Source organism: Glycine soja, chromosome 10, assembly GCF_004193775.1.
Source record: "Glycine soja cultivar W05 chromosome 10, ASM419377v2, whole genome shotgun sequence".
NCBI lineage: Eukaryota > Viridiplantae > Streptophyta > Magnoliopsida > Fabales > Fabaceae > Glycine > Glycine soja.
Window position 1 is genome coordinate 21,169,595 of NC_041011.1, and position 72,089 is coordinate 21,241,683.

At 36.3% G+C, this 72,089-nt stretch overlaps 2 protein-coding genes across 2 annotated transcripts; one reads left to right on the forward strand and one right to left on the reverse strand.

Annotated features, from left to right (window-relative positions):
* Positions 1-28,729: 28,729 nt before the first annotated feature.
* On the reverse strand, positions 28,730-34,465 carry LOC114369422 (ubiquitin-conjugating enzyme E2-17 kDa-like). The gene is made up of 5 exons (XM_028326656.1): positions 34,331-34,465; positions 32,872-32,953; positions 30,288-30,415; positions 29,597-29,701; positions 28,730-29,116 (listed from the first exon to the last, which is right to left on the reverse strand). The coding sequence occupies exons 2-5, from the start codon at positions 32,939-32,941 to the stop codon at positions 28,973-28,975; spliced, it is 447 nt and encodes a 148-aa protein (XP_028182457.1). The 5' UTR covers positions 32,942-32,953; positions 34,331-34,465; the 3' UTR covers positions 28,730-28,972.
* Positions 34,466-54,390: 19,925 nt separating this feature from the next.
* Positions 54,391-56,769, forward strand: LOC114371520. Its single transcript, XM_028328935.1, has 2 exons — positions 54,391-55,209; positions 56,557-56,769. The coding sequence occupies exons 1-2, from the start codon at positions 54,391-54,393 to the stop codon at positions 56,767-56,769; spliced, it is 1,032 nt and encodes a 343-aa protein (XP_028184736.1).
* The last annotated feature ends 15,320 nt before the right edge of the window (positions 56,770-72,089 follow it).

Consider the following 72,089-nt stretch of genomic DNA (forward strand, 5'->3'; position numbering starts at 1 on the left):
GTTTTCTGCCAATGTACACATACCTTGGTCCTTGTAGGACCCTTAACAAAGTAATATGGATTAAATCTCCGTAATAATCTTTCGGATCAAATTACCTAAGATTGTAATCATCCTAAAACCCATAGGTCCAAATGCCAATAAGATTTGTATATATAGGATTGAGATTCTCAATTTAAAGGTCTATTGTTCATTCATTTATTACTTATATTTATGGCTTTGAGCCGAAACTTTACTTAAGTATCAGTATACCTTTTGTAGGTACCTCATCCTTCGGAGGAGTGTTTCAATGAGTACTACTAGGGAATGATGCACTGAAGTTAAGGACATGTCTAAGAGCAAAGCATCAAGTCATCTTTAGGCATTAACATTCTGGCACCCATCGTGGGGCCTCAATAAAACCACTCCTAGACCCCAAGTGTTATGGCAATTACTCAAGGTGCACTATATTTCTTTTATTATGTTTGCTGTCATTTTAAAATTTAACTTTGCTTTATCACATGTTATCCAAATTTGGTGAGATCATAGCCAACACTCTCAATCTGAAAGGCATAGAAGTCGGTCTAGAGAAAGAGAGGAAAAGCCCCTTGACCATCCAAGATGTGTCATTAATACTATTGCAGGAAGATTTTCCAGAGGGGGGGGGGGCTGACGGTGTTGGCCCATTGCGTTAGGTCTAGACATTTAACATGGTCTCCCTGCATAAAGCCCCAAACATGTCACTTATTACCTCCACATTGGCTGATTTCAATGCAATAGACCCAGTTGTAATAAGTGTTGAAATCACTAACTACATGGTGTGAAAAACACTTATCGATCAAGGAAGTTTGACTGATATCCTATTTTGGAACACTTTAAAACAACTGAATATACTATAGTCAAATCTCTTCCCCATGACGACCTACTATCCGATTGTGTTGGAGAAATGGTAGGTATTAGAGGATGCATATGGTTGTACAATAAGTTTGGTCATGAAGGACCACAACAGAAGGATATGAAAATCCAATATGTAATAGTACATGCCTACACCTCCTACAACATACTTCTTGGTCGTCCATCTTTGAATGCTCTAAGTTCCATAGTGTTCACCCTTCACATGGCTATTAAATTCCCCACGGATATTGAGTCCATAATAACAATTCATGCAGATTAGAGAATAGCTAGAGAATGTTACATGACAAGTCTTAAGCTAGGCCTCTTAACGAAAGATAAGCCTCGCAAAGCTGTACACTATGTGGAGATTGTGACAAGGGATGAGGGGTTAGAGGAGTTAGAATTTGATCCTAGAACCAATGATGATAATAGGGGCCAAACCAGTTGAAGAGACATGTAATTTCCAGTTCATCATTAAGGAGGAACAAGTCACCCAGCTCGACAACCAAACTCACCATTGAGGATAAGAGAAATTTGCAACAAGTTATCCGAGCACATGCAAACCTATTTGCATAGTCCACAATCGATATGCCAGGGATCGATCCGGCTTTTCACTTCCACAAATTGTCCATATGCCAAGATGTCGAGATGCCAAGCCAATAACTCAAAGGAAGAGGAAAATGGGAGAAGAGAGGTGCCAAGCATCTCGACAAGAGGTCTCCAAACTAATGCCATCCCAATTCATCTAGGAGGTGGATTGCACCAATGGTTGTCAAAGTTATGGTCAAAAAGTCTAATGGTAAATGGAGAATGTGCACAAACTATATAGACCTAAACCATGTTGGCCCAAAGGATGTATATCCTCTACCCAACATCAACCGATTGTGGATGGGGTGGCAGGTCACAGGATTTTAAGCTTCCTTGATGTCTATTCAGGCTACAATCAGATCAAAATGGATCTGGAAGACAAATATGAAACAACCTTTATCACTTTAATCAAAAAACTATTTTTACAAAGTCATGCCACTCTGATTGAAAAACATTGGAGCCACATACTAGCAACTGATGGAAAAGATATTTTGCTTGCAGGTAGGGAGGAATTTAGAGGTATATGTAGATGGCATGGTCATCAAATTCAATGACTTGTCAATACACATCAAGGATCTAGAGGAAGTGTTTGCTCAACTCCGAAAATACAGCATGAGGTTAAACCCTGAAAAGTGTGTCTTTGGGATAGGGGGAAGTTTCTAGGATTGATGATAACCCATAAAGGAATAGATGCAAACCTTGATAAGTGTCAAGCCATTTTTGAAATGAGAAGTCACATGAACTTGGAAGAAGCGCAATGGTTGGCTAGCTGTATAACCTCCTTATTTAGATTCTTGCCAAGGATAGCCAAGAAGGTAAAACCAGTTATGAACCTCTTAAAAAAGAATTTTTTTTAATGGAATGGTTAATGTGAAGAAACCTTTTGGAAATTGAATATTACACTTGCAACCCCTTAATACTCACAGAACCAAATACTAATAAGAGACTCATCATGTACCTCTTAGTGTCCGCTGAAGCCCTTGGTGCAGTCCTTAAGAGCATGACAATGAGCTAAGACCTATATGAAATACAATAAATCACACTAGAAGGGGAGAGAGGTTGAATAGTGTGTTAGTCAAAATATAAAACCTTTTAGAATGGAAGATGTTTATTTAATAAACAGGTCTGTTAAAAGCCCTCATCTAATGACTTAGATAAGTTTTCTTAAGTACAAGTGGACGGTCGTCCAGTGATGTATAAAACTTATTTTTCAATAAAAACCTGGTGTTTAGGATGTATCAATAATAGACTTTGAAATACTTTGATAAGTTAAAGAATAACAGTAAAAATACTTCATTTTTATTGGTTTACTCAACATGAGCTACATCTAGTTCTCCTTTACCAACTAGTAAAGGGTTCCACTAATCAAACTTTACTACAACAAGTACTCTTTTATGCCACTTCTGGCTTACAATGTATTCTCAAGGTCATTACTGGCACGAACCTTAGACTTCATCTTAATCTAAGAAAACCCAACTATTTTTTATCACTAAGCTACTCCTGGCTTTCACAAATAGAAGTTTGATATAGAATCAAATATTTTTCACAACACTCAAACAGTGAATTTACAATGAAGTTATAATCTCTCACAAGTACTTTGTATATCATAAATGATGGACTCTCTTAAGCTCAGTATATTTCTCAACATATGCTTTTCTTTTCTCTTATTTCTTGATTCACGACTCTTTTTTCTATACGTGTTTGTCATCATTCTTTAAATCTTGATGTCGAATTTATAGAGAAAGACTCGTAATTGTGGAGAGTATCTTTAGGATTGAATAATATGATGGTTGTCCAGCTTGATCTTGTTTCCTAAAATATGCAGATATTGCATGTCTTTGTCTAATCAGATCATAACTTTTCATATCTGTCATTCATAACTCAATATTGTTGTTAGACTCATAAAAGGAAATATAAGATTTATTCACAAATTTATCCCTTTTAAACAAAATCATAAAAAATTGGCATAAATTGATAATTCAAATAAATGTGTATATTCCAATTGGTGTTTTGATAGACTGGAAGAGTACTTCTTGCTTTCATTAGATGAGGTATCCACTAGTGGATGAGTCTCACCTGGTATTGCTTCTAGTCATCAAACTTGTTGACATACATGCAACAGAATGGTTAACACAAATTTATATCTTTGTTTTCATCAATACCTTAAGAGATGTATGGGTCGTCTAGTGATAGATTGATGTGTCATTATTTTCTCCTATTTCTTAACCCTTTTTGTCACCATTTTAATTACTGATTAGCCTTAATTGTCAAATTAATTATGCAGTTTTATCATTTGGGCCTACTTGACTAATTTTGTGTTTTTAATTTAATTTCAGGAGAATTATAAGCAATTGGGCTTGGATCCGGAATTGGGCTGAACCGGCTTGGACTTAAAGAGAGGAGACAATTTTATTTTATTTTGTCCAATTTTATTTTATTTTGTCCAGTTTTATTTTATTTCGTTTTGGGCTTGGACTTAAAACAGATTTGTAAGCTTTGGGGCTGAGGACCTATATAACAGCACTAGGGTTTTAGTAGAGAGGAGACTCTTGACATAGAAAAATTTTAGGATTTTGCATTTTTCAGTTCCGTGTTACTGTTTACGCGCACTGTTCACGTAGCAATCAAATTTTGTTTTCTGCTTCAAATTGCAATTTCGTTTTCTGCTTCTGCCTTTGAATTCATTTTTTGTTTCTGCTGATTAATGGAAGGCTGAGTTTCCAGTGTTGTTTTCTCTTGAGGATCAAGCACAACTCTCTTTGAGGTTTTGTTATTACTATTGAATTCTAATCAGTTTTTCCCCTTCACCAATTGCTCTATATTTATTGCTATTAATCCATGCATGCTTAATGTTTGATTAATTGTCTCTGTGCTTAATTTATGTTCATGCTTAATGATCAGTTTCGATCATGCTTAATGGACATGTGAGAGGGATTAATTGGTGTATTTGTTGCTTAATCACATAATGGCAGCCTTATGTTAATTTTCACTTAGTAAATTAATTTCGGGTTGGATTAAGTGGTTGAACTGATTAGGGATAAATTCTCGTAACCTAGGATAAGAGACTTGCTTTTGAATCAAGGGGAAACAACACATTTTAGATTATCCAAGTTTGCTTGTTGTTAAAATTACAAAAACAAACAACCCCCCCCCCCCAATTAGTTATTGTTTTATTGTTATATGTTATGAACGTTTGGTTGATCATTGCTCACTGAGAGACGACCTAGGATCACTTCTTAGATACTGCATTTTAATGTTTATTTGATTCGCGTATGGCCTCGATCATAGATCATCCAATGTCTAACACTATATGCTTTGTCAGCTGAGTGTTGCAAGACCCATCAACTCGATACCCGATGATGGAAAAGGTGGCCTTGGTGTTAGTCAGTGCTACGTGGCATATTTGACAATGCTTCAAAAGCCATAAGATCACTGTTCAAACCGATTGTCCAATCGCTAAAGTATTGCACATGCTCGAGCTAACTAGAAGAATGATGGACGGTCCATACAGTTGTCAAAATATGAAATATGGTATGAACCAAAAGGTGTCATCCAAGCACAGAGCTTGGAAGACTTTGTGAACGAATTCCATCCACCTAGCCTTAACCACAAGACAATTGGTGGACCTTACTAGTGGATGGCTCATCTAATCAACATGGTAGTGGAGTTGGAATCATCTTGGAAGGCGCAAACATTGTAGCATTGTCTCGTTTCTACATTTTGGATTCAAAGCCACTTGCAATCAAGCTGCATGTGAAACACTACTATCCGACCTAAGGCAAGCCAAAGAAGTAGGAGCCTAGAAAGTTAAATGTCGAAGTAATTCCAAGGTTGTGCCTAAACAAATCAATAAGATTTTTCAGATAAAGGACCCCATAGTTACTGAACTATCATCACACATTTCAAAAACTTAAAGATGAATTTGATGAAGTCAAAGTATCACAAATTAATCGAGCATCAATGGTCGGACTGATGAGCTATCAAGGCTGGAAACCTCCCCTAAACCCGGACAATTGAAAACTTCCATACAACAAATTCTCCCTATTCTTAGTGTGTCAACCAAGGAATGCCAGCAGATGGAAGGAGAAGAACTCGAGAGCTTGAAAACTAATATTGTCGAGTACCTAGTCAAAGGGACACTTTTGAGAGATAGGGAAAAGGCTAGGAAAATGAGAACCCAAGCTGCATGGTAGCTGGTGAACTATATTGATGAGGTTTTTCCTCACCCTTGCCTAAATGCCTCAACAAAGAGCAGGCCGACTATATCATTAGAGAACTTCACGAATTGTTACACCTCATCACTACTCCATGACCTTTCTCCATTTGGGGAATGGATATCTTAGGACCTTTCCCTGTGGCCATGGGGAAACACAAGTTCTTGTTAGTAGTAGTCAACTACTTTACCAAGAGGATAGAGGCCGAACCATTGGCAACAATCACTACTAAGAATGTCCAAAAATTTCTTTGCATCATTACTCACTTTAGCATAACATGCGTCAATGTAACCAATAATGGTTTACATTTTGTGGACTAGAGGTTGAATAATTTTATGATAGGTCTTGGTATCAAGCATAGGGTAACATTTATGGAGTAGCCTCAAACAAATGGTCAGCCTAAAGCAGCTAACATGGTGATTTAGAAGAATTGAAGGAACAACTGGGAAAGGCTAAAGAAAGATGGGACAAAGAACTCCTTAAAGTCCTATAAGCATATTGATTTACTCCTTAATCTTTCACAGAAAAGACACTTTTCTGGTTGGTATACGGTACGTATTCCATGGTCCAAGTGGAAGTAGTGCAAATATCAATTAGCAGACATAACTTCATCGAGACCGAAAACAATGAAGCTTTGTAGGTGAACCTAGACTTCATTGAAAAGACTTTTGTCTCACACTAGAAGATAAGGCTACATGTAATGCTCTGATTTGAGAGGAATGAACCATAGTACAAACAACATCATGTGATCCTTATCTCTAGTGAAAATGATCTTTAAGAGAATATTTCATGAATACATTCTATATTGTCTTTTTCTTAAATTCAAACATTAGAAATTCAAAATAAAGAGAGGCAAATTGAATTTGTTTAAAATAGAACATGTGTACTTCCTTTTTTTCTATCATAGTCTTTTTGAGTTTCTTACTGGCTGGATGCGAGAATTAACCAAAAGATAGTATATAACACTGATTCTCGTAATGATGGATGCTCTCTAGTTTAAGCACATTGGAAGCTAGATAAAACAAAGCATTATCTTTTGGAGTATGGACGATACTGAATATTGTTAAGTCCTTTAACATATTGATCTTGTCCACTAGTGAGAAACTCATTAGAGCATCAATAATTTCTACTTGCTGTTATTCAAAAAAATCTAAGGTGGATAAGTCAATTGTTCGTCCAGACCTAACAATCTCCCCTTCTTTTGTGATGACAAACAATATAAATTTTAATTTATAAAAGTAACCATAGTTTTAAGAGAGTAAAATGAATGTAATGCATTTAAACTCCCCCTGAGTTCAATCATGCCAAGAAAAAGATAGATAAATTATATATGACATATGTGGCAGTGAAATAATAATAGTTAACAAATAACTAAAGAGAGAACACATGAATATACTTCAAAACCACTTTTATCATAATTCCTATGGACATCATAAGCAAAAAAAAAAGTTTGAAGATAGAAACAGTGATGGGCATCATAGTCAGTCCTGAGTAAGTGGTGGTGAAGATGAATGATGTGGTAGTGTTGTGGATAAGGTTGGTGGTGGAGGTTCAAGAGATGTAGGTGTAGGTCGAGGTTGAGGTAAGAGTGCTAGTGCAGCAACAACTCCAAGCATGGATGTTAGTCGTCTTATACAACTAACTTTTGTATAGAAAACATTTTCCAGAACTTGTATAGTTCCCCAATTTATGGTTATTTTGTAGTAATTTGTAAATAAATCTTGTTTTATTGTTAAAGTTGTCTCTAAAATACTTTCCATTGGAATTAATGATAAAATTTGTGCAAATTTCAGGTTAAAAGAGGCTAAGTAATGAAGTGGTAAAAGTGTCAGTTGGGTTAAGCTCACCATTTTTGGGCTAAGCGCGCATCCCACGCTAAGCGCAGCTTCAGAGCGCTTAGCGCGATAGAGAATCTGGCATAGCACCAATATCAAGGCTGCCTGCTAAGCGCGAGATCAGTGTGCTAAGCGCAGTGGTTGTCTTCAGCCAAGCTCAGCGCATGACCGACGCTAAGCTCAAATCCACTTACTCGCGCTAAGCGCGAGGGTGGCGCTAAGCGCGAGGGTGCGGGTTCAAAGCCTATTTAAAGTTGTTTTGTGCAGAATTAGGGTAACAATCCAGAGAAACACATCACACATAGAAGTCAGAGCACACCATAGTGCCTATTTCGAGAAAAGAGCCCTGGAGGCAGCAAGAGGAATAGCTTTTGTAGAGAGACCTAGGTTTTGTAATTAGAGAGAGATTTGTGAGTTGTAGAGAGGTTGTGAGATGTTGAGAACAGGAGGAGGGATCCCCCTTCTTGTGTAAGGAACAATTATTCTCTACTCTTAATCTCAATTGTGTTAGGGTTTTTCTGTATGGCTGGCTAAACACTCTTGTTGGGAATTTCTAAGGAACAGCTTATGTAATTACTTTAATATCTAATTGATTGTGTTTTCTATGTTCAATGCTTCTTTCAATGCTTAATTTCTGCATGCTCTTGGTTTGATCACCCATTTGTATGTTTAGTTAGGTGACTTTAGCATTGGGAAGTGTACTGTTGCCTTAGAACTTGATAGAAGCAGGATTGAAACTTCGTCTTAAATGAGGGATCTGCGGATTAAGTTTTAGTTTTCTTAATATGATGTTATGATAATGCTTTTTAATCTAAGCCTAGTCTTAAATGAGGGATCTACGGACGAAGCTTAGGTTAAATTAGTCTAAACTTATGTAAGTTGTTTAAGCTGAGCCTAGTCTTAAATGAGGGATCTACGGACGAAGCTTAGGTTAAATTAGTCTAAACTTATGTAAGTTGTTTAAGCTGAGCCTAGTCTTAAATGAGGGATCTGCGGACGAAGCTTAGTTTAAATTAGTCTAAACCTACAAGGGCTGTTTAAGTTAAGCCTAGTCCAACAAGAGGGATTTGAGGATGAAGCTTGAGTTAAGCAAGCCTAAAGAGGGTCGAGGTTTAGTACTTTCGGCTATAGCATAGAACACAAAAGCATGATTGATTAGAGAAATATCCTTATATGCATCAACTTGTTTGTTAGAAATACCCAACACTTTTGTAGAAGCAAGCTTCATGATGATGAACCAAGTAATTTTGATGATGCCAAAAGCCCAAATGATTGATTCAAGATTGATTCAAGACTTCAAGATCAAGCATCAAGAATCCAATCCAAGATTCAAGATTCAAGAGAAGAAATCAAGAAGCAACAAGTCAAGACTTCATATAGGATAAGTATTAAAAGAATTTTTCAAAAACCAAATAGCACAGTTTTGTTTTACAAAAGAATTTTTTCAAATTTTCTAAGTTACCAGAGTGATTACTCTCTGGTAATCGATTGCCTGTTATCAGTAATCGATTACCAGTGACCAATTTAGTTTTCAAATGGTTTGCAACGTTCCAAAATGATTTTCAAATAGTGTAATCGATTACACTATATTAGTAATCGATTACAAGTGAATCGGAACGTTGGAATTCAAATCCAATTGTGAAGAGTCACAGCTTTTCATAAAATACATTGTGTAATCGATTACACCATTATGATAATCAATTACAAGTTAATAGTTTTGAAGAAAAAAAGTTAAGAGTTATAACTCTTTACATGGTTTTCTCAAAAGTCATAACTCTTCCAATGGTTTCTTTGACCAGACATGAAGAGTCTATAAAAGCATGACTTTGGCACATGTTCAAAAGATATAATATATTCTTCCAAGCAATCCTTTTTCACAATCTTTCTGTAACCATTGCCCATTGCTTTTTCTTTGCCAAAAAGCTTTCTAAACTTTGTTTTCAAAACTTTGTTTTTCTGTGGAAATTCTGCAAAAAAACAAAAGTGTGCTATCTTTTCTTCCTTCTCCCTCTTGCCAAAAGATTCAAAGGACTAACCGCCTAAGAATTCTTTTGATTCTTCCTTCTCCCTCTAGCCAAAAGATTCAAAGGACTAACCGCTAGAGAATTCTTTTGATTCTTCCTCTTCCCTTTAAACAAAAGATTTCAAAGGACTAACCGCCTGAGATATCTTTTGTTCCCCCTTACAAAGATTCAAGGGACCAACCGCCTAAGAATTCTTTGTCTTAACACATTGGAGGGTACATCCTTTGTGGTACAAGTAGAGGGTACATCTACTTGGGTTGTAATACTAAGAACAAGAGAGGGTACATCTCTTATGGATCAGTTCAAGTGGAGGGTACATCCACTTGGTTGTTCAAAGAGAATAAGGGAGGGTACATCCCTTGTGGATCTTTGCTTGTAAAGGATTTTACAAGGTTATTGGAAATCTCAAGAAATGGTGGTTTCTTGGGGACTGGATGTAGGCATGGGTTGTTGCCGAACCAGTATAAATCTTGTGTTTGTCTTCTTCTTCCCTACACTCTTTACTTTTCCGCTGTGTACTTTTATTTCTTCTTTACTTTTGTCTAAGTTATTGTTTCTGTTCTTTACTTTCTCATAACTTAGTAGTAAAGCCTAATTGAATCTAGTAATATTAAGAAGGATAAATTTTTAATTAGTCAAGACACATTCATAATTAATTCAACCCCCCCCCCCCTCTTAATTACTCTGAGGCCACTTGATCCAACAACTTTCACCTACTGTTGTCAATCTTACTTACTTGCATTTTTATTGTTTTTAGCCTAGACTTAGTTTAATTTTCTTCTAAACCATCAATTATCAATGTTTCTTTCAATAATGCCTTATTTCTGAATTTAACCCTGTCTAATACTAGTTCCCTGAGTTCGATACTTGGATTCATCTGTTTTAATTTTAAATACTTGACGATCCGGTGCACTTTCTGGCGAATCGGATTTCCCTTCAACATATTTGTACAAAGGAAAAATTGGACCAAAAAGTAATTGCAGGGGAAATCCAACAATGGACATCTGAGCCTGTTAAATGTTTTGGAGGAGAATGACACCAAGATCGGAGAATTGAGTGGTGATGACATTCTGCATGGAGAACTTGAATTTCTCATTCTCTTAATGTTGTCGTTCGACAAAGGTTTCCATAGCTTGTCCTATCATATCTTGCACTTGGTCCCTGGTAACAATAGCAGGTTGTGCATAGTTCAAAGGAGTAGGGCCTAAACTGGTGGAGTAGATGATGACAACATCAGGTTCGCCCTTGCCTCTAGAAGTAGCCTCATTTGAAGTTGTTGACAACTTGGATGCTAGTTCTATAACGGTGTGTTCAACTTCATCAACTATGGCTGCATTAGATTCCTCAGGAGTTTCGTTCATGACCCCATTGTTGGTAAATGATGACCCCACGTACAATAGTGTCATCCATAACTTTAGTAGATGCTTTAGCTTGGACTGAGGTAGCATCTTCATTCATAGCAACAACAACAACTTCTTCTTCTTCAGCCTTCCTCTTTTGTTGAACTTCATGGAAGTCACATGACTAGCATCTAGTCTTCAATCATTTTTTACAGATTATAAAGAGCCTTCACATTGAATAGTAGGAAGTTTAAGCAGGTGTTAAATAAATAAGTAGTTATTGACATCCTTTGTGAAGCAGACACAAGCATCATAAAAGTGGTTCTTCCTAACAGGATGTAATTCTTGAATGACATCGTGGTGCTCAACATTGTCACCTCTATCATAACCATAAGTGGAGGATTTTTGAGGGTCCATCCACACAGTCTGATTCCAGAAGGTCTTGACATCATAAGCATCATCAGGAATACGAAACAGCTTCTTCCCATTGAACAATGAACTCTAGTTGTGAAGGAAGTTGACAATCTCCACCTTCATCTTTCTTGAGGGCATCTCTTCATTGTAGTATAGCTTGAACCCTTTCTTTTTGACAGCATCCCAAACTGATAAGCGTGGACTAACTTTTTCCGCAACCATCTTTATATCAATTTCCCTTGAGATCTGTAGACCAAGAGGGTAGGGTAGGCAGTGGCTTGATCTCTTAAGTGCATTTGTTCATGTAGTTTACCAAGAGATAAGTGGTCTTCCTGAGAAAGATTAAGATCAGCTGGATGCACTAGTAAGAGTTTTGTGATTGGAATCCACAGATGACCTTCTTTTGAAACTCATTCTTTGGGGGTTCCACTTCTTGTAAAGGGTCTTTTCTGTGTTTCTGAAGAAGATCCCTAGAGATGTTGTTTTTTGTGCTCTTTTTGTCTTGAACTTTTAAAGACTTCTCCATGCTTCTATTGGAGATACCTCTGTTGAAGGACAAACTCATTGTTGAGTGTCAGGTGCAAGCCAGTGAGGAGGCATCTTGATAACATTAGGTTGCATTGGACGAGTCCATTGTGTAAGAGGAAGTTGAACTATGGCATGTGTTGGTAGAGCCTTAAAGGCCTTAGATGGAGTATGCTCATAGTCATGCTTCGTCCCTATAGGTGCTTAGACATTGATTGTTTCCCTTTCAACATGTTCTACATATATAAACTCAGAGTATGGGGTTTTAGGTGTAGGATTACCATTAATGAATGCTAGAGGAAACCTCTAAGCATCTGTTAAAGGTTCCCTTGGGCATCCCTTCTTAATCTCTCTAGATGAATGGGTGATGGAGGTAGACGTGGTTGTGTAGAGGAAATATGTTTGCAGAGAGGAAAGATAGGAGTCTCATATGTGGACTCACTATCTGATGATGATGAGGCTTGATCCTCCTTATTCCCAGTGAAGGAAATTGTCCACTCCTTGTCACTTGTAACGACCCGCCTCGTCGCTATGATATCACCACTCTAAACCGCAAGAATTTCAATTTTTAAATGAAAACTGTTAATTTGCTTATGAAAAGTTAAAGTAAATATTTTTCACGATATACATTCCCAAACAACGTACCATTACTTAAATGAATACATATATATATAGGCATAGTAACTCAGTACACATCATTCACATAATGGAAAGTAAATTTGTTCATACATATACCTAAACCTGTGATTTACATCCTCAATTCAAAAAAAGAAGTATGTAACCAGCTACGGAGGAGTTGATTAACAAAACACAACTCTCTCCCAAAATAATCCCAATGTCATCACGTCGACTTGGCGGCTCCACAAAAAAATCTCACTTCTCATACTCTACTGCTATCATTCTGCTCCCACGAACAAAGGTTTGCGATCATCACAGGTACCAACCACACGGTACAAAAATTACGAGGGGTGAGTTCATTATAAAAGAAGTTAATACAAAAATCAAATAATCATAATTAGTAAGAAAACATTATCAGATACCATAAACATACACAAACATCCATTAGTCAAACATACACTCAACAAGTAGTCATCATCCGTCCATAGTTCCAATCAATCATGCTCAGTATGATGCATGCACTTGACCTCAACTCTCAAATGCAATGTGGTACCATCCCCAAGGAAATAGCCTAAACGTGTCCACACGACACTCTCACTTAGGAAAACTAGGCAGTAGGTGTCGAGGTCACCCTATTGTGCACAGGCAACTCCCCCCCCCCCCATAGTGATCAGCCTGAGTCTCAAGGGAGTTCCAAATTGAGTGCATGCCCCCAAGTACAAGTATTCCTCCTTATGAGAAACTACAAGTACTTAGTGACAAAGTTTATACTATTTCCATGTCATATGAAGTATGAAACATAGGCACCATCAATGCACTGACCGTGGATAATTAAAGATTCTAAGCAATCCCCTTCCAGAGATGCTTAAAACTCTTTAACCACTTTATTTCCCCCACTAGGGATATCCAACAAGGTCACTGCACCCCCCATGTACATACACAACATACAACGTATGAAACATGGGCACCATCAATGTATTAACCGTGGATAACTAAAGATTTTAAGCCATCCCCCTCCATAGATGCTTAAAACTCTTTAACCGCTCTATTTCCCCCACCAAGGATATCCAACAAGGTCACTACACCCCCCATGTACATACACAACATACATCATCACAATGACATTTTCAACATCAATAACATCTCACCTCAATATCATTATCTACATCAACATTGCCTCATCTCATTTCAATGACATTATCAACAACAACAACATCATATCATATTAACATAATCATCAATAACAGCATCAACTCATATCAACATAATCATCAATGACAACATCATCTCACATCAATTAATATCCTCAATAATAGTATCATTAGTAAGTCACATTCCGCATATACATACATGTATAGTTCATGCCTAAGATTCACACTCCCCAGGCCTTCAGACCATACAAGTCTAATAGAAACAATAATGTTATTCATTAATAATAGATATATCGCATCCCATTAGTCAAAAACATTATTTTCTTGAAAACCAGCATGCAACAGGGACAGGCATACATCCCCATAGTTAGGTTCCCTGACCCCCCCAACTATGGTATTAAAAAATGTAAATGATAATAAACTCCCTTCACCTATCATGAGTTCTCCGTCAGTTCCTCTTTGTGTCGCTCAGAGGTCTCTCTCGTTCACGCTCGTCAGTCCAAACACAAGGTTGTATATACCAAATTGAATGAAATTCAGTATAGATTTCAAAAACAAGGTTAATAATAATATTTGGAGTCAAATACCCCTGTCAAAACATAAAGGGTTGAGGGGTGTTTTGGATTCTACTAAAAGGAGACGTCATTTTGAAATTTCGCTCATGCCAATGTGACCAGGGTTCAGTGAAGATCACAAAAATAACATCAATGTTATAAAAAGATAACTTTTACAATGTCTCATTCTCAAGGGTTTTTCAAAGAAAGTGTAAAAACAACCTACTACAGTACCCAAAATACAAGAGGAACTAAGAGAAACTCAAACAAACTAGGAGAAAGGCCTAGAAGTCAAGATTACCTTAGAGAAGCTACAAAATGAAGGATTGGGGATTTTCTCCATCGAATCCTTGAGGAGGATTCTGAGGATTCCACTCGGACTACAACGTTCTTCTTGGTGTGGAGGTTCGTCTGCAAGCAACGGCGGCTCGTGGTGGCCATCGGTGGTTGTGGGTGGTGGAGAAGAAGGTGTTAGGATTTGGGTGGGCGTTTAGAGAGGAGGAGAGTGAAAAATCATTTTTTTCACGTTGTGGAACATATTTATAATCTGTAGATCTCGCTTAATGAGCTTGTCTCGCTAAGTGGGAGTCCACTTTTCGCGCTTAGTGCGACAATTCACGCTAAGCGCAACTCCCTCTACACTAATTCTCGCTTAGCATGCTAATTCTCGCTCAGTGCAATTCCCTCTCAGGTTGGAATTGCACTTAGCGTGCTCCTTGCACTTAGTGGGATATCAAAAGTTTTTATTTTCAAAATCCCAAAGGTCAGACTATGGAGAATTGTCTTAGGAACCTCCAGACAAAATTTGAAAATGATCCAATGGTTAACATATCCAGGATCATGATTTTATTGGAATAGGTTTAGGTAAAATTTGAAATCTCATAATTTCAACTTAGCTCAACAAAACTCCACATAACTCAACATCCACATCAAGAAATTCACGCATGACTAATTCAAGCCATACCTAAACTCATTCAAGTCAACCATATAGTCAAATAACACAATAAATACAATTAAACATCGATTGATAATTAGTAATATTTCAGGGTGTTACATCACTAATCTTGGGGTTGGCTTTTGTTGCCCTCGTCTTGATACATCTTGGTATCATAGAGGGGATGACAAATACCCCTAGTTTAGAGGCTGGTAGGACTTTCTTAGCCCTTTTTGGGGTAGGAGCAACTAGGGAAGTTGCTTTCCTCTTCTAAAGGGCTACTTGTACTAGGCCTTCATCCTTCATCAGTCTCACTTATGTCTTTCAACCTTTGTGGGACTGAGGTTGCAGCTGTTGGACGCATAGGGGTGGATGCAGTAGATAGATAATGTCTTTTCTTTGTCCTATGTTCCCTGGCAAGTAACTCTTCCTCCTCTTCTTCATTTTGGGATTGCTTCCTTGTCTTTTATCTCTTCTATTGCTCAACCAAAATCTTCTTATCTTTTTGGAGATACTGAAGCTATTCAGACCTTGATTTTCATCAGCAATGGTTTTGGCTAGCCTCTTCAGCTTCCTCTTGTTGATGGTGTCCAAATCCACCAAAAGATCCTCCTTATGGCTTTGTTCTAAAGCAACCTTCATTGGTTTTAACTTAGTCTTTCTAAATTTTTGTTGTTTAGCAACAACTAAACCCTTATTTATTAAGGTGTGCTTAGAGTCTTCGTCTATCTTGTTGAAAACGTGATACACACCTTGATCCCGTAACATCGTGTTGATGAGAGTAGTGTAATAGATGTTGTCTAGACCACCTAATCCCTTCAGGTTTCTCAATATATTGATGTAGATGGTGTGTGGTAGGTCAAAGGTGAGATTCTCCATCAAGTGAAAAAGAACAAACTTCTAGAGGTCTGATAGAGTTGTTTTAGACCCTGCTTTGTGGAGAACACTTTTATTCAGAATGTTGGCCCAAATGTTTGCCTTCTCGCACATAAGATTATATACAATAGTCTTCTGATCTCTTGCTTTTTCATCACTTTTTTGGTAGAGTGCCCTTGTAACATGGGAATCATAGTTCTTCTCCCATCCCTCCTAGTAGGTTCTGCCTTCACATGGGCACCTTGTTGCCTTGGCTATAATGTCACTGGATAGCACAACTTTGACTTCCAAAACCTGGATGTTATCGTCTTCTTGTTGACAAACTCAACATTCCTCCAAAAAGTTCTAATGAGTTCATGGTATATAGTTTGCAACTTTATAATGAAATGTTTGGCACCATAGAATAATAAAGTCTCATTGAGGTTTAGACCCACTTTTTTGAGTTCCTAAATTTTGAAAAAGTGTTCTACATGAATAGAGGCTTCATTGTCTATGTGAATGGTGGAGATCTCCAAGGTTAGGATAATCTCGATAGTAGGTGAGTTAGAGGTGGCCATTGCAAAGAGTTTGAGAGTTAGGGCTTGAATTTTAGAAAAGGAAGATGAAGTGATTTAGAGTAGTGAGTAATACCAAGAGTTTTGATGTTTTAAGGTTTTATAGTAGGCTTTATCAAAAGCAATCATTAAGCTTGCTTTCCAAAACTGACTCGGCAAAAAGCGTTACAACTTTTCAATATGAAAACGTTGCATTTTATATAATAATAATAATAATAATAATAATAACAATAATAATAATAATAATAATAATAATAATAATAATAATAATAATAATAATAATAATAATAATAATAATAATAATAATAATAATAATAATAATAAGTGCTTGATATGTCATCCATATATTGAGATTAAATCATTGGATGTAATAGTGGACAACATATAGAGATTAAATCATTCATTAACAGAGATCATTCCAAGTTGACTTCTTAACAAAATTAACCTGTCTTTAGTTAATGATTTTGTAAAGATGTCAGCAAGTTGATCATCAGTGGGTATGAACTGTAAGTCCACTGTCTTATTCTAAACATAATCTCTTATGAAATTGTTTTTAATTTCTATATGTTTAGCTTTAGAATGCAATGTTGGATTTTTTTATAGACTAACAGGAGCTTTATTGTTACAATAGATGGGAATTTTGCTCTCATAAATATTGTAGTCTTCAAGCTTATTCTTTATCTAGTGTAGTTAAGCACAACTTGTTACTGACATATATTCGGCTTCAGTAGTGAACAATGCAGTTGACCCTTGCTTCTTGCATAACCATGTTACTAAGTTGCCACCAATAAAGTGGCGGCTTTGACTTTTGCTTTTCCTTTTAACTTTATCACCAACATAGTCAGGATCATAGTAGCTTGTAAGTCTGAAACTTTCACTTCTTTTGAACATAAGACCAAGATTAGAAGTTTGAATTAGATAGCTAAAAATGTGTTTAATTGCAAATAGGTGAACTTCCCTTGGTTCTTTTTGAAACCCTACACATAGAGAAACACTAAACATAGTATCAGGCCTAAACCCAGTGACATAAGGCAATGAGTCAATCATTGCTCTATACTGAGTCCCTTCCACCTTTGTTGATTCCTTGTCCAATCCATGGTATGTCGTGGGGTGCATTGTGTAGTCTTCATTTCTTTTGCATCATTCATGTTGAATTTCTTGAGTAATTCTTTCAATACTTGGTTTGATGAATGTAGATGCCTTTGGGTGTTTCTTTTATTTGTAATCCAAGAAAGAATTTCAGCTCTCCCATCATGCTCATTTCAAATTATGTCTACATCAATTTAGAAAAATCTTAACAAAGCATTTTATTAGTAGCACCAAAAATGATATTGTCCACATATACTTGCACTAATAAAAACTGAGAATCATAGTTTTAGCGAAAGAGTGTTATGTCAACCTTTCCTTGCTCAAAGCCATTTTTGAATGGAAATTGACTTAATTTTTTGTACCAAGTTCTAGGAGCTTGCTTAAGTCCATATAGGGTTTTGTTGAGCTTAAAAACATGTTGAGGAAGGGTTTCACTTTCAAACCTTGGAGGTTGTTCAACATAAACTTCCTCTTGAATTAAGCCATTTAGAGATGTGTTTTTTACGTCTAATTGATATAGCTTCATATTGCTAAAAGTTGCAAATGAAAGTAAGATGCATATTGCCTCTAAACGAGCTATAGGTACATAATTTTCTTTGTAGTCTATACCTTCTCATTGTGAGTATCCTTTAGCAACTAACCTTGCTTTGTTTCTCACAACCTTACCATTTCCATCTAGTTTGTTGCGAAAGACCATTTTGCTTCAACAACTTTCTTTCCTTTTGGCAATTCAACTAACTACCAGCCATCATTCTTCTGAAATTGATCAAGATCGTCTTGCATTGCTTTAACCCAATTGTCATCTTGTATTGCCTCATCAATGTGTTTGCGTTTCATATTAGAAATCAGTGTAGTGTGCCCTTGTGTTCTAAGTGATGATCATGTTTGAACATGATATGCTAGATCATCAATCATTTGACTTTCTAGATGATTTCTTCTCATGATGCATCTAGTAGGTTCTCTTAACTCTTCTTGAACTTCTTGTTGAGTGGACACTTCTACCTCTGGATTCTTTCTTTACAAGCTACTTGCTATAGAGTTACCATCGAGTCTTAAATCTGCAAATCGTGTAGCTCTAATAAATCTTTGTCAGACTTATTTTCGTCAAATCTTATATGAATAGTTTCTTCAACTACCAAGGTTCCTGAGTTATAAACTCTGAATGCCTTTGAATTTTTAGAGTATCCAAGAAATATCCCATTATCACTTTTTGAATCAATTATTCCCAAGTTATCCTTTGTGGTGAGAATAAAATATTTGCATCCAAATGGATGAAAATATGATATGTTGGATTTTCATCCCTTCCACAATTCATATAGAGTCTTTTTAAGGATAGGTCTTATGTAAATTATGTTTTTAAGATAACATGTAGTATTCACTGCTTCAGCCCATAAGTGCTTAGGGGTTGAATCATCATTAAGCTTGGTTCTAGCCATTTCTTCTAAAGATCTGTTCTTTCTTTCAATTACCTGATAAACATCAAATTTATCGTATTTTCATATGCAATTTGAGATGTTTATTTGATACGTTAGTATACTTTAGGCCTTGTTTTGAATCAAATTCATTATGTTTTAAGTTATTTGAGATGACATGAAATGTCATTATAGAACATGCGGGAGGTAGAAGTCTTTGATTGTTGGGGAATAGAGAAGAGGAAGGTACAACTACAAGAACTTGAAGAGATGCGCCTCAACGCATAAGAATTGTAATGACTCATCTCGTCGCTATGATATCACTACTCTAAAACACAAAATTCCAATTATAAGTGAAAGTTCTGCTAATTTGATTACGAAAATGGTGGTAAATTTTCCGCAATATAGGTTCACCAGGTAACACACACACACACACACACACACACACACACACACATACACATACATACATACATACATACATATATATATATATATATATATATATATATATATATATATATATATATATATAACCACTATACATCGTTCACATGTCAAGGTATAATTCAATTTTTACATGTATCTAAACCTGGAATTTGCATGCCCAATCAAAATATCAAGGAACCTACTAGGGAAGAGTTTGTTAACAAAACACAACTCTCCCAAAAGAAACTCCAACGTTATCATGTCGACTTGGTGGCTCCAACAAAAGAACTCCTTCCAAAGACACCTACTGCTGCTCAGTTGCTCCCACGAACGAAAGTTCGAGATCATCACAGGCACCAACCATACGGTACAAAATGCAAGAGTGAGTTTATAGTAGAAGATTAATGAATATCAGATGACAATGATTAGAAAGAAAACACAACAAACTAGTCATCAACATTTCAACAATTCAAATCAATTATGCTCAGAATGATGCATGCACCTGACTCAACTCTCAAATGCAATGTGGTACCATTCGAAAGAAAATAGCCTAAGCGTTTCCTCATGACACTCTCACTTAGGAAAACTTGGCAGCAACTGTCGAGGTCACGTCATGCATAGGCCACTACCCGCCATGTTGATCAACATGAGTCTAGAGGAAGTTCCAAACCAAACGAAATACCTTCCAAGTACCAGGATTTTTCCTCATGAAGAGCCACAGGTACTTACTGACAAGTTTATACTATTTTCACCCAATTATGCAGTATCAAGCATGGGCTCCAACAATACACTAACCTTGTATAGTTAAAAATTTAAAACAATCTCCTTGCCTCTCTAGGGACACTTATAATTTTTAAACCAATCTCGTTCCCTCTTCGAGGATATTCAAACAAGGTCACTATACCCCCCCCCCCCCAATGTGCATACACAACATGCATTCATCTCAATGACAGCATCAACATCATTTCATCTCAGTGCCATCATCAACATCAATATCATCTCATCTCAATGTCATCATCAACATCAACATCATCTCATCTCCATGTCATTAACATCACTAGCAATCGCATTCCACATATATGAATATAAACTCATGTCTGGGATTTGCATTTCCCTGGTCTTCGGACAACATAAATCACATGTAATAATAATTCGTAATATAATGAGATTGATGTTTTAGGGGAAATTCTAAATTAAAGAGAAGAACTATAGTATACAAGCAACAAACCCTTAAGCCCATTTAAAAGTTAATAAAAGAAATAATAAAGAGGACAGATATAAAATTTTGGGAGGAGTCTCCTCTTTAATTAAGACTTTTCCCAAAAATTCCAATTGATAAAACAACAACACTATTCATAGTTATATTCATCAATAACAAATATATCACATCCCATTAGTTTCTCCTTGAAAACCAACATGCAACAGGAACAAACATACATCCCCATAATTGTGTTCCCAGACCCTAACTATGGTATCAAAAGCTATAAAAAAACCATAAAGTCCCTTCACCTGTCTATAATATCTACTCCTCAAGAGGCAAAGGGACATGGGGCCACTATGCTATACAATTCTTCGGTAAGGAGCCTTTTTCCAAGAAATCCCAGATCTCAGTCATCATTCTCGGTCGACAAAATTTACACTTGCCACCACTTTTTAAATACTTGGTTCCAAGATTGTTTCCTGGATGAATGTTATGTATTGGCCTTTCTTCTACGAGATGGAGAGTTTCGATAACAAGTCGACTTGCTCATTGTTTTCTCTTACGATATGTTTGAGCTAAAACTTGGTAAATGCTTCATTAAGTTGAGTAGCTATGTAATGGTACCATGTCATCTGAGGATCTTTAGTCTAAAACCCCTCATTCAATTGTCCAATGCCAAATTTAGAGTCGCTCCAGCACTTCAAGTGCTTTCCTCTTACTTTTTTTTGCTAATCTCATACTAGCTAAGAAAGCTTTGTACTCGACCTGATTGTTTGTTGTCTAAAACTCGAACCGTAGAGATTGCTCTAGGATTACTTCATCTAGACTTTCTATAATAACTCCAACTGTATAGCCTTTGTGTTTTACAAACCATCTAATTCAATCATAGTGATTCAGCTTTAGTAGTGGTTGTCAATTTGACAAGGAAGTCTCCTAGGCATTGAGCTTTCATTGGCCCCCTTGGTTTGTATTCAATCCCAAATTTTAACAATTTGATTGACCAAGATATCATTCAACCAACGAGTTCTGGTTTCTTCAGGACTCTTCGGATAAGGTGGTTGGTTTGGACCACTATTTGATGGTTGTGGAAATACGACCTTAGTCTTCTAGCTGAAGTTATTAAAGCTAGAGCGAGTTTTCCAATCATCTGATATCGAGTCTTTGCATCTTTGAGGACTCGACTGACATGGTAACCTAGATTTTGATTTTTTTTTCTTCCTATACTACGATTATAGAGCTTATAGCATGTTCTGATACTACTAAGTATAGGATTAGATTCATACCTGGTAGAGGTCTAGTGAGGATGAGTGGTGAAGCAAGGAATTCTTTGAGCTTTAGGAAGTTAGCTTCACATTCCTCATTCCACTATGTTCCTTCCTGTTTCTTCAATAACTTGAAAATTGGTTTGGTCGTGTTTAGCAAAAATTTGGATAATGCTACTAGTCTCCCAATGAGTCTTTGTACCTCCTTCAAAGTGTTTGGAATTCTTATCTCAATGATAGTCACACACTTTTCTGAGTTGGCTTCAATTCCTTTGTGGGTAAGAATGAAGCCAAGGAATTTTCCTCCTTGTACCCCAAATATGCATTTCTTGGAGTTTAATGTCATGTTGTATTTTCATATATGTGTGAACATTTCTACTAAGTCTTCTATGTGAGAGGTAGTGTTTGTACTTTTTACCACTAAGTCATCTACATATACTTCCATATTCCTATTGAGTTGGTTGATAAATATCTTTCCTAATGGTGATCTTCCTACTTTCACTCGAGAATTTCATAGTCAAATGAAGAGTTGAAATGATAACTCCTAACTCATTAAGCAAAGGACGCCCTATCAATATGTTATAAGAGGTTAAGACATCAACTAAGAGGTACTTGATCATGATGTACTTTGACCATTTCTCATATCCGAAAGTGGTTTACATAGTAACATGTCCCATCGTGTCGGTTGTCTCTCCCACAAAACCTATGTGTTGCTTCGTGAACTGCTCAATCTGGCTTTCTGATATGCCTAACTATTTGAATGCAAACCAATACAAAACGTTGTTTGAGCTCCCATTATCATGCAAAAATTTGCTCACAAAGAAGTTGGAAACTTCTATGTTTACTACCATGGGTTCATTATGACATCACTTTATCCCCTCAAAATCATCGTCTGTGAAAGTAATGGGGGGGGGGGGGGGGCAGGCTCCTTGTAACCCTCTTTTTAGCTTCAAGTTGATAAACTTAAGGCTATAATCATTGTGCTTACGTGTTGAGTGTGATATTCCCCTCCTATGAATCCTCCAACTATTGTGTTGATCACACCTCGAAGTCGAGTTTCGAGTGGTGAATTCTCATCCTGAAATTATGCCTTTGTTGTCTCGCAAGTCCAGCAGTGTTCCTGGCTCCTATCTCACTCCCTTTCGTAATCCTGGTCACGCAAAGGGTCTTCAACCTTGATGAATCTCAAAAGATGTCCCTTATGGATCAATTTCTCTATCTTATCCTTAAAGGTAGTGCATTCTTCAATGTTGTGACCAACACCTCCGCGATAAGAACAATACTTCAATTTGTTTATGTTAATACAATTTCTTAATTACTTAATTATTAATACAATTTCTCTATCTTGAAGCCCCAATTTTTAGTTTTGGTTTGATAATATTGCAATGGCTACCATGTTTAATAGATGAGGCATTTGTATTGAATGCTTTAGACTAGGCATGTGTTTGATATAGTATAAGTCTGTTTTATGCTTAGTGATTGATCAAATATGAAGTGAATGAAGTGTTCTTATTCTATAAGTTTCTTAAGAACTTACTTCTACTTGAAATTTGGCTAGAAGCACTGAACTAATCGATTGTCTAATTTGGTAATCAAATGCCCAAGTCAATTTCTAAACAAGGAAAGGTTTGTAGCTTAGGACAATTGATTCTCAAATGAGGTAATCAATTATCCAACACCTGGAAACAAAGAGAACCTCTTTGTGTGATTCTATAACCGATTACCACACATGATAATCAATTACCTTTTGATAATCGATTAACCAGTTTCTAGAAATGCATATCAAAGGAGATTTTGACGAATTAATCGATTACCTAGTTTCATAATCAATTAGATATGCTTTAACTATCAAAATTAATAAATACCCTCATATGTCTTCTTTATTAGAAACTCTTGATACACTCAATTTTAAAGAAAACATTTTCAAAAGAGTCTTCTAAAAGAATTTCACTGCATTTAGTCTGAAGATTAAAGTTGATTAAAGAATCATTCATTATACCATCATGGATTGATCATCTTGTGAAGAAAAATTGAAGATTGAAGATCTACACATTTTAGGTGTATTCAATCCTTTATCTTTCATTCTTTTAGATTGTGTTTCTTGGTAAGAGTTACCAAAAGGGTTAAAGAATTGATAGAGTTTCAATTCTGACTTTTTTCTTGTAGGGTTCAAGAGAAAGATTTGGTTTATATTAGAAAACTGTGTGCGCATAGTGTTTGTACTTGTTTTCTCTATATAGTGGAAGTTCTAAGAGGACTTAGAACAACTGGATGTGGGTCCGAATTGGACTAAATCAATATAAACTCTTGTGTGATTCTTTTATTTTCCAAACTTTGAGTCTTGAATTCATTTTGGTATTGGAATTAATCTCAAGGGCCATCATAATAGATTATGTTTTTAAACATGTTATAATCATTGAAGTTTTTGGTTTATGATGATCTTTTGAAAAAAAATTGATTGATTTAATGGGGTGTTTTTAATGTGTTTAAGAATGAATTGGTAAAGATTTTGAAAGAATCTATTCAACCCCTCCCCCCCCCCCCCCCCCAAATCTTCCTTTTAGATTCCATCTCGATCCAACAATTTTCTCCTGGTGGAGGTCGATTCTTAGCCAATAGTTGGATCAACTCTACATTGCATGCTCTCCAGCACTCAACCCTAACTCTCCACCAGGGGGTGTAGAAGATGAATTTAGATCAAGGTGGTTTGTCTACTCTAGATTTCCCTTGGTTGCGACCGCTCTCAATCTTCGTCTCCCGCTTTGTTGGAGGGTTCCCCACGCACCTTCGCTTTAAACTTTGTCTTCTCCTCCATCTAAATGAAATCGACAGCCCTTTCTCTTAACTCGTTGATTGAGCATTTGTAGTTTAGTATTTTTCTATCCATCTTAGCTAAATTGACCTCTCTTTGACTCTTATTTTCTCACCTTAATACAGTTTTGGTCTTAGGCAAATGATTTAGCTTAATTAGTACTTGTTGCTTATTTTCGGATTTTGTGCTTACTTGATCTATCTGCCTTGTGCAGGGACTATAGGATACTATAGAACTCCAAATGGAGCATATGAGTAGTCCCTAGAAAGCTAAGAAAAAGAAATTCAATTTTGTCAGAAATAAGCTTGGGCCAATTCTACCATTTCAAGGGTCAAATTGGGCTTGGAAGTCATAACCTCTGCACTTGAATAATTGGACTACGAATTTGGTCTTTGCTTTGTGTAATTAATTAATTAGGTAGATTAAATGGACCTAATCAAGGCCCATCCCTTTCCTCTGAGTAGTAACTATATATATTAGTGGAGTTAGTTAATTAGTTAGTTAGTTACTTCATTTTGTACAAAAAAAAATAGATTTAAGAATGGTAGTCTCTTTTCTCTCTTTTTCTCTCGATTGTTCATCATTCTTCTTCCTCTTTTCACTTCTCTTCTTCCTTTATCTTCCACAAATTTCGTGGCTCTCCCATTGGTGATGATCATGGAAGGCTAAACCCTCATTCAATCTAAGGATCCACTCCAACAAGGATAAATTTGAGTTCCGGTTTAGTATTTCAATTATGTGTGAATGTTCATCTTTTTCTTCAATCATATTTGTGATTTTCATGATTATGAATATGCTTAGGATTGAAAACGAATTAGGTTATGGATTCATTTCCTAATTTCAAAATTTAATCACAAATTGTTTGGATGATATTCTAACCTAATTTACGATCTCAATGAATTTAGGGATTAATTTGATTGAACTATCTCTAATGACATTGATTGGACTTTCACAATCTGAACATCATTTTTGTGATAATTTGTTTTACATTAGTTTGGTGATTTGGATTGATGCTATTAAACCTGATTTCTATTATGTTATTGAGTTTCCAAAAACTGTTTTGTTTCTGCATTTTTGTTTTTGTATTTTCGCATTCCTTTACATTGCCTACAAACTATTCGTTGAAATTCCCCCTGCTGTTTATAAGTGAATTGAAGTAGGAACCAAATTGAATTGTATCTATGAGTCGACCTGGGTTAATCTTGTACTGTAGAATTTCATAGTTATATTTGTTTTGGAACGGTTCGACAGTCGTTATTACTCGCCAAAAGTCGCAGACAGATTCTCGCATAGACTACACGAGAAGGGACCAGACTTCAAAGCCATGATCATCGAAGTAAGTGCTACTTATAGGCTTAAGTCCCGGATTTGAAATGAGATTGATGAGAACAACTCCATGAAGTCGTAAAATGATTCGTCTTTGTCCTGCCGAATATTGACAGTGGTGTGTACGTGCGAAGACACCCTAACGCTCAAGTTAGAGGCTTAAAGGTATGCAAGTATTAGAATATAGGTTGGAATGAAATTGGTTTACCTAAATCTTGATGATCCCTTTTTATTGAGGGAAAATTGGATGATAAGATCTCAATTTCTCTTCTAATATAATGTAAATAGGAAATGATATAATTTTATCTTATTTTTCCTCTAATAATAGATAATTCCCAATTTTAGGGTTTATGTTTATCTTTTTGATAAAAGATAAAGTCTCTCTCTTACCTTAATTATATCTATCAGATTCTGAGTAGACTACTCGGCCGACCACCAAATGGGCTGGCCGAATCCAAGTAGTACATAAAAGTAATAAATTAAAAATGTGTATTAAAAAACACTTAATTATTATTTTTTGTTAAAACATATGTTTCAATGACAACAGTTCTTTTTTTTTTTTTTCAAAAGACAATCAATTAAACCCACCCTTAAACACTCTTTATGCATAATACTGGTCAAATAATCAAAGATTAAAAATGGATTAATATTAAATTAATCTATAAATCATAAGTCTTTAAAATTTTGTTAAACTTTAAATTAAATTCTTAGTTTACTTTTTTAAATTAAGTCCTTATAAATTTAAAATCTTATAACCAAGTCCTCAACAATTTTATAAAATGCTAATGGAATTCCATAGGATACAAAAATCAAAGATCTCCACGGAGAAATTGAATAAAGAATAAAAAAAAAACAGTTTAAATGTGTGTAATTAGGATTTAGGAATGTTAAAATGGGTTAAATTGAGCACGTCAACCCATTAACTCACAAAAACAGGCTTAATTGAGTTGTGTAATTCAATCCTTCAACCCACATAAACCACCAACCCAATTTGGTCAATGATGAGTTAGGTTGAATTTAATTGACAGGTTAAGTTTATTTTTCTTCTTAATTATCCCAAATTTTTAAAAATAAATCAATTTGATCTTTAAAGTATTTTAAATGATCCATTTGAGGATCAAATTGATTCATTTTTCAGAATTTGATGATCAAATTGAACCTTTTAAAATTTTAGAGGTCAAATTGATTTATTTTAAGAACTTAAGGACCAAATTGAATATTTTAAAAATTTGAAAATCAAATTGAATAATTTAAAATAATTTGAGGACCAAATTGATAACTAAGCTTTTTTTTTTCTACAGAATTGTCAGGTTAAATTGTTTACTTGTTGAATTTTTCATGATTTGTTTGGTTTTTTTTTAGAGAATGATTTGTTTGGTTAAGTACTGTTTTTTTTAGGCAGTTCGGTTAAATGTTACATATATTGTTCATTATGTTTTCTGAACTATCATCGAGTTTATGTTATTTTATTGCTTTGCTGCACATTTATTTAATTAGTGATGATGAGCTCTAAAAAATATTTTGGTAAAACAATTTAGTTTGGAGAAGTAACATACTAGCACACCCCCATAGGTTTATTAGTAACATTTTCCGTTATTTATATATTATTTGGTGAGTTGAAGTTATAAGTCATTAATTATTTAATCTTTTTTTAAAAGTTATAAGTCAGAGATTAGGGATGAAAGTTGGTTGAATTGTCCGTGGGGACCTATGATTCGACATGTTTAAAGCCTGACTTAATCCAACTAATCTACAAAAAGATTAAGCTCAAACTTTTTAACAAATTTTTTAAGTTAAATATATACTCTTTTCTTTTGGTGAGACTTAAAACATTGATAACATGTTACATATAATATTTATAGACAAATTTTGTCCATATCTTATGATTTAAAGTTGTCTTATTATTTTTAAAGGAAATCTTTGATTTTATTTAAAAAATTATTTCTTTACATTTCTTAATATAAAAGAAACCTTTAAATGGATTAGTTGATCTGATGAAACTTTTACAAAGACAGGGAGGGTCCTGTAGGCTCGTGACAAATACCAGACTCAGGCTTAAACTATAAAAATATAAATCAGAACAGATTTATGTAGAACCCCATCCAACCCTACCCATTTCCAACCCTAGGCCACACCCATTAGTGATATTTTGTAGATTCGTAATGATATTACTTGACCAATGAACCGAATAACTCTGCAAAACCAATACAAACTATTCCTACTCTTCAAAATCTCATATATATATATATATATATATATATATATATATATATATATATATATATATATATATATATATATAAACAGAAACATAATAAAATAATAATTTTATGAAAACTACTTTCTACAATGTAAACAAAATCTAATTTTGTAATGAAAACTAATTACAGTTTTCGAAAAATCTACAAAATAAGAAATGCAAAGGTGAGAGGATATTTTGGAAATATCAATAAAACCAAAAAATAAGAGTTGAAAGAGTGGAGCTAAATGAAAACTGAGAATAGCATGAACCTTCACGATATAATTGGTAAATACCTGCAATTCAAAAAACTTTGTCCCAAAAAGTTGGGAGATTAAAGAGAAATTTCTAGAGAATGTCACTTTTCACATAAAAGAATCCATTTTAATAAGATTTAGTAAAATTTCATTGATTAACTTAGAGGACTTAATCAAGTTTTAAAATTATAAGAATCCATTGTAATGAATGAACCATGAATTATTCCCTTTGCCATGACCCGACCAATTCTATCAACATTAGTAAACAAAACAAACGATTCTAAAAGAAAAAAAAAAGCGATCAAATCGAAAAAAAAAATCCAGGGTTTTAATTATTATAAAGTATCAAAGCAGAACTACTTGTATATGTATATTATATACTGACATATCCCCAAACAACTTGTTTTGCGCACATAAGCTGTCACCAGAACAATAAAGATATTTTCTTCTAGCTCATGGCGTATTTCTGAGTCCAAGAACGGGCAGTGCTCTCGTACTTGTCTCTGTCAGTCTTGTACATGTGAGCAATATCAGGCACCAAAGGATCATCCGGGTTGGGATCTGTCAGCAGGGAGCAAATTGAAAGTAGCACCTACAACAAATTGCATTAATAATTAAGTAATTAAGTCTGAATACTTGAATAAATATCGGCTCTAATCCACAGCTTTCACATTTTCTTTAGATGTTAAATTCAAAACTTCAACAAGAATAGCTATTATTTCCTTAAGATTTTTATCAAAACAGGTTAATTAAAGTAGATCCTGAACTTTTTAGAAATTTTAATTTAGGTCCCTAAACTAATAAAATTTGTAATTGAGATCTTCCTATAATTTTTGTAATGGAGTCCTTGGAGTTAGTAAAACCACAACAAATTGTTACTTATTGGTTGTTTCAAACTGCCATAAACTAACTCCAGAAATTTTACGAGATCAAGGACCTGATTACAAATTTTTAGTTTAGGGACCTAATTAAAAATTCCTAAAAAGTTCAAGGATCTACTGATGCATTAAATCATCAAGAAAACAAATTGGTGAAGTTAGGCAAGGAAAATGACACGTATAAAGCCTAATACCTTGGAAACTGTAAGGGCAGGACTCCACTGCTCTTTCAGAATGTCCAGACAGATACTTCCATTGCTGTTTATGTTAGGGTGAAATACCTTGGTTCGGAAGGAAACCTACAAAAGCCACATTATAAATACATTGCCCAAACCTAAACTACCGACATATTCAACCAAAGATAACATATGCACAAAAAATACTTTGGGTCTCAATATAAGGGAAAACAGATTCAGTGAAATCAGAGAAAAGGTCAAAAGCAAAACATTGTAAATAAGAAATATAAGACAGTGGACCATAAATGCTTCACGAAGATGCTAATACAAAACTGACAATGGGGTACTTCATCACTTTGCACCTACAGATTCAAATATCTCGTTGAGTACATGTCAATATAGGAAGGCTTTTGTTTTCATTGTAGTTTACGAATGAAAGCATTATTAATCAGAGATGTCTCAATATTATATTCTGAAAGCAAAAAATGGTTGAACCCAATGTCATGCCATGCCAACTACAGAAGAATATTTAGCCAAAAGAAAAAGTGCAAAACAAACAATTCAATTTCAAAGAAAAAGGACAGGTATTTCACTCCGCAAATATATATATATATATATTGATTTCAATATCCTATAAGAAATTGCTTATAAAGTAACACGCATAGCAAGTACTTGAATCCATCAAGAAGCTTTAGGCCTAGTTAGTTACCTTTGGTGGCTTAAATGGATAATCTGGTGGGAAGTGAATGGTCACCAGGAATACACCACCAGCATAAGGACTGTCAGTTGGACCCATAATTGTAGCTTGCCAATGAAACATGTCATCACCAACAGGGCCTACTCAAGAATGGAATACATAAGATTCATGATAAGCTTCCCATAGATACATAACTACAAGGTAATATTCAATATTACATATTGTTTTCCATTTTTATATGTAACTAAACAAACCCTACTTAGTTGTTGGGCCTACATGAACCGTTTATCAAAACATCATAACCTATCTACATATAGCTTCTGCTACTCTCAACCAAGACATATTAGGCATTTTCCATCTAATCCTTATTCAGTAATAGTACCCTTCTCTAATAGTTAGGCATTTGCCCACCTATTTTACAAAATCTTTACTTTGTATAAAAAATTGACAAAAATATCCCAATTAAAGATTGTCTCATTATAATTATCAAAATCCCAAATAGTGGTGCATATACACACATTAGACATATTAAATAAATAATTAATACTAGATACATGTATATTCTGAAAAATAAAAAAATTACTCAATTCAAAATAATTGAAATTAACAATAAAAATTAACAAACCACAAAATTTGAACAAAGGACAAAAAGCATAGCAGTTTTTTTTCCAAAAAAAATAGCACAAAAAAATGAACAAAAGAAAACAACAAAAGGGAAAAAAGAATTGAACATGAATTTAGAAACAACAAAACTGAGAAAAAGAGGACATGGAAAGTATGTTTAGGAGCTGCTGTCTAATGAGTGGAAAAACAGAGTGACAGGAGGAAAACAAAGGAAAAAAGGATTGGGTTGTGCAGATTCAGGCTAAAAAACTCAGGAACAATTTGTTCTTTTAAATAAAATGAAAACACCCTGCAATTTAACACTAAACACATAAGATTTTAGAGCATTTTCCAGATTCTAGGTAGACTTCACTGTCACAGCCAAATTATATGTGACACCGTAGTGGTCACAATGACACTACAATGTCCAGATCGCGACCTTTGGCTGCTCTGCTCTGCTCCATCACTCTAGCAGCACTATATTTTGCTCTTGATAACATAGATACAAACCCCTTCTATATGTTAAACATTACAACTAGAAACTTCTATTTTTATAAATATGTTACAATTAAGAGTATTTTATTTATATTAATAGAATAGGAGGGGTTTGTGTGGGTTTTATAAATAGGAACGATTTTGTGTAATGCAAAATAGAAGTGAGATTGGAGTAAGTTTCCTTTTCTTTCTCTTAATTAAAATCGAATCCACATATGTTATCATTAGCAACTGTGTTACCCACAGTTTCTCCTACAGTTCTTGCATTTCCATACCATCCATGAAAAAATGGTGTACACGCCAAACACGAATGACCTGCAACTTTACGTAACTATCATATCTTCAATTCAAACAAATCACAATGTTCTCAAAAGACCATTTTTTCATATTGTCCACGTATAATGGTGGATGGCAGCTTAGGAAGTCAGCCAAAAATATGCCATACACATGGCAGACGGTGTGGCAGCTTATGGCAAAAGCATAAATATAGCACAAATAAATTAAAAACGGAATATACTTGACTTTCATTTTGGCTTGACGTTGTCCTAGAAGTGAGGAGGATTGGTAGCAACATATAGAGAAAGTTAGAAAACAGAGAATATGGACTGAAATTCTGGGGAAATAAAAACTTAAGCAGAAAACAAATTGTATTAAAAATAACAGAGAACAGAAAATTAAGCAAATAACAGAACAGAACAAGCATGCATAACAAGATGTTGAAGTGACCCAATGAATAAATGTTGCAGAAACACTGAAGGAACAGGGGAACAAAGCAAATAACAGAGAATAAGAAAAAGAAAATTCCAAGTGACAGAGAACAAGAATAGAAAAAAAACGGCAGATGAAGACAGAGACTGACAGACAAAGAACAAGCAGAGCAGAAGAAAGATGAAAGGAAGAAGAAAAAAGAAAACATTAGTGGTGGCAGCCAGAAATAGTAGTCAGAAAATGGCTGCCAGAGCTCCAGCAGCCATAATTCAGGTCACTACTAGCAAGGGTGGTGGTCATGAAGGTCATCAGAGTTAGTATTGGTGTAGCTTGGCAGGTTTGTGTGAGATGAGGAGAAAACCCCTTTGTCGTAAGAGGACAATTTTAAAAAAAAAGGTCCACTGTGGCAGAAATGGCACACAGTGCCATAAAACACAGTTTGGCGGCAAGCATAAAAGACACCATGCCATGGCATTATATCGGCACCATAACTGTTTTAGGCCAATAAATAAACCGCACTCCAAATCAGTTGAGAGAACTGTATGGCAAGTTTAATAGCCACAATTTATATTACAAAATGACAAATATGTTAAAAGAAATAAAAGATTACGATAAGAAGTCCAAAGAGAATATAAGAAAAGCATTTGTACTCATGAGAAAGTAGACTGCTCCAGAAATAGAAATATTAATCTATTTTGCTTGCAAATGTATTATGCAGGCACACATACACACAATAGAGTGAGAGACAAAGAGGAAATTAAATAATAAAGATAATGTCAGGCAAACAAACCAGCACTGCAGGAAACAGGAGGGTCCTGCTGCAGATCCTTCAACTCCTTAGTAATGCGTTTTGAAGCCATCGTTAAGTGTACCTAAATTTAAAACACAAATTTCAGGCTTCTTACTTTTCGGTGCAATTTGTGAACCAATATAAATGCATTTAATACTGCCCATTACTCAGTCTCCAAAACAGAATGAATAAAACCTTGAGCACTAATTCTGAGGACAGAAAAAGGGGGCCATATACTCACACTCAGTCTAAGAAATCCAAAACTAAATTAAAATTACAACAAATGAAGGTAGTACAAACAATAAATAAGTAAAAAATTATTGCAGCCTTTTCAAATCAATTAGCCATATCTAAAAAGGATTTTTGCAAAAGATCAAAAGTCAATTTTGAATCAAACTTGATACAAAATAATTGATAAAATTTTGACAGGTAAACAAAACTACTCTTTTCATTCAAAAATAATTATCATTTAAGCCTTCGTTTGGATGGCTCTTAATCCTTCCACTTCATGAGAATGCCACAATACAACCATAAGAAGAAAACACCAAATGGGCTGCTTAGAGCACAAGGAGGTGGGGCCTGGGGAACCCTGCCAGCAGAGAAGCTATTTGCAGGATTGGTACACACACACTCACCAAGAAACAACCATTAAATTAAAAAAATAAAAACATTAATGTTTTCTTGGTTTGATTTTCAAAATGACAGACAATTTGAAACAAACTAAGCTTCTAAAATGACCATTCTTTTCAGCAGGAGGGGACAACATATAAACCAGCTTATTCATTTCACAAAAAGAAAACAGAGGAACTGATTTAAATTAGCACAAAAAACAAAAGCGAGCCACCATGATAGCATAATAGCCAATTCAAGGGGGAGTACAAATAGTTAATTTATAAAATAAAATAAAAAAATCCGTCGTAGAAAATATCACGGAAACCATATTTAAACACAGAATTGTCTTCTTCTGATTTCTTCAAACTAAGTAGACCATACAGCAAAAAGATTTTGCAACAGAGCAATCTAAATTCAATTCAGAACCAAACTTCTTTTTTGTACTATCTATCTCGAATTTAAGATTATTAACTACGACGAGTAAAAAAATATTTTAAGTTCTATCGCGACCATCGTTTAGATTTCGACCAAACTAATCAAAGGACCCCTAGTTAACAACAACTGTTACGCTACACATGGTTCACATACGCATAGTTGAGTGCCCAGCACCAAATATCACAATCTCCAAGAACCCAAAAAACAAACAACAAACACAAACTACCAGTTCTGCTGTCAAAAAGCAAGAACGAAATAAAATCAGGAAAACAAATAGAAAAAAGCGAAATCAAACCCTAAAATTCCAAAAATCAAATTCCGCCTTGGTGATGATATACGATCAAGCAAAGCAAACGCACAGAGAAGAAGTACAGAGATCAAAATCGAAAGAATCAAAAAGGGTACGACATACCTTGAAATCCTAGCTAGGGTTTGAAGTTTGATCAGCGATGAGAAAGCGTTGAGGAGTGGAAGAGTGAGTCGCTGAGGCTATTCCTTATATAATCTTCCGTGCGTGATGCGTCCATTCGATGTTTGCCATGCACGTGAGCCAAATAATTTTTATCCCACTTTTTATCTTCTTTTTATAATGATTTAATTACTTAGTCTTCAATATCATCCTCTTATTATTCTATAGTTTAATTTAATTAGGTCCTATGTTTTTAAAAAATGGTTCAGTTTTTTACTTTAAAATGTTGAATTAGATTTTTTATTTTTTCAAAATAAGTTCAATTTAGTCTCACCTTTTATTCCATATACTCCAAAAAAAAATTAAATAAATATGATCATAATTTATTTTAAATGAAACCACACCAAATTGAAAATATTTTAAAAAATGAAAAACTTGTTAAAATTTTAAATATAAAGAACCTAATTTAATATTTTTTTTAAATATAACACTTAATTGAACACATTAACATGAATAAATTGAACCCAAAAAATCATTAAATCTTTTATTATTCTAGATTGTTATTCTACTCTCAAATATATATATATATATATATATATATATATATATATATATATTTATAAAATAGATTAAAAATTAGTTATGCAATTAGTATTTTACTATTTTACACGTGACTGCTATTAATATTAATAATATTAATTATTTATATACTACTTACTAACATTTTAACGTTTGAATAAGATAAATATGTAATTTTATAATTTATAAAAATTTTAATATGCGTGTATCAAAATAGACTACATGTATCAAAAAAATATTTAACCCTAATTAAAATGTTTAATACATGAATAGATACAAAACTATTTGAAATCTTTTTAATTAAGTTCCTAAATTAAAAAAAATGTAACTACTTCTTTGATCATTTACAATTTTGTAATAATTGTTACACATTATTATTTTTCTAGCAGTTTCAAGTCACTAAAAATAACTTCAATTACTTAATTACAAAAATTGTAATAGAACAACTATTCAATTATAATATTTTAGTTTCTTTTAAGTCTTCTATGTGTTCTTTCGGAGTGCTGCTGCTTTTAACAATCAAGTCATCAACATACACTTCTAGGTTTCATTCTCTCTATTTCTAAAAAATTGTGTTCATCTATTGATATGTGGCACCTACATTCTTAACCCTGAAAGATATGACTTTATAGCAATAGTTGTTGTATTCAGTCATGAAAGTTGTCTTTCCTTCATCCTTTAGATGCAATGAAATTTGGTTGTACCCTAAAGCTCATGTACCTATACTCAAATGATCCATCCACTAATTTGTCTATGTTCAGCAGTGGATATGAGTCTTTAGGACAATATTTGTTTAGGTCACTATAATCAATGCATATTTGTCATTTTGTTTTTTGACGAGTACAACATTAGCTAACCATGTTGTATACTTCACTTCCCTGATGAACCTGGCATCTAACAATTCTTTGACCCCCTTCTCAATCTAATAACTGTGAAGTCATTTTCCTCCTCCTTTGAAATACCAGCTTCACAAAGTGATTACCTGCTAATTTGTGACAAAAAAAATTAGGGTTTATTCCTGGCATTTTTGTTGGTTTCCAAGTGAATACATCAACATTCTCCTGTAAAAACGAGGACAACTTTATTTTCATGTTTCCTTCTAGATAGGCCCCAATGGAAGTTGTTTGGTCATCCTCTTTTCTGACTTTGAGACGAGTGTGTTTTTCCCCTACACTACTAACAAATAAGCCATTAACATTGGTTATAGAGGACATTCGACATCAGTTTTAAATTGATGTTGAAATGACCAAAATTAAAAGTAGGTCATTTTTCACATTGATTATAAAACCAATGTTGAAAATCGTATTCTACATCGGGTCTTTCCCTTACAATATTGGTTATGTCAACATCGGTTTTGGAAAGAACTGATGTTATATAGCATAATACAACATCGATTTTGACAAAATCGATGTTATTTTTGTAATTTTTTTATATTTTTTGTATTTGTTAAATGAAACCAAACCTGCAAATTAAAATCAATGTGATATCCATTTCTCTTTCTTATTGTCATCCCTGCAATCTAACTCTGTAAACATTACCTTAGATCATCCTCTCAGCCTAGGTTCGTACTCCATATCTTCCACATCCATCTTCTTCAATGACCTTTTTATAGCATCCCCGAGCATTCTTTTGATCTCCTTTCAAGGTTATGACCTGCATATTATGATTAAGGAACTTCATTGCCAAATGAACTATCTAGACTACAACTCCTAAGGCGTTAAATGTCTGCCTTCCCAAGATGTGTTATAAGACTGATAAGTGTCATATTTTAGTTGTTTTTGGGATTAAAATGCTAGCACTTATCTTTTGATTGTAATAGTTTTCTTATAAAATTCCCTTAATTCTAGTTGTTTTATATATTGTTTTTGTTTGAATATGGAAGATTCATCCATGCATTCCTTATGTTTTGATGGTTGTTTGCTGATCCAGAAACCAAGTCAAAGATGAAGGGTTAAAGGGTCATTTTTGTAATATTTCAGAGTATCATTCACTCAGGCTAGCAACCAGCTCGCCTAGGCTAGTGGAGTTTCTTCAACCTTAAGGAAACAACTTGCTTGGGCGAGTGGAATGTCTTCGGCCTTAAGCAATCAGCTCGCTTGGGCAAGTTGGTCTGGCACCTCTTGGCTCATTTTCTATAAAAAGCCATGCACAACAAGGAAGCAAAAACCTAGAGTGTAGACCAAAAGGAGAAGACACCACAAAGAGGTGAGAGAAAGGGGAGAAAAGTGGCATTGAGCTGCAGATTTGCAACCACGGATCGCCTCCTATTGATCTTGTGCTCTACACAATGATCAACTAGTTTCTCCAAAGGTTTGGATGTAATCTTTGAACCCTTATGTATCTCTTTTGAAATTTTATATATGTATGAATATTTTTTACTCATTATTGTTGATTTCATTCTATTCGTAATGCTTGATTCTATTTGATCACTAATTTCATGAAATTAGATTTTAAGTTTGACTAGAAAGTACTCTTAGAATTTGAATTGAATGAATTTACTCTTTATGTTATATTTCTATGAATAAAGCATAATCTTTTAATTGCAAATAGCACGAGATTATGATTGTAATGCTGGGATATTTATTTCATATGTGAGGAATCGATATTCAATAAATATTCTTAGGATTCTCGAATGCAAGGGATTGATTCAGGGTGATTTAATGTGTGCATCAGTAATGTTATAATATGATTCATATGTATTAATATTATTTGGATATTGAGGGTATGAATGATGAAATCCAATCCTATGTTTTTCTTGAAAACTATTTTAATTGTTTCCGTAATTTTACGTATTTCCAACACAATAATTTCGTTGTTTTCGTTATTTCCATTATTCTGTTACTTTTGTTATTTTTGTTATTTCCATTAAACCCATGATATTTCAATTGAATTTGTTGTATATAACTATTGAACTATTTGCTTTTATATGAAGGAATTGAGTAACTCATGTCCTTGTGGAGACGATCTCTTTTATAAAATCTGTAACTTGCGACGACATTGGTACACTTCTCAATAGTCTAATAAGGATGACTTGATCTTTACCATTATAAACCTTACAGCTATTGTCTGTGTGATTGTTGTTGTCCTAAATATGACATGCAGTTTAACATACCCAACATGAGTGATATGGTGCCCTAAAAATCCTATCATGTATTCGTTGAAGGGCAGTAATTCTATTTGAGGTATTTTCATCTTCTTAAAAAATACACAGAACATGATATCTATTGAGCTACCAATATCTATAAGTAATTTATGTACCTCTATGTTGTTTATGAAGACTCTGACTAACAGAGGGTCGTCATGGTTTAGCACTATGGATGACTTAGGCATTCTTAGGTCGGTCGTTGTAGTTAGAACCTCTCTAACTTGGTGTTTTATATCATTGTTATAGGGTCCTCCCATTGCAAATCTCTGTGGCTATGACCAACAAGATGCATTCTTAAGTCTCTCACATTAGACACTTCACACAGTGACACTTCACTCAACATCCTTGTTGGTCAAAACCTTCCACCAGTCAAAACCTTCCATAGGTAGCCTTTTCAAGACCTTGACAATTAACTCTGCCTGCTTCCAGGATCAATGACTGACCCCACAAATAAACACGAGACTTTTTCAGCGTGCTTTATCTTCACTCACATGTTTTTTGGGAAACTTCCTAGAAGGTCACCCATCTAGAAATTGCTCCAAGCCAAACACGCTTAACTATGGAGTTCTTAAGTGACGGGCTACCAAAAAGTAGATGCATCTTGTTGGTATAGGTAGTACCAATTAATTCATTAAGTCATCTTTAACTGTACAATTTCATACCTACACAACCTCTAGATCCTTCTCTTTCTGGGGTGATTCGTCGGGGTGTTACATGCCCACTAGCTTTTGCCTAGTTCGTCCTCGAACTACACTGTATTGGAAAAGAGGTTGGCTCTGATACCATTTGTAACCCCCTAATTGTCAACTTCTTGGCAGCTCACACACTAGGACACTTCACTCAACATTCTCATTAGTCAAAACTCTCCGTAGATAGCCCTTTTCAAGACTTCAAAAATCTGCTTTGGCTGCTTTCAGGATCAATGATTGTCCATGCAAACCAACACGAGAATTTTAGCATGCTTTATCCTCACTCATACACTTTCTAGGAAACTTTCCAGAAGGTCGCTCATCCCATTATTGCTCTAAGTCAAGCATACTTAACTGTGGAGTTCTTAAATGATGGGAAACAAAAAAGTATATGCATCTTGTTTTGGTATAGGTGATGATGTAATCCTACCCCCCAAGGGCATTGGATAGAAGACACCAAGAAGATTGGGTCAGAGTTGCTCAAGAAGGCCCTAGGGTTCTCATAAGCCTTAGGGTAGAGTTTTGGCCCATGGGCTAAGTATGAGTCCACTTATCTTTGTACATATTAGATTAGGGTTTCATTATTTTTGGGTCCTATATTTAGGGCTCCATAGTGTAGGGAGGGTACCCTAGTAATGTAGGATTTTTTACCCCTTGTATTTTAGGGCACCTTGACTAGTTTTTGTATTAGGGGTAGTTTTGTAATTTCACATGCATTAAGTGAACTATTTGATGTGTATGTGTTGAGAGAGAAATTTAATTGAATTGGGAGAAACCCAATCCAATTAAATGTTGGACCTTCCTAAGGGGGAGGTAAGCATTTGTGATGTGTCATCATTTTCTCATATTTCTTAACCCTTTTTGTCACCATTTTAATTACTGATTAGCCTTAATTGTCAAATTAATTATGCAATTTTATCATTTGGGCCTATTGGATTAATTTTGTGTTTTTAATTTAATTTCAGGAGGATTATAAGCAATTGGGCTTGAATCCAGAATTGGGCTTGAATCCAGAATTGGGCTTGGACTTGAAGAGAGCAGACTATTTTATTCTACCAAATTTTATCTTATCTACATTTTATCTTATCTAGATATTATTTAGATTTGATCTCATCTAAATATTATTTCATCTAGATCTTATCTTATCTTATCTTATCTAGATTTTATTTTATTTATGGGCTTGGATTTAAAACAGATTTGTAAGCTTTGGGGCTAAAAACTATATAACAGCACCAAGGTTCTAGTTTAGGCTCTCTTCTCTCTCTCTCCCTCTTCTCTCTCTTCTCTCTCTTCTCTCTCTCCTCTCCTCTCTCTCTTTTTCATTTTAGTTTTAGAGTGCTACTCTCAATTTGTTTTAGTTTCTTTTTCGTTTTGGAGAATAATTCTAGTTTTCTTCGTTTCTACTACAATTTCGTTTTCTATTGATTAATGGAAGGCTAAGTCTCCAACGTTGTTTTCTCTTGAGGATCAAGCACAACTCTCTTTGAGGTTCTATTATTACTATTAAATTCTGATCAGTTTTTCCTCTTCACAAATTACTCTGTATTTGTTGCTATTAATTCATGCATGCTTAGTGCTTGATTAATTGTGTCTGCGCTTAATGTTACGTTCATGCTTAATGATCGTTCATGATTAATTGGTGTATGTGTTGCTTAATCACATAATGAATGCCTTATGTTAAATTTCGCTTAGTAATTTAATTTAGGGTTGGATTAAGTGGTTGAACTGATAAAGGATAAACTCTCTTAACCTAGGATAAGAGACTTGCTTGTGAATCAATGGGGAAGCAACATGTTTTAATTATGATATTTTCTAATTCACATCTATTCGCTGTTTAATTTACAAAAGCAAACAACCCCCCCCCCAATTCGTTACTATTTTCCTACTATCTGTTATGAACGTTTGGTTGACCATTGCTCGTTGGGAGACGACCTAGGATCACTTCCTAGATACTGCATTTTTAATGTTTATTTGATTCGGGTACGACCTCAATCAATTTGCTTGCTACACCCCATTACCACATCATATAGTTACACTTTGTGCATATCCTTCATGTTTTACATGCCTTATGACACCTAAATACACTTAGTGGAGAATCTTGAACTTGATCTTGGATTAGTGGGCTGAACCATAGCTAAAATTCACTAATTATAATTAGTGAAATTTTGACTCCAAATTTGGCTCCACAAATTCAAATTCAAATTTAAGTGAAATTTGAATAGAAATTCAAATTTCCCTCTAATTTTGTGTGACATGGCTATAAATAGAGGCCTTGTGTTTGCATTTTTTGAACTTTGATTATTTGAGAAATTACACTTCAAAGTTCAGACCTCATTTATGGCATAAATTTTGTGTCCCTTCTCTCCCTCTCCCTCCACTCATCTTCTTCTACCTTTAAGCTCTTATCCATGGCTTCCTATCGTGGTGAGCTTGTTCTTGACTCATTTTCTCCTTGAAGTGGTGTCTCCAATCACCTTTCCTCCTTCTCCATTCTGCTGCCATTGATCTTTAAGAAGCAAGGGACTCAATTGATGAAGAAGATCCAAGGTCTACAAGCTCTACATGGAGCTATATCAGGTAATACCAAATAATTCCTTTAAGTCATCCTCAATTGTACAATCTCATACCTGCACAGCCTCTAGACCCTCTCATTCTAGTGTGACTCGTCTAGGGTGTTACATGCCTACCAGCTTCTGCTTGGTTCATCCTCAAACCACACTGTACTAGGAGAAAGGTTTGCTTTGATGCCATTTGTAACACCACTAATTGTTGACTTCTTGATGACTCTCACACTATAACACTTCACGCGGTGGAACTTCACTCAACAACCTTGTTGGTCAGAACCCTCCACCGGTCAAAACCTTCCATAGGTAGCCTTTTCGAGACCTTGACAATCAACTCTTCTTGCTTCCAAGATCAATGACTAACCCCACAAATAAACATGAGAATATTTCAACGTGCTTTGTCCTCACTCGGATGATTTCTAGAAAACTTTCCAGAAGGTCACCTATACCAAAATTGCTCCAAGCCAAACAGGCTTAACTGTGGAGTTCTTAAGTGATGGGCTACCGAAAAGTAAATGTATCTTGTTGGTATAGTGTCATGACCTACCCTTCAGCGGGAGGGTGACGTTGGGCTCACGTGTGCGTCTTCCAAGGGAGGAAGGCGTGTAGAGTCGCCACCAACGTTTATTTGAGGAAAGGTGTAGTCTACAAACTTTAATTGCGAAAGGTTCGAGAGTTGTTTTTACACACGGGGAAAGTATTAGCACCCCACGCGTCCGTCACAAGGGACGACAACCTTTAACCAAGTGTGCAATATCATGTCTTCGATTTGTTTTATTTTCCCTTTTTTTATGTTTTTATGCCTTTTGTATTTTTTATCTTTTTGTGGTCAACAAGGATATTTACCTTGCTCCTACGTATTCCTCAATTGTGATGAGGAAATCAGACCTACAAAGTTATTTGAGAACTAAATGTTTGGTTAAGTTGTTTTTATTTTTTTCGCAAGATATATTTTAACTGAACAAAAGGTCATTTAAGGCATTGGACCTGTAAACGATCTTTTGATTTTTGAAAAGGAGAGAAACGTTAAGAGGTCACCTTCTTCATGGGGGTAAACTTCCTCACTAGACTTTTCACCCCTTACCTCATCTTCACTTCCACTAGAAGAAAGGCAAGAAGTAGTCTCCTCTTGACTACTATAAATGTCTTGACCCCTTATGATCATGATTTTCTTTGTGGGGCATTGAGAGGCAATGTGACCTCTCCCAAGACATTTGAAGCATTTAATGTTGCTAGTCCTTTCTTTCCACAACTTAAGGGATCTTGACTCATCTAATATCTTATACAAGGGGTCCTTAGGAGTAGAACCCTCACCATTAACACTAGATGAAGAATGAAGACTCATGTTGGTTCCTAAGTTATGGTTCTTTCTTGTTGGGGGTTTGAAAACAAAAGGTAAAAGAAACTATGGTTGAAACTAGCCAAAATAAACACTAAAAGAGGTGTGAATGATAAATTAAAAACTAATTGGTAAAAGGCAAGCTATCTAGGTAGTTTGACAATGGAAGGTAAAGGAAATAAGCTATGAAAGTAAGCAAGAAATGTAAACTAGGCGAATCCTAAGAGTGTTTGGATGACCACATTTAAGGTTCCCAACAAAACACTCACAATCCTAAGGGAAAATTGCCTAAAATTATTACACACAAATGGAAGTAGGGTGACCTATTGGAGGCTCCCAACTTACTTCCAATGAAAGGCCTTTTTGTTACAAAATTTGAAAGAAATGAAAGTAAGTAAATTGTCAATTACAAAATTACAACAAGGTCCTCAATTTTGGTGGTTGTTCTCTTTTTGGTGATTCACTCAATTTGGAGTGCTTCTTAGTCCAATAGCTCTTAAGGTGGTTTTCCCCTTGCTTCTTGACTCAAATTCTTCAAGGGATGGCACCAATCCTCCTTTCCAATTCCCTATATGGCAACTCACAAACAAGGAAACAAAGAGACAAGCAATAACCAAAGACCCAAAAAATGAAATGAAAGCTAAATCAATAGAGTTTTAACAAGACAAATTTTCAGGGATTTATTAACAATTAAAGCAATGAAAAGCACATAAAAGCAAGCTTGGACTCAAAGAGAAACTTAGAATGACTCTAGAGTAGAGTAAAAAAACCAAACTAAAAAGACTCAAGAAACCTCTAGTTTTGGAACTTTTTTTTCACACGAATTTTCAATTGAAATTTCAGAACTAGGATTGGTATAAAATAGGCACCAATTATAGAACAAATTTTGAGCCAAAACAACAAGCACACTTCCCTTTCACTTTTTTTTCCTGTACACTGATTTTTCTGCCAACTTGTGTGATTTTTCTTATTTTTTCCTTTAATCCAAATCGCTTGGTTCTTTTTTCATAATTTTGGTCCAGATGTCTAGAAAATTAAGTAAAAATTTCAGCTTAAAACACGTAGTGACCAATTCCCAGTCTAAAATTTAATTGGATTGGGCTTCTACCAATTCAATTAAATTTATTTCCCAACACACACATCAAATATTCACTTAGTGCATGTGAAATTACAAAACCACCCCTAATACAAAAACTAGTCTAGGTGCCTTAAAATATAAGGGCTGAAAAATCCTATATTTCTAGGATACCCTACCTACATTATGGAGCCCTAAGTACAAGGACCAAATATAATGACATCCTAATCTAATAAGTACAAAGATAATTGGACCCAACCTTGGTCCATGGGCTCAGAAATCTATCCTGAGGTTCATGAGAACCTTAGGGCCTTCTTCAGAAACTCTAGCCCAATTCTCTTGGAGCCTCTTGCTCATGGCTCTAGTGACTGATCCCTTTCTGGGGAGGATTGCATCACATTCTAAGTCATCACAATAGTTTCACATCACAAAATATCATAACTAAGGATGAAACCATTCACACAAAACACAACAACCTAAGGCATTCATGGCATCCACATCATCAATCACACAAATCATACAAACTCATAATAATGCATTATGCGATGTAATGTTGTTTTCTCTTTTTCATATGCATGTGGTACTAGAAAAACATTTGCGAAAGAAGCTCGGGAGGACATGTAGTAACAAATACATTGTGAATGTATATCATGCAGGTTTTGATGATGCCAAAATGTTTATTTGATAAGCACAGATTAATTCAAGTCAAAAAAACATGATCAAGAAAATCTAAGATAAGGACTTAGTCAATTTGATAAAAGAATCTCATTTTTTATTGCTATAGTTTGGCTTCAAAGTCTTTTATCAAAATTTATTTATCAAAGAATTAATCAATTCAAAATGTGTCACAACCTACCCTACGACGGGACGACGAAGGCAAAATGATAAGCCAAAGCGTCTGTCTCCAAAGCGTCCCTTGGAGTAATTTTCTGATGGAAGCTTGCTTGTGGAGCTTTTATGGAGGCTGGATCTTTGAGCTTCAATGAGGTCCTTCAATGGTGATTTTACACCATGGAGATGTAGCGGAAGGCAAAGGAGAAGAGGAGAGGGGAGGCACCATCTACTAGGGAATAAGCCAAGGAAGAGGGAGCTTCACCACCAAGAATTGCCTTGGATAAGAAGCTTGAAGAGGATGCTTTAATGGAGGAAAAGAAAGAGAGAAGGGGGGGGGGGGAGCACGAAATTGAAGGAATAAAAGAGGGAGAGAAGTGGAACTTTGAAGTGTATCTCATAAGACTTTCATAGTGTTACACATGCTTCTATTTATAGACTAGGTAGCTTCCTTGAGAAGCTTTCTTAAGAAGACTTCCTTGAGAAGCTTCTTTGAGAAAACTTCCTTGAGAAGCTAAAGCTTAGCTACACACACCCATCTAAAAACTAACCTCACCTCCTTGAGAAGCTTCCTTGAGAAGCTAGAGCTTAGCTACACACACCCCTCTAATAACTAAGCTCACCTCCTTAGGAAGAGAAGCTAGAGCTTAGCTACACACCCCTATAATAGCTAAGCTCACCCCCATGACAAAATACATGAAAATACAAAAAAATCCTACTACAAAGACTACTCAAAATGCCCTGAAATACAAGGCTAAAACCCTATACTGTTAGAATGGCCAAAATACAAGGCCCAAAAGAAGAAAAAAAAACCTATTCTAATATTTACAAAGAAGAGTGGACCCAACCTTGACCCATGGGCTCAAAAATCTACCCTAAGGTTCATTAGAACCCTAAGGCCTTCTTTATCAGCTCTAGCCCAATCCTCTTGGAGCCTCTTGCTCATGGCTCTGGTAACTGGTCCTTTTCTAGGGAGGATAGCATCACATTATGACAAGCTCAGTCTTAACTGTTTCACAAGCCGGGAGCTAGGCGTCCAATGATAATTCTTTGTGGCATTTGCGTATGGGCCGCAAGAGTGAAAAAGGATTGGAAATTCTAAGCAAGTGAGGTTTACTTGGAAATCACAAGGTGGAACCTCTTTAGTTTTGTGAGCATTGTGTCTATGGGAAACAACATCAGACGAAATTCCCCAAGGTTGTGAACACTGCAAAGGCCACATTGGACTATGTCCATTTTGACTATTAGGGGCCTTCAAGACCTTGTTTGAAAGGGCTAGATGCATGCTATCCAATTCAGGGTTGAATGGAAGTTTCTGGGATGCGGAAATCAACACAACATACTATCTTGGGAATTGCTCCCCATCCATTGACATAGATTTCAAGAACCTTATTGAGGTATGGTCTAACAAACCTGTTGAATACTCAATGTTGAAGGTAAGTTAGAGCCCAAAGCCAGGAAGGGTGTCTTTATAGGCTATGAAGATAAAGGATTCAAAATCTGGTATTTTTTAGAAAGAAAATTCATTCTGAGTAGAGATGTCATCTTTGATGAACTCTCCATGCTGCATTCTAAATTTGCAGAAGATTCGGGCAAGGCTAAGGATGACATTAAGTAGGTGGAGTTTGAGAGCCCCACACTAAAAAAATTTAGTGATCAAAAGTGTAATACCCCAAGTTCTGAGTACTAGAAATATGCTATAAGGAGAACTCCTATTAGGATCCTTTTGTTATATTTTCTGTAAATATTTGATATTATTATTTGTATATTGTTGGTTTTGTCCTAAGCATGTACTTGTGTTGTGATAGTGTGTATTTCTATACACGTGTGTATTTTGTGTATATTATTGTTGTTATTTTTATTGTTGTTGTTGTTGTTGTTGTCGTTGTTGTTGTTATCTATATTATATTATATTATATTTGGTGTTATATGAGTATTAGATTACCTTCTTATAATTAGAATGCTTGAAAATTTGTATAAGTGTTAGTTTTATAATTAAAATCTTAGAAAGACCATGTCCTATCTTGAGTTTTAGTTGTCCGTTTGAGGTGTTGTTTGCAACATTGGAAAGCTTGCTAAAAAAGCTAAAATTCATCCCTGCACCTTCTATCTTAGAGAAAATTGGCTCCGAAGTAGGCCACTAGATCATGAAAAACACCTTGAGTCCCACATTGGGAAAATAACCTTAGTCTTTTCCTTTCCCTATATATAGAGAAGACCATCAAGCCTTTGGAGCACCACAAAATAGAGTGGTCTTAGGATTAAGTGCGGAGCCCCTCATAGTTAATATTTTCATCTTCCCAAGAGTTTTCAAACTTGGGGCATATAGGTGATGTGGGGTTGTGTTTTAAATCACACCTATGTGCCTTAGTAAGAGTTAGGGCCATCAAGTTCGTTCGGGTTAGTCGGAGTTTGTCTCTATACTTTCTAGGTGATTGTTTCCCCTATCCTTTCTAAGCTATTTTCTTCTTTAGTTTTTGGTGTAAGTATTTTATCTTTTCTTAGGAATTAGATATCTTAGTTTAGGTGAATGATATGGAAATCAAGAGATGTGGAAAGAGTAACAAGGGACGCAATTTTAATGTGAAAAACGAGTTAGAAAGACGATCAAATTAGGCTTAGATGTTTGCATAAGAAAAGTAGCCCCAGATGTTAGCTAACAAATGGCTTTTGGTTTCACCTTATTTGGACTTTTGTAACTATATATAGAATAGTTAGTGAGCAAAGGTTAAGCTATCAGGATTATGCAATCAATTTGTATTCTTCTTATTTTTAGGCATAGTAGACGATTGAAATAGCTTTTGAGTTAAACATAGAAGTTGTAGATAGTTGTCTCATCTTTCAAATAAGATAAGAATAAATTTTATTGAGTTATTATAACTCCAAATATATCATGTACATCGTACAAAGGTCATAGGAGTGTAAAAGTAAATAAAGGAGGTAATACCCTAGGAACTTAAGAAATGATATACAAACTATAGGTTTTAATAGATAATTGCTATAATAGGAAAATGATATAGAATTTGACTATGAACATTATTTTATGTGTATTGAAATGAGTGTGACATGTAATGTGTCATTCTTATGTGTGAGATGTGGATTCCATGGTACATGACTAAGATTTGAAATGTTTAGAAAACCTAGTCCATGTGCGATAGGATTCTCCATGTGATGTGATAAGTGAAGCCATGTGCATCCTATGTGATCATGCATCATAAATGTGCTTATTTTTTTAAGTTGATGGATGTGGTTGAGCTTAATCGGGGAGAGGGTGAATAAGTTGAAGTATGACTTTGTCCTCAGAGATTATCCAGTTTGGAATCTCCATGTGTCTTATGTTGATCCCATGGGTTAGAGTATCCTTGCAAGAGTAGGTAACTTGTGTGGTTTATGAAGTGGATGTCATGTGTGGTTTGTGTTGTACTTATGTAATGTGTGAATGACTCTATCCATAGTTTTAATAATGCATATATATCTATATGTTAAATTATTATGGTGACTTGTAATGAGATGGGATGTAGCTTTTTAAGGGAACGATGAAAGATATATCTAGAATGACACTATGTGAGTATAGGCTAGAACAAATATTGTCTTTGAGCATAGATTGACATAAGGCGTGTGTTTGGGAGTAAACTCGAGTAAGGAAATTTGAGTTACCACAAGAGAGGAAGTATTATAAAATTAAGTAACTTAGTGTTTAATGAATGAATCTCAAGATATTAATGAAGATAAGAGCTAGTGTAGTAAACGATTACAATGGATAATTCAGAGGAAAGTGTTTATAATCAAGTGGATGTAAACCCAACTGTATAAATGATTGAGTTTGATAGACACCCAAAGAGGATAAAATATGAGAAGAAAATGATTGGGTTGTTATAGTAGAGAAGTCTTACCCAACCTTAGAGTCCCTAGAGCACTCACTGAGACATTATGTCTCACCTCTTTTAGTTCCCTTCTTTTTAGGAAAATAGGTGACAACGCGTGTCATTGGAGCATGGAGTTTTGTCTTAGAAGATATTGTTTTATATCTCAATGTATTTCCTTTTATGTTGTATGATGTATATGAAATGAGTTATATTTTGTATAATACATGGACTCAAGTTGTGAATTTATAAGTTTATTCATTAGCTTTCGCATGATAACATCGTATAAATGTTTTTAATTTTCACATTCTAGAAAAATGAGCATATTTGTAACTGATAAGTGCCATATTTTAGTTATTTTTTGGATTAAAATGTTAGCACTTATCTTTCGATTGTAATAGTTTTCTTATAAACTATCCTTAAATCTAGTTGTTTTATATATATTGTACATTTACTAATGTTTTTGTTTAAATATGAATGATTCATCCATGATTTTGTAGGTTTTGATGGTTGTTTGTTGATCTAGATACAAAGTCAAAGGGAAGGTCAAAATGGTCATTTCCCAAGATTTTAGACATCCATTCTCCTAGGCTAGCAACCAGCTCCCCTGGGCTAATCAGATTTCTTCAGCCATAAACAACACACTCGCCTGGGCGAGCTACAAGTCACCTGAGCGAATTGACTTGCACCTCTTGGCTCTTTTCTATAAATAGCCATGTCTTTGAAGCTGAAAGGGACATCCAGAAGCAGAGAGAAACGTGAGAAGCTCTGGAAGTGAAGAAGAAAGTGGAAAGTGGAGCTCGGGCACTGCAAATTGAATGTAATCTTTGTACCCTTATGTATCTCTTTTGATATTATATATGTATGAATCTTTTCTACTCATTATTGGTGATTTCATTTTGTTCGTAATGCTTGATTCTATTTAATCACTAGTTTCATGAAATTGGATTTAAAGATTGACTGGAAAGTACTCTTAGAATTTGAATTGAATGATTTTACTCTTTACGCTACGTTGCTAGGAATATAGCTTAACATTTTGATTGCAAATAGCACAAGATTATGATTGAAATTCTAGGATATTTACTTCATATGCGAGGGATCGATATTCAGTAAATATTCTTAGGATTCTCGAGTGCGAGGAATCAACTCGGGGTAACTTAATGTATGCATCAATAATGTTAGAAAATGTTTCATATATGTTAATCTTATTAGGATACTGAGGGGATGAACGATGAAATTCAATCCTACATTTTCCTTGAATTAATTAAACTCGTTATTATTGTTTTTGTAACTTTACGTATTTCTGATGCAGTAAATTCCGTTATTTCCGTAATTTTGTTACTTTAAATTATCTTTCGTTAGTTAGACAAACCCATGATATTTTGATTAAATTTGTACACAACTATTAAACTGATAACCTTTATCCGAATGAATTAAATAACTCATGTCCCTGTGGAGACGATCTCTTTTTATAAATATGTAACCTGCAAACAAAAATTTGTACACTTGCCAAAAGTCTAACAAGTTTTTGGTGCCGTTGTCGGGGACATGAGTTGCCCACTTAGTTCTTTCGGATATAAATTTTTCAGTTAGATAGGCTATTTTCCTTACTTTTGTAATTATTTCTTTTATTTTGATGTTGTATAAATTCTCTCTTGTTAGATTTTATTTTCACTAACCTTGGTGCTTACGAGTTATTGTAGTGTGTCCTTTTTTCCTTTCTGCGAGGTAAATTTCTTGCAGATAAATCACCATTTGATCTGGGAATTACAAAGACTGAAAGGAAGAACAAGAAGAAAAAGAAATAAGCAACCACTAAACCACTAGTGAGTCTTCTTTTATTGATTATCCTTCAACCAAAAAGCCACTTCTAAAAGATAACATGGCTGATTGAGGAGAAGAAGGAAATAGATCACCATGGAGGACTCTTGGTGACTATGCTTATCAACAAGGACCAAAGCATTACAACACCAGAGTCATTCCTCCTTTCAGCAACAAGGTTGTGGAATTGAAGCCAACACTTCTCAGTCTGATTGGCTCACACCGTTTTGCTAAAATGGATCATGAAGATCCATACACACCTCTGTCTACCTTCATGGAATTTTGCAGTACCATGGGAGCTTCTAACGAAGATGCTAAAGTTGTCTACCTTAGAGATTTCCCATTCTCCTTGGCAGGTAAGGTAAAAACATGGCTTTAATCACATCCAAACAAAAGCCTCAACACTTGGGAAGAGGTGGAGGAAAAATTCATTGCAAGGTTCTTTCCCCCATCTAGATTCATCAGTGTAAACTCTTCCATTGCTACTTTTTCCCAAGGGTCTGATGAACTGCTTTGTGAAACATGGGAGGGATTCAAAGCTTTGTTGCGGAGGTGCCCAAACCATAATTTCAATGATGCGGCACAACTACATATTTTATATAGTGATTTGAAACCTCAAACAACAATGATTCTCGATGCCTTAACTGGAGGTACTATGATGTCAAAAATCCTGGAAGAAGCAATTGTAATCATTGACTCCATTGCAGCTAGTGATTATTGTAACACCCCTAAATTTTGCTAACTGTAAATCGATATTTAAATGCGTTTATCGTGTTATTTGATTTATGTAATTAACTTGGATGAGTTAAGGTATTGTGTGAATTAGCCATGTGTGCTTTTCTTGTTGTGGATGTTGAGTTATGTGGAGTTTTATTGACTTAAGTCGAAATCATGAGATTTCATGTATTACCTAAACCTATTATGGTAAAATTGCAATCCTAGATTCGTTAATTGTTGGATCACCTTCAAATTAGGACTGTAGGTTTTTAACCCACACCCCCAAAGTTAGACCGTTGGGATTTGTAAAATAATAATTTTTGACCTCTCGCTTAGTGTGAGAAGCGCGCTAAGCGCAATTCCAACCCGAGAGGGAATTGCGCTAAGCATGAATTGTCACGCTTATCGCCAAAAGTGGACTCCTACTTATCGTGAAAAACATGATTTTTCATTCTCCTCTTCTCTAAACGCCCACTGAAACCCTAAAACCTTCTTCTCCACCACCCATAACCACTGGTGGCCACCACAAGCCGTCGTTGCTTGCCTTCGAACCACCACACGAAAAGAATATTTTAATCGGAGCAGAATCCTCAGAATCCACCTCAAGGATTTGGTGGAGAATAAGCCCTCAATCCTTTCTTTCGTAGCTTCTCTGAGGTAATCTTGACTTCTAAGCCTTTCTCCTAGTTAGTTTGAGCTTCTCTTAGTGTCTCTTGTGTTTTGGGTACTGTAAATAAGGTGTTTTTACACTTCCTTTGAAAAACCCTTGAAAATGAGACGTTGTAAAAGTTATCTTTTTATAAAATTGATGTTATTTTCGTGACCTTCACTGAACCTTGCATTTGGATTGACAAACGTGAACATGAGAGGTCTCTGAGCGACACAAAGGGGAACTGACAGAGAGCTCACGATAGGTGAGGGGAGTTTATTATAATTTTATGGCTTTGATACCTTGATTAGGGTCAAGGAACCCAATTATGGGAATGTATGTCTGTCCCTGTGTATGCTAGTTTTCAAGAAAAATAATGTTTTCAACTAACGGAATGCGATACATCTATTATTGATAAATGATATTATTGTTTTTTATTAGACTTGTGTTGTTTGAAGACTTGGGGAATGTGAATCTTAGGCATGAACTATATATGTATGTATGTGCGGAATGCGATTTACTAATGATATTATTATTAATGATATTAATTTATATGAGGTGATGTTGATGTTTATGATAATGTTGATAGAGTATGATGTTGTTATTAAAGATGATATTGATAGTAATTGATATGAGATGATGTTGTTATTCATAATTATGTTGATATGAGATGATATTGTTGTTGATAATGTCATTGAGATGAGATGATGTTGATGTTGATAAGTGGGGGAAATAGAGTGGTTAAAGAGTTTTAAGCATCTTTGGAGGGGGATGGCTTAGAGTCTTTAATTATCCACGGTCAGTGCATTGATGGTGCCCATGTTTCATACTTCATATTGCATGGAAATGATATAAAATTTGTTAGTAAGTACTTTTAGTTTCTCATGAGGGGGAATACTTGTACTTGGGGGCATGTCACTCGATTTAGAACTCCCTTGAGACTTGGACTGATCACCATGGGGGGAGGGGGGGAGAGAGTTGCCTATGCACGACAGGATGACCTCGACACTTGTTGCCTAGTTTTCCTAAGTGAGAGTGTCACGTGGACACGCTTAGGCTATTTCCCGATGAATGGCACCACATTGCATTTGAGAGTTGAGGTCAGATGCATGTATCATACTAAGCATGATTGATTGGAATTATGGAAGACTGATGACTACCTTTTAAGTGTATGTTGGACTAATGGATATTTGTGTATGATTATGGTATTTGTTAGTGTTTTCTTACTAATCATGATCATTTGATTTTTGTGTTAAATTCTTTTATAATAAACTCACCCTTGCAATTTTGTACTGTGTGGTTGATACCTGTGATGATCATGAACCTTCATTCGTGGGAGTAGATGGACAACAGTAGATTACATGGAGTGAGATTCTTTTACTGGAGCCGCCAAGCCGACGTGATGACATTGGGATTATTTTGGGAGAGAGTTGTGTTTTATTAATCAACTCCTCCGAGCTGGTTCTATAGTTCTTTTGAATTGAGGATGTAAATCACATATTTAATTATATGTATGAACTAGTTTACTTTTCGTTATGTGAATGATGTGTATTGAGTTAATATATATATATATATATATATATATATATATATATATATATATATATTCATCCAAGTAATTATGTGCTGTTTGGTGAATGTATATCACGAAAAAATTTACTCTCATTTTTTCATAAGCAAATTAACGGAGTTTTCATTTAAAAATTGAAATTTACGTGGTTTAGAGTAATGATATCGTAACGACGAGGCGGGTCATTACAATTATCAGAGTCACCATGATAGAGCTCCGATTCAAATAAAAGTTATAATGGAGCTAGATACTTAGAATGCAATTCTTGCTCAGAATAAACTCTCGACTCAGCAAATAGAGGCCTTAACCAAACAAATAGGCCAACTTCCTCAACAATATCAACAAGGTGGATCATAGAAAACACACCAAGCTCATCAAGTTCAACAAGTTCTAAGATGTGACTTCTGTGGTGGTGACCATTAGAATAGCCACTATTCAGCACCTGGTGATTGTCAACAGGAAAATGAGGCTTATTATCTGTAGAATCAAGCCAGACCTCAACAGAACTTCCAAGGAGACTACCAAGCATACAAAGGTGGCTCAAGTTTAAATCAGCCTTATGGCTGGAGACCACAAAATAATAATGCATATTCTGGTCCAACTAACACTTTTTTTGTAGGTCCTTCTAACAACTCTTATGCGGGTTCTTCTAATAGGGGTCCACAACAACCCCAAGCCTAGCCAGATAGAATGTTAAAGATGGAAGATACACTAACACAATTTATGCAGGTGTCCATCTCAAACCAGAAGGACACTGATGCTTCTATTAAAAATTTGGAAGTTCAGGTTGGACAACTGGCAAAACAACTATCTGATCATGGAAGTGGATCTTTTTCAGCAAACACACAGTTAACCCAAAGGAGCAGTGCAAGGTGATTACAACAAGGAGGGGGACTATGGTTGGTTTAAAGGATGATGGTGAGTGTAGTGAGAAAAATAAAAATGGAGTTGCAAAAAAAAATGATGAAAATGAAGGAGTTAAAAAAGAAAAAGAGCAAAATAATGAAGTGGAGGAGAAAGTTGTAAGCAAAGAAGAGAAGCAGAGATTGAAGAAACCAACAACTAACAAAAGCAAAGTTGTATTAGATCATCCACCAGTTCAACATCTTCCTTATCCACATGCTCCGTCAAAGAAAGATAAGGAAAGGTAGTACACATGTTTTTTTAGATATTTTCAAAAAATAACATATTAACATTCCTTTTTCTGAGGCATTGGAGGAAATGCCAACATATGCTAAATTCATGAAGGATTTTCTTACAAAGAAGAGGAGAATCACATATGATGAAATAGTAGAGCTAGAGGTAGGATGCAGTGCAATCATTCAGAAATCCATTCCAGAGAAATCCAGAGATCCCAGTAGTTTCACAATTCCTGTGACTATTGGGAGATTATCAGTGGGTAAAGCACTTCTTGATTTAGGTGCAAGTATCAACCTAATTCCCTTATCCATGATTAAGCGAATAGGGGAATTCAAAATCATACCAACAAGGATGGCTTTGCAGTTAGCTAACAAAACTATCAAGCATCCTCATGGCATTGTTGAAGATATATTGGTAAAAGTTGACAAATTTGTCTTTCTAGTCGACTTTGTGGTGATGGATATAAATGAAGACAGTGAAGTTTCATTGGTTCTTGGCAATCCTTTCATGAAGACTGCTAAAGTTATGATTGATGTTGATAATGGAAAACTCACTGTCAGGGTGCAAGGTGATGAAGTGCAGTTTAATGTATTTGAAGCCATGAAACACCCTAAAGATAAGAAGGAGTGTTTTAGAGTGAATGTCTTGGATGAAGTAATTTATGACTCCAGGAGGTTTATTCAAAGAAAAGATGGGTTAGAGAAAACATTGACTGAAGCATTTGAGGAGATTAGCAAAGTTGAAGCAAATAAAAATTCAGGATGTCTCCAACAACTAAATGCTTTTAGAGAAATTCCTTATCATCAATCTCTCTTTGAAGAATTAAAAGAAGAGAAGCCAAATGAAACAACAAAAATGGAGCTGAAAGCATTACCTCCACATTTGAAATATGTTTTTCTTGTAGGTGATTCATAGAAACTAGTCATTATCAATTCAAGTCTCTCTGAAGAAGAAGAAAAGAGACTGGTCAAAATTTTGCAAGATAACATAGGAGCAATTGGTTGGACCTTATCAGACCTGACAAGTATTAGTCCTTCTTATTGTATGCATATAATTTTAGTGGAAGAAGATTATAAACCTACAGCTCAGCCATAGAGATGCCTCAATCCAACCATGAAAGAAGTGGTCAGAAAGGAGGTAGTTAAGCTATTAGAGGTTGGAATGATATATCCTATCTCTGATAGCCAATGGCTAAGTCTAGTACGGGTAGTTCCAAAGAAGGGTGGTATGACTATTATAAAAAATGAAAAAAATGAGGTATTACCAACTTGTACTGTTATGGGTTGGAGAATGTGTATTGATTACAGGAAGCTCAACAAAGCCACTAGAAAGGATCATTTTCCATTACCATTTATGGATCAGATGCTGAAGAGACTATCAGACCAAAACATTTATTGTTTTCTTGATGGGTATTCAGGATATAATCAAATCCCTATTAATCTTGAAGATCAAGAAAAGACAGCTTTTACATTTCAGTGGTCCATGCTTTCTATTTTCTCTGATCTCATTGAAAAAAGTATTGAAGTATTTATTGACGACTTCTCTATTTTTGGCCCTTCTTTTGTTTATGTCTGTCTAATCTTGACATTATACTGAAGTGGTGTGTGAAACAAACTTGGTGCTCAATTGGGAGAAATGCCACTTTATGGTGACTGAAGGCATTGTGTTGGGCCATAAAATTTATGCATGGCATTGAGGTTGACAAAGCCAAGGTGGAAGTCTTTGAAAAATTGCCTTCACCAACAAATGTTAAAGGCATCAAAAGTTTTTTAGGACATGCTGGGTTCTACAGGTGTTTCATCAAAGATTTTTCTAAGATTGCCAAGCCTTTAAGCAATCTCTTGAATAAAGAAGTTTCATTCCATTTTGATAAATCATATTTTGAAGCTTTTGATACTTTGAAACAGAAATTGATTTTTGGCAACCATAATCATTGCTCCAAATTGGACACTCTATGTTGAAATAATGTGTGATGCAAGTGATTATGCAGTAGGAGGAGTTTTGGGTCAAAGGAGAAATAAAATTTTTCATGTCATACACTATGTAGGCAAGGTTTTAAATGAAGCTCAAATTAATTATGCCACAATTGATAAAGAATTGCTTGCAGTAGTGTATGCTTTGGAAAAGTTTAGATCTTACATGATAGGATCTAAAGTTATGGTTTTTACTGATCATGTTGCTATAAGATATCTGTTGGTTAAAGCTGATTCTAAACCCTGACTTATCTGTTGGATTTTATTGTTGCAGGAATTTGATTTGGAAATCAAGGATAAGAAGAGAAGTGAAAATCATGTGGCTGATCATCTTTCTAGGCTGGCTATTGTTGAGGTGACCACACAAGGACCTAAGATTCGAGAAGATTTTCTTGATGAGAAGCTATTCAACATTGCAGTAAGGCCATGGTTTACTGAGATGGCTAATTTTAAAGCAGCTGGTGCACTTCCTGATGATCTAACTTAGCATTTTCTATATGTTTAAAATTGGAGCAAACAATCTCCTGAGGAGGTGTGTAACTCAGAGGGAGGCAAGAAGCATACTGTGGCATTGCCATAGTTCACCTTACGGAGGCCATTACAATGGAGAGAGGACTATTGTCAAGGTTATCCAATCTGGTTTTTATTGGCCTACCTTGTGTAAGGATGCTCATGAATACGTCCAAAGGTGTGACAAATGTCAAAGATTAGGTGGACTCTCTAGAAGGAATGAAATGTCACTACAGAATATTTTGGAGGTCAAAGCTTTTGATTCCTGAGGGATAGATTTCATAGGCCTATTTCCATCATCTTACTCACATGAATACATTTTATTGGTTGTGGACTATGTAACAAAATGGGTGGAAGCAATAGTGGTACAACATGCATATGCGAAACCGTTATTTGCTTCCTAAAGAAAAATATCTTCTCAAGGTTTGGCACGCCCAGGGAACCAATAAGTGACGGAGGATCTCATTTTTGTAATGCCCAACTCAAAAATTCCTCCAACAATACAGTGTCAAACACAAGGTAGCCTCACCTTACCACCCTTAGACCAACGGGCAAGATGAAGTTTCTAACATGGAAGTTAAGAAAATCTTAGAAAAAATAGTTGCTTAATCAAGGAAGGATTGGTCCCAAAAACTAGATGAAGCTTTGTGGGCATACATAACAACATACAAAGCCCTTACGACTTACTCCTTTCCAATTAGTTTATGGCAAATCTTGTCACCTACCTGTTGAGTTGGAACATAAAGCTTATTGGGCATTAAAGTTTCTGAACTTTGACTCAAATGCAGCTGGTGAACATAGGAAGCTCCAACTCCATGAATTGGAGGAACTGAGATTTCAAGCTTATGAGAATTCCAAGCTTTATAAGTAAAGAGTAAAAATTTATCATGATCAAAAGCTTTCAAAAAAGAAATTTCAGCCTGTCATACCCTAATTTTGTCCAGGGACTATCGTTCGTTGATCTTTTGATCCTTGCTAGTTGACTTACGGTCTTGAATGCCAGTTACAGTGCAAAGCAAGGAACCATTCAGTGTTTCGATCAGGAATGCGAAAAATACCAAAAAAGAGGGGCAAAAAGGTCTTTTCATTGAGTTTCCTGGACCCTAGCTCGCCCAGGCTAGCCTCTGGCTCACCTGGGCCCTCAAATTACTTCAGGGTTAAGGAACCAGCTCTCCTGAGCGAGCCAGTTACTTCAGGAGTAAGCATCGGCTCGCCTGGGCAAGCTCCAGCTCGCCTGGGCGAGCTGCCATTGCCCCAAGTGCCCATTTTCCTATAAATAGGCATGCTAGGGAGGCTGAGGAGAGGTTCCAGCATTGAGTAGTGAAGAAATTGATAGAAATAAGAGAGAAGAAGAAGAAAGAAGAGGAAACAAGGCTGAAGCATTGTCGAATCACGATCGTGATCAATTCCTATGTCGTTTCTCGCTCCGTTTTCTTCATTCGTCATTCGATTAGTGTTTGTTTTTAGAGATTTGAACATGACCTATGCACCCTTAGGGGTCCCCTTTGTTGTTTTTGTGCATATTCATCTCCTTCTTCTATCATCGGTAATCTCTTTTCTTTTGTAAAGTAAGTTTTAACCGATCATTAGTGTCGTAATTCATCTTTTAAAGAGATTGAAAGTTAATAAACAAAACCGAGATAAAATCAACATATAACTGAATTTCTCTCCATTAAAGCCACTTGAGATCGTTCAAGGTCCAACGCCTTAATGACCTCTTTTTGTTTTTGTTAATTAAAATGGAATCTTTCAAAAGCCTAAAACCAATTCAACACAAAACTTTCTCGCTTTAAATAACTACGTAGGTCTGAATTCCTCATCGCACCTGAGGATACATAGGAGCAAGGGCAAAACCCTTGTCGACCCCCCAAAAAAAATAAAAATATAAAAAGGGAAACTAAATAATATTGAAGTCATGTTTTTGCACACTCGATTAAAGGTTTCTGTCCCTTGTGACGGGCGCGTGGGGTGCTAATACCTTCCCTATGCGTAAACAACTCCCGAACCCTTCTTTTCAAAATTCATAGACCCCTTTTTGGTCTTTCTAACATTTTCCTTGAATAAACGTTGGTGGCGACTCCCATGCATTCTTCCTCCCGTCGAAGGGTAGGTTGCGACACAGCTTGTTCAACAAGTTTTTTTTTTATTTAATTCTAGATTAAGATTGTTTCCAGGTAAGCTCAAGTCCAAGTGGTCTGGACCATTCATCATCAAAGAAGTTATGCCACATAGAGCGGTGATATTGGAGGTTCCAGCCACCAAAAGGACATGGACCGTGAATGGTAGTAGAATCAAACACTACTTAGGTGGTGATTTCGAGAGGCTGACCACTGTTGTCCAATTACAAGAAGCTTGAACCACAACATGGACATCCAACTCAAAAGACGTTAAAGAAGCGCTCATGGGAGACAACCTAGTATTTTTGAACTTTCTTTTAATTTCTTTTATACTTCCTGGTTACATATTTGTGTTGTTTAAATATTTATTTATTTGAACTCTTTTTAAATTGTTAGGATTATACTTAATTATAAGTTTATTATAAGAGTTTTTGTACCCATGAAAAAAAAATTGCCCTTAACTCACCTGGGCTAGTGGACAGCTCGCTTTGGCGAGTGAATGTCTGTAGTGAAAAATAAAAATGGGTGAAATCTAATTTCACCCCACTCTCATTTCACACTTCTTCTTCCTTCTTTTTGCATGAAACCTTAGCCCTCATTCTTCCAAAACTCGCCCAAGCTACCTTCTTTTCCACAAATCCTTCATTTTTGCACACACCACTTCATCTCATTCAAGTAAGTATCACATTTCTATCTTCTTTTTTTTTTTGCATTTCCCTTGCACTATTTGATGTTTTTGTTGTTTTCTTTTCAATGATTTGCATGATAAATTTTGTTCATGAATGAGTTGATAAAGTGCTTCAATTTGTGGTTGTTTTGAATAATTCTAGGCCTATTCTTTACTTTCTACATGTTTACATATCATGCTTGCTCTTTTTCCTTCATTTATACATGCTTAAACATGTGCACACCAACTGTTTGATGAAATGTCACAATTGCTAGTTCATGTGTTATTTTGAAATCTGAGTGAATGATAATCTTTACACATGTTCAGCCATTATTTCAGGTGTATGATCAACTTAGGTTTTGAAAGTAAATGTCAAAAGTGTGAACTAATCTTGAAATTTCAATATTTCCTTTTATGCAAGCACATTACTTGTTAGTTGAATGCTTGAAATTGTTTGAATTGAATTGGCCTAAATTCTTTTGGACTAACTTGCTGCACTAGGGTGGGTAGATTTCACATGAATTGCTCTTTGAATACATAATTTTTTCTTTGTACACACTGAGTTGTTGTTTTTATTAGTTGTGTTGTAAAATATACAATTAATGAAAACCACACAAAACTTGACTTATTGGTTGTTATACTTGGGAAAACTGAAATGATGTGGCTATGTGTTTTATGACATCAATGCTATCAACCAATTTTTAGGGAATCCATTAATCTTGGATGAAGGGCAACAATGCGAACATACTTCATGGAAAGGCCAGACTATAGGTTTTGATGAAGAGGCAATAAGTCAGCTTCTTGGCTTCCCAAGGAGTAATTTTGTACATAGCATGGCAGGGAAGCGGTTACAAATAAAACGCAAAAATATGATTACTCTTACTCAAATTTGGATGAGCTTCATCCTGAGTAATGTTCTTCTGAGTGATCATAACTCTGATCTGACTCTACCCAAATGTCAGCTGATCTACAATATTATGGAGCATATCAGTGTTCATGTGGTTCAACTCATTTCAGATGCCCTTCACCAGTTTGTTATTATAGAACCTCCTGGGCACCCAGTGGACCCAGAAAAATCCAACAAGGCACTGGGTTTTCCTGCTTTAGTCATAGGTCTCTGCTAGTTCTATGGAGTGTCTGTTACATAAACCAAACACATCTAACCTCCCATTAACAGATCATTCATTGAAAATATTGTATGCCAAGGCAGGTACAGTAACTGGAGCAAGTTCATCAGCCTCAGGCAGCAGCAGATGCCCCACCACCACCACAATTGCCATCCTTGGAGTCCATCTCAGCACACCTGCAAAGGATGGAGCTTTAGATGCACACTTACATGCGTCATTTAGCTTATCAACAAGTATCAAATCACAGGGGCTAGATGCAGTTGAATGACAACTTCTACTAATACACACTACACTAGAATCGCTAGGACCCTAACCCTTACCCTTGGCCTACTCCCGAGAAATTTAGAGCTACTGTTGCATGGCTTGAAGACATGCCTATTTTTCAGGAGGAGGCAGGTCCTGCAGATGTCCAAGAAGCTGCCCAAGGAGATGGAGCAAGAGTAGAGGAAGATGAAGACATGGCATAGCTTGTTGATTATTTCATTGGAGGAAACTGAGCTCCCCAGCCATGATCTTCAAAAATGTGTGACTTGTCTTTATGTTCATTTATCGCTTTCTATTAAATTTTAGTACTTTATTACCTTATTTACTATTTTGGAAATTTTGTTTAGAAACTTACGCGAGTTTGTGTTTTTAACTAATTTATACTTGCTTTGATATATTTTGTTCTCTTAGTGTAGTTATAGATTATATATAACTCTTTTTGGGACTTAAACATAAAATTTTTTCTTGGATATAACATGCTTTGGAAAGAATCAACAACCAATATTTTGTGAAACTTAGTTTTAGATTGGATCAGAACACAAATAAGGAATTTTTGGAAACATTGAGAATGAAAACAATGAAGGGCTTTCCCAAATACCAAATGAATTTAGATGTTTATGCATGGACTTGATAAAAGAACAACTTTCAAAACACTGATTTGATTTGAACATGGAAAGAGACCTTAAGCTTTAGTGACTGTGTGCAACCACATATTTTACATTGAGTATCCTCATTGATATGTTCTACAGTTGATTTTGCATAAATTTCTAATTGTCATAACATATGATTCATGGATATGATTTAGGCATTCTTTCTTTCTTTACATTTTAAGCCACTAGCCAAAAAGCTATCCCGATATATATTGTTTTTATCATTCGCACGTCCTTTGAGCCAAACACTTCATATTTTGTTGGAACACTAAACCTAGGATAAAAATTTCCTACCTTAACTTAGCTTAGGAGAGCAAAGGTGTTTTGTTAAGGATTTCTATCATTTGGTGGCTAATGTGATGTAAATACTTTGTTTTTGTGGGTATTAAGGGAAATTAAATATTTAATAGAAAAGAAAACAAAAAAAAAAGAGAAAAGAAAAGAAAACAAAAAAGGAAAACAAGTTCTTTGTGGATAAATAAATGTCTGAATCATGTACATTTTATCCTAAACTATACAAAGTTGTTGTAAAAATCTGAATAGAAAATAGTGATAACTTGGTTGAAAAGAAAAATGGATAGGAACTGATCATTCATTTGAGTTACTAGCTGGTTTTTATGTCCGCTCTCCTATTCTCAAGGTATGTTTAATTATCCAGAAAAAACCAAGATTTCCTTCAAAACCAAGCCCAACCCTAAAAGCCCTAATGATCCATGATGATTATGCAATTTATCTTTGATTTGATTTGAAATGACTTGCAAAATTGATTTATGACATATCAGTGATTTGAATTGAAATAAAACACTTGCCTATGTGAGAATTATACAACTTTGAGAGAATTTTCTCTGAGGTTCTTTAGAAACAAAATGTGAATTGATTTTAATCCCATTTGGTTCTGTGAATTTCATTTTTTGTGCTTTCATTTTTCATTGTTGCATTTTGAAAAATATTGTTCTGATCAATTTGGAGATTGATTCTTTACAAAGCATGTTCATAGTTTATTTGAAGCATATTTATTTTACTCTTATACTATTGTTATTTGTAGTTTTTTATACTTTGCTTGAGGACAAGCAAGATTCTAGGTTGGGGGGAGTTGATAAGTGCATATTTCGGTTATTTTTTGGATTAAAATGTTAGGACTTATCTTTTGATTGTAATAGTTTTCTTATAAATTACCCTTAAATCTAGTTGCTTTATATATATATATATATATATATATATATATATATATATATATTGTACATTTACTAATGTTTTTGTTTAAATATGAAAGATCCGTCCATGATTTTGTAGGTTTTGATGGTTGTTTGTTAGATCCAGAAACAAAGTCAAACGGAAGGGCAAAATGGTCATTTTTCAGAGATTTTATACACCCATTCGCCTAGCCTAGCAGCCAACTCGCCTGGGTAATCAAATTTCTTCATCCATAAGCAACACACTCGCTTGGGTGAGCTACAGCTCGCCTGAGCGAGTCTGCGCCTTCATCATTGAGTAGCAATTCGTCGAGGTGAGCTACAGCTCGCCTCGGCGAATTAGCCTGGACCTGTTGGCTCTTTTCTATAAATAGCCATATATTTGAAGCTGAAAGGGACATCCAAATGCAAAGAGAAAATGTGAGAAGCTGAAGAAATGAAGAAGAAAGTGGAAAGTGGAGCCCGGGCGATGCAGAGTTGTGACCGTGGATCGCATCCTTCGTCATTTCTCTTGTTAGTCTTGTGATCTATGCAATGATTGGTTAGTTTTTCCGAAGGATTGGATGTAATCTTTATACCCTTATGTATCTCTTTTGATATTATATCTATATGAATCCTTTACACCCGTTATTGGTGATTTCATTATGTTCGTAATGCTTGATTCTATTTGATCACTAGTTTCATGAAATTGGATTTTAAGTTTGACTGGAAAGTACTCTTAGAGTTTAAACTGAATGATTTTACTCTTTATGTTGCGTTGCTAGGAATAGAGCATAACATTTTGATTGCAAATAGCACAAGATTATGATTGTAATGCTGAGATATTTACTTCATATGCGAGGGATCGATATTCGGTAAATATTCTTAGGATTCTCGAATGCGAGGAATCGACTCGGGGTAACTTAATGTGTGCAACAGTAATGTTAGAAAATGTTTCATATATGTTAATCTTATTAGGATACTGAGGGGACGAACGATGAAATCCAATCCTATGTTTTCCTAGAATTAATTAAATTCATTATTATTGTTTCCGTAACTTTACGTATTTTTGACGCATTAAATTTTGTTATTTCCATTATTTTCATTATTTTGTTACTTTAAATTATCTTTCGTTAGTTGGACAAACATATGATATTTCAATTAAATCTGTACATAACTATTAAACTGATAACCTTTATCCAAATGAATTAAGTAACTCAAGTCCTGTGGAGACAATCTCTTTTTATAAATCTGTAACCTGCAACGACAATTGGTACGCTTGCTAAAAGTCTAACAGTAATGCCCGTGATTGTTAATTTCTCAGTGGCTGTCACACTATGACACTTTACATAGTGACACTTTGCGCAACTCCATGTTGGTCAGAACTCTTTATAGGTAGCCCTTTTCGAGACCTCCACAATCTGCTTCGATGACTTCTAGGATCATTGACTGTCCCCACAAACCCACACTAGAATTTTCAGCATACTTTGTCCTCACTTGCACACTTTCTAGGAAAAATTCCCAAAAGGTCACTCATCCCATAACTACTCCAAGACAAGCATGCTTATTTGTGGATTTCTTAAGTGATGGACTACCGAAAAGTAGATATATCTTGTTAGTATATGTAGTAACAATTAATTCCTTTAAGTCATCTTTAATCGTACAGTCTCATACCTACACAGCCCCCAGATCCCTCTTATTCTAGTCTAGTTTGATCGATGTGTTACAAAATCAGTTTGAAATGCCTGATGAGACTGATCATGACCTTCAAATGCAACCTCAATAGTAGGATTCATCACCAATTGAGGAGTTCAACTGGACAAGTCAAAACCATCTAAAGCAGCCGAAAACCACTACACCAACGAAGTCTCAAAGGAAAATCAAAGCACTTGAAAGATATGGCTTTGATAATATAGTGTCTTATACGCTACAGGTAGCAAAAGTAATCGATTTATTTAAATCAACGACTTATATGGAAGCAATTTCCTATTCCGAAGCTGAAGAGTGGACGGTGGCTATGAATGAAGAAATGAAATCCCATCAGAAAGACCAAACTTGGGATTTGGTTGAATTACCTGAAGGCAAACAAGTGTATCTTTAAGAAGAAATTTGGATCGTCCAATAATGAAGTTATCATGTATGAAACACTTTTAGTAGCTAAGTCAATAGTATAAAAGGAGTGGACTGTAACACCCTCAAATATTACTATTTATAAATCGATGTTTAATTGTATTTATTGTGTTATTTGACTATATGGTTGACTTGAATGAGTGGAGCTATGACTTGAATTAGTCATGTGAGAATTTCTTGATGTGGATGTTGAGTTATGTGGGGTTTTGTTCAGATAAGTTGAAATTATGAGATTTTAAATTTTACCTAAACCTATTTCAGTAAAATCGCGATCCCGGATTTGTTAACCGTTGGATCATCTTCAAATTTTGTCTAGAGCTTCCTAAGACATTTATCCACAGTCTGGCCGTTGGGAGTTTGAAAATAACAACTTTTGATGTCTCTCTAAGCATGAAGGGCGCGCTAAGTGCAATTTCAACCGGAGAGGGAATTGCGCTGCGCGAGAATTGACCCGCTAAGCAAGCCATAATGCAGAGGAAGTTGCTCTGAGTGAGAATTTGCATGCTAAGTGAGAAAAGTGGACTCCCACTTAGCAAGACAAGCTCGTTAAGCGAGATTTATAGATTATAAATACATTCCTCAGCGTGAAAACACGATTTTTCACTCTCTTCTCCAAAACGCCACCCAAACCCTAACACCTCCTTCTCCACAACCCACGACCATCGGTGGCCGCCACGAGCCACCATTGCTTGCTGCAGAACCCCCACACCAAGAGGAACATCTTAATCGGAGTGGAATCCTCAGAATCCTCCCAAAGGATTCGGTGGAGAAAATTCCCCCAATCCTCCATTTCAAAGCTTCTCTGAGGTAATCTTGATTTCTGAGCCCTTCTCCTAGTTAGTTTGAGTTCTTCTTAGTGTCTCTTGTGTGTTTGGTATTGTAATAGGGTGTTTTTACACTTCCTTTGAAAAACCCTTGAAAACGAGACATTGTAAAAGTTATCTTTTTATAGCATTGGGGTTATTTTCGTGACCTTCACTGAACCCCCGTCACATTGGCGTGAATGAAATTTCAAAATGATGTCTCCTTTTAGTAGAATCCAAAACACCCCTTGTCATACCCTAATTTCGTCTGGGGACCTTTGCTTGATGACATGTGACCTTTGTTTGGTCCTTGTAAGGTGCTTGGCACCCATCATTAGGCAATTTGTGAAATTCCGGGACATGCCGAAAAACAAAAGAAAATATTGATGCACAATCCGTAAAGGTTCCGTTGCACACCGGAAATCAAATGGAAGCATCATTGCATAATTAGTGAGGTTCCGTAACATTCCGTAAGTCAAAAGGGGATGATTATGTAATCCGCAAGGTTCCGTAACATTACGGAAAGAAAACCAGTATCGTTACGAAATTCGTAAGTTTCCGTAACTTTACGAAAAAAGAATCACAAAAAAAAGCGGAGGGGGTGTACTTAGTAAAAATGGGGGGTGCAAATAGCAACCAGGCCCACTTGGGCCCTCCAAAAGGCTGTTGCTTCTGGAGGAAGCAACCTGGCTCGCCTGGGCGAGCTGAGCTCGCCTGGGCGAGCTGGGCGGCAACCATCTCCCCTATTTTGCTATAAATAGGGGAGGAAGTGAAGAAGAAAAGGGTTCAGCCCCTTAGGAACTTCTCTCTCTTTCGAATTTGCTTGGAAAAATTGTTTCCGTGAAGAAAATCTAAGCCGAGGCGCTTCCGAAACGTTTCCGTAACTTTTTTCGTGAGGAATTTCGCAAAGGTTTTGACCGTTCTTCGACGTTCTTCATTCGTTCTTCATCGTTCTTCGATCTTCAACGGGTAAGTACCTCGAACCAAGCTTTTCGATTCATTCTATGTACCCGTGGTGGTCCACATTGTGTTTCGTGTATTTTTATTCTCATTTCATTTACTTTTTATACCCCCTCTTGACGTGCTTAAGCCATTTTACTTAAGTCATTTCTCGCTTAAACTAAAAATAAGATAAATTTCCACCGATCGTTTGAATTGTATTATCCGTTAACTTCGGTTAAAACGAATTGCGACCGTTCGGTCGTGCCGTAACCACGTTGGAAATCAAAAAAAGAGGTAAAAAAAATAATATAATAATAAAAAAATATCTTTTAGTAAAATAAAGCGGCAAATCAATCGGACGTTTTTTTTTTCTCTTTGGGATTTCTCATTCTTAATCGAATTGACTAAATAACTAAAGTGAAATTAAGACTAAAATCAACTCGCCTAGTCAAGCTCGTCCATAAAAATAGGTTTTTGAAGTTTATCATTTCAATTTCTTGCTAAGTAAAATGGATCATTTTCAAGGTCCAACGCCTTAAAATGACCACCTTTTAAGTAAAAAAGAATCACTTGATAAGAAAGAACTACGTAGGTCTGATTTCCTCATCGCAAATTGAGGAATACGTAGGAGCAAAGGGAAACACCCTTGTCGACCACAAAAAGAGAAAAATATAAAAAGGGTATAAAGGATATAAAGACATAAAAAGGGAACATAAAAAAATCAAAGTCATGTTTGCACATTCGATTAAAGGCTGCCGTCCCTTGTGACGGACGTGTGGGGTGCTAACACCTTCCCCGTGCGTAAATACAACTCCCGAACCTTTCACTTAAAAGTTCGTAGATCGCATCTTTTTCGGTTTTTCCGACGTTTTCCTCAAATAAACGTTGGTGGCGACTCCGCGCGTATTCCTTTCGTGGAACACGCATCCCGCGAGTCTCGCGTCGCCCTCCCGCCGAAGGGTAGGTTGCGACAGTTGGCGACTCCACTGGGGAGTGTTTTTAGAGAGTTAGGCCATTTAATCTTGTGCAATGTTTTATTGTGACTTACCCCTTTGTTAGTTTCCATTCATTATGTTCTTGTGTATATAAACTCTTTGTTGCTTTTAGTGCGTTTTAAAATATATGCATGAAGTAAATATTTATTCATTTGATGCACACAAACACCAACACTATTTGCACACACTGTGAGTGAAAAAAGGGCCCTATACCCGGGTTCATGGGAACATAAGGAGTGGAGGCGAATCTGTGATCATGCTAGGTCTCCGACTTGCTTGATTACAGTGAACCCTCATCTAGAGCTTTTCTCTTTGAAAACTTATTGTTGCTAGTAGTCCCTACTGCTGCAATATGTTCTTCGAAGAGGATAATACCTCTAGAAACCGTCAAGAGAGATATGACTACCTTGGGGGGTTATTTAGCCTTTGAGATGCTTCACGTTCGGAGACTTCCAATTAGTACCAACCATTGAAGAATTTGAGGAAATTCTAGGGTGTCCTCTCGGGGGAAGAAAACCATATCTTTCCTCCGGGTGTCTCCCCTCTTTGAGCAAAATTGCAACTGTGGTCAAGGATTCAGCAAGAGGTTTAGACCGCATAAAACAGACTCAGAACGGCATAGCGGGCCTACCACAGAGGTACCTAGAAGACAAAGCGAGGGGTATGGCCAATCAAGGAGATTGGGTCCCGTTTATGGATGTGTTAGCTTTGCTAATTTTTGGGGTCGTCCTCTTTCCAAACGTGGATGGTTTGGTGGACCTAGCAGCAATCGGCGCTTTCCTTGCATACCACCATAGCAAGGAAAGTTCGGTGGTAGCTGTCTTGGCAGATTTATTTGACACATTTGACCGAAGGTGCGAAAAGAGTAGCGCACGGATCATCTGTTGCTTGCTCGCCCTCTGTGTTTGGTTGGTTTCGCACTTGTTCCAGCAAGACACAAGGCATCCATGTCCGCTCCTGAGCCATCGCTCGTGTACTGAAAAGAGGAGAATAGATTGGGACCAACTTTTGGCCGGGATAGGAGGTAGAACAATCAATTGGTTCCCCCGATGGAAGGAAGGTAAAGAAGGAGTCCTTTTCTCATGTGGAGGATACCCAAACATTTCGCTGATAGGAACGAGGGGTTGTATTAACTACAATCCCGCGCTCGCTATAAGACAACTAGGGTACCCTATGAGGGGAGCACCGACGGAAGAAAGCATGTCTCCTTTCCTTGTGAGGGATTTTGGCGCACAAAATTTCAAGGCTATACAAAGAATCCATAAGGCATGGGAAACCCCGTTAAAGAAAGATCAAGAACTTAGGGGCATTCGTAATGGCATCATTGGTGGGTACCATGAATGGCTGAAAGTTCATATACGAGGTTTAGATTGGCTCACCAAGTTAAAAGTCGTCAGCGAAGAGAGTTTTGAAGCACCGGAAGAGGACGAAGAAGTCCAAGCTCTCAAAAGCGAGTTAGGAAAGGCGAAACTTGCCAAGGAGAAGTTCAAGTTGGCCGCTACACACATTCGGAAGGAGTGTGCCGGATTACGGGAGGAGAATACAACTACCGCAAGAGCCCTTGAACAAGAGACCAAGAGGGCTCGCAAGGAAGAGTATGGCCGGAATAAATTTCGCGGAGCTCTGTGGGGTAGCAATAGTGAACTCAAGCTGCGAAGGGAAGAGAGGGACCAGTCGCGAGCACATTGCATGGTTCTGAAAGAGGAGTTAGTTGCTTGTTCAAGGTCCAAAAGAAGCTTGTCTCAGCGTTTATGCGAGACGGAGACCAACATGCTAGCTATCATCGCCAAGTACCAAGAAGAGTTAGGTCTAGCCACGGCCCACGAGCATAGGATCGCGGACGAGTATGCTCAAGTATACGCAGAAAAAGAGGCTAGAGGAAGGGTGATCGACTCTTTACACCAAGAGGCAACCATGTGGATGGATCGGTTTGCTCTTACCTTGAACGGGAGTCAAGAACTTCCCCGCTTGTTAGCCAAGGCCAAGGCGATGGCGGACACCTACTCCGCCCCCGAAGAGATTCATGGGCTTCTCGGCTATTGTCAGCATATGATAGACTTAATGGCCCACATAATTAGAAATCGTTAGGAAACTTGTATGGTCTCTCAGACCTTGACTAGATACGACTTTCTTTTTGAAATAAAATGAGTTGGTCCCATGTTTCTACTCCAAAAAGCTTGTGCAAATCAAATCACTCCTACATTTCATCTCTAGCATGCATTTTCTTTCTTTCTTTACCCACTCCTCACGTTTGGTTTTTTAGGGAAAAACACCATAACTAAACGCGCCACAAGGCATCCCTATCGCACCAGATCCAAATCTAGAACGATGGGTGATCAAGAGGAGACACAGGAACAGATGAAAGCCAACATGTCGGCTCTGAAAGAACAAATGGCCTCCATGATGGAGGCCATGTTAGGTATGAGGCAGCTCATGGAGAAGAACGCGGCCACCGCTGCCGCTGTCAGTTCGGCTGCCGAAGCAGACCCAACTCTCTTGGCAACTGCGCACCATCCTCCCTCAAACATAGTAGGACGGGGAAGGGACACACTGGGGCACGATGGCAGCCCTCACCTGGGATACAACCGAGCGGCTTACCCTTATGGATTGCCGCCCAACTACTAACCACCCGTCTTGCAAGACGATGCGGGCCATATTGCTTCTCCCGTCCTTGAAAGAGAGCCTCCTCAACAGCCCGAAGAAGTCCACAAAGACCCTCAAGACTATGCTCGAAGGGATGTCGAGTTCTATCCCCCGATCCCCGAAGGGCCGGCACCCAGCACGTTGCCTCAGCCCAACATCGCAACACAACCAATAGTTTTGTCCATGGAAGGACCGTCCCCGGCAACTGAAGAAAGGAGGAAGCTCGATCTCCTTGAGGAAAGATTGAGGGCCGTGGAAGGATTTGGGGACTATCCGTTCGCAGACATGACGGATCTTTGCTTAGTACCCGATGTTGTTATTCCCCCGAAGTTCAAAGTGCCGGACTTCGACAAGTATAAAGGGATGACTTGTCCCAAAAACCATCTCAAGATGTACTGCCGCAAGATGGGCGCACACTCTAAGGATGAGAAGCTATTAATACACTTCTTTCAAGATAGCTTGGCCGGAGCCGCGGTAGTGTGGTACACTAATTTGGAAGCTTCCCGTATCCGTACTTGGAAGGATCTGATTACTGCCTTCCTAAGGCAATATCAGTACAATTCCGATATGGCTCCCGACCGCACTCAACTGCAGAATATGTTCAAGAAAGAGGGTGAAACCTTTAAAGAATACGCGCAGCGGTGGAGAGATTTGGCGGCACAAGTAGCTCCTCCCATGGTTGAGAGAGAGATGATCACCATGATGGTAGACACTCTGCCAGTGTTCTACTATGAGAAGCTAGTAGGTTATATGTCGTCCAGCTTCGCGGACCTAGTATTCGCCGGGGAAAGAATCGAGGTAGGATTGAAAAGAGGAAAGTTTGATTACGTTTCCTCCACGAGTGCGAATGCCAAAAGAATCGGGGCAACAGGGGCAAAAAGGAAGGAAGGAGATGCCCATGCCGTCTCTTCAACACCCGCGTGGGTCAAACCCCAGCAAACACCTCATGGTACCCATCAGTACGCGCAACATCACCCGAGCTTCTCGGCTCATACCGGGAACGCCTCTAGTTCAACACCCGTGCAGCCTAAGGCACCCACCCAGAGGGAAGCTCCCCAAGTTCCAACTCCGAACACGACTTGCCCGGCCGGTAATTCCAACACGACAAGGAACTCCCTCTGAGGCCATTTCAAGAATTCACCCCACTCCCAATGACGTACGAAGACCTCTTGCCATCCCTCATCGCCAATCATTTGGCCGTGGTAACTCCCGGAAGGGTCCTCCAACCCCCTTTCCCAAAGTGGTATGACCCTAATGCAACTTGCAAGTACCATGGGGGTGTCCCGGGACATTCCGTTGAAAAATGCTTGGCCCTTAAATACAAGATCCAACATTTGATGGATGCTGGATGGCTGACCTTCCAAGAGGATCGGCCCAATGTGCGAACCAACCCGCTCGCCAATCATGGAGGGGGAGCAATTAACGCCGTTGAGTCCGATAGACCGCGCGAGTCTAAACCTTTAAGGGATGTGGCAACCCCTAGGAGGTTTATCTTTGAGGCCCTACAAAAGGGAGGTGTGATTCCCCATAGTGGGTGTAAGGAGGATTCCTGTTTGCTACATTCTGACGAGCTGCATGACATGGAGACGTGTTTGGGAGTAGAGGAATTGTTACAGCGGATGATAGATCTAGGTCGACTGGAAGTCGGCAGTGAAGGAAAAGAAGAGCAGCATATATGCATGCAGTCCACGGATGGGAGCAGTGTTGCGAAGCCCAAACCCTTGGTGATATACTTCACTAAAAGCGCAGCTTCGCAAAAGCCCGGACACCCCTTAGCAGCTAAACCT

Bases quoted from the DNA above. Each gene is read 5' to 3' on its own strand.
- LOC114369422 (XM_028326656.1), bottom strand. From the start codon at position 32,941: ATGGCTTCAAAACGCATTACTAAGGAGTTGAAGGATCTGCAGCAGGAC. The intron at 29,702-30,287 runs GTAACTAACTAG...TGGCTTTTGTAG, and splicing joins ATCCATTTAAGCCACCAAAG to GTTTCCTTCCGAACCAAGGT. The intron at 29,117-29,596 runs GTATTAGGCTTT...AATTTGTTGTAG, and splicing joins CTGCCCTTACAGTTTCCAAG to GTGCTACTTTCAATTTGCTC.
- LOC114371520 (XM_028328935.1), top strand. From the start codon at position 54,391: ATGCCAACATATGCTAAATTCATGAAGGATTTTCTTACAAAGAAGAGG. The intron at 55,210-56,556 runs GTAGGTGATTCA...TTATTGTTGCAG, and splicing joins ATTTGAAATATGTTTTTCTT to GAATTTGATTTGGAAATCAA.